The sequence below is a fragment of the Magnolia sinica genome, chromosome 3 (assembly GCF_029962835.1).
Source record: "Magnolia sinica isolate HGM2019 chromosome 3, MsV1, whole genome shotgun sequence".
NCBI classification, from domain to species: Eukaryota; Viridiplantae; Streptophyta; class Magnoliopsida; order Magnoliales; family Magnoliaceae; genus Magnolia; species Magnolia sinica.
Genome location: NC_080575.1, coordinates 101,081,750 through 101,139,817, shown reverse-complemented (window position 1 = coordinate 101,139,817; position 58,068 = coordinate 101,081,750). Strand labels below are relative to the sequence as shown.

At 40.1% G+C, this 58,068-nt stretch overlaps 2 protein-coding genes across 4 annotated transcripts; both read left to right on the top strand.

Annotated features, from left to right (window-relative positions):
* The first annotated feature begins 19,292 nt into the window (after positions 1 to 19,292).
* On the top strand, positions 19,293 to 34,723 carry LOC131240442 (phosphate transporter PHO1-like). Of its 2 annotated transcripts, XM_058238671.1 has the most exons (15): positions 19,293 to 19,568; positions 19,839 to 19,913; positions 20,040 to 20,253; positions 20,938 to 21,280; positions 22,785 to 22,833; positions 25,199 to 25,270; positions 25,995 to 26,124; positions 29,213 to 29,333; positions 31,138 to 31,387; positions 31,779 to 31,883; positions 31,990 to 32,034; positions 32,221 to 32,373; positions 33,017 to 33,295; positions 33,395 to 33,531; positions 34,298 to 34,723. In XM_058238671.1, the coding sequence occupies exons 1-15, from the start codon at positions 19,335 to 19,337 to the stop codon at positions 34,386 to 34,388; spliced, it is 2,298 nt and encodes a 765-aa protein (XP_058094654.1). In that variant the 5' UTR covers positions 19,293 to 19,334; the 3' UTR covers positions 34,389 to 34,723. The 2 variants fall into 2 exon arrangements, with proteins under 2 accessions (XP_058094654.1, XP_058094655.1); XM_058238672.1 differs by lacking the exon at positions 25,199 to 25,270.
* Positions 34,724 to 41,001: 6,278 nt separating this feature from the next.
* Positions 41,002 to 51,477, top strand: LOC131240441 (probable cytochrome c oxidase subunit 5C-1). Of its 2 annotated transcripts, none has more exons than XM_058238670.1 (2): positions 41,002 to 41,082; positions 51,007 to 51,477. In XM_058238670.1, the coding sequence occupies exon 2, from the start codon at positions 51,041 to 51,043 to the stop codon at positions 51,233 to 51,235; it is 195 nt and encodes a 64-aa protein (XP_058094653.1). In that variant the 5' UTR covers positions 41,002 to 41,082; positions 51,007 to 51,040; the 3' UTR covers positions 51,236 to 51,477. The 2 variants fall into 2 exon arrangements, with proteins under 2 accessions (XP_058094653.1, XP_058094652.1); XM_058238669.1 differs by having other exon boundaries at positions 41,003 to 41,082; positions 51,001 to 51,477.
* Positions 51,478 to 58,068: the final 6,591 nt, after the last annotated feature.

Sequence of the window (58,068 nt, the reverse complement as noted above, 5' to 3'; positions counted from 1 at the left end):
TCATCAAATGCATGAAACCAAAGAAAGATTGTGTATGTTAAAATCCATGGGTCCCATAGTGATGTATTGGGTATGTTAAAATCCATAGGTCTCATAGTGATGTATGTGTGTGATCCACACTGTCCATCAGTTTTAACATCTCATTTTGGGGCAGGAGCCAAAAAATGAGGTATATTGGAAACTCAAATGGACCACACCACAGGAAACAAGGGAGCTAATGACATTCACCATTCGAAATTAAAATCTTCCTAAGGTCTACAGGGATGTGCATCTAATCATCCAACTTATTAATAAGATCACACCAACATATTTGAAGAGTCTACACAAATATTAGCTTGACCCAAAACTTTCATGGCTCCAAAGTTGCTCTCGATATTAGGTGTTCAATTCCCACCATTTCCTATGGTGTGGTCTACTTAAGCTTTGGATCTGCCTTATTTTTGGGCTCATGCCCTAAGATGAGCTGGTGGAACAGATGGACAGCATGGATAAGATACACACATCATGGTGTGGTCCACTTGAAGCTTTGCAAATCCACCTATTTCACAAATCCTTCCCTCCATTTCCTCACCCAAACAGCCCCATAGTTGCACTGCTGTCATGCAATGCAATTCCCATTGTAAATGGTGAGTGGAGGGATCTGTGCTTCTTTGACCTTACAGAGCTATTGTACAGTAGAGAGCTTTGCTAAGCCATACTTTGTATATGAGGCTGTGCATGTAAACTCAATCATCTGCCAGCATGGCACATGATCATGACATCCAAGCCGTCCAACAGGTGGGTTATGTTCTTTCTATGCTCTACCACAAAAAAAAAAAAAAAAAAGTCCAGTCGGATTTAAAGGTGGGCCCCAATTTACAAAGAAATAGATGGTTAAGAAACAGCTTAGGCAGGTTTTTCCTGACCATCCACTATATCTGTGCCTTGTCTTGTCCCAGTAAGAATTCAGATAAGTGGACAACTTTATTTTATTTTTACAATTGTCGAAGCAGGTGTGACATAATAAATCTTTATTGGTTTATTAATGTTGGAATATTTTAATTTAGATATGGTTCAACACTTTCGATGAAGGTTAATCATAGTTTTTGTGGCCCACCTATGATGCATCATAGGTCTCGACTATCAAGTGGGCTTCTGATTTGGCAAGGAAAAAAAAAAACCACTAATAAAAGAGGCGACAATGATCCGACACGTCACCATGACATGGATCCTTGCTTAAGTGCATCCATGCGATCGTGGGCATCAGATCACCCAATACGTCAAGGACTGCTGATAAAAGAGTCCACCAATGTATATATAAGATACTCATAACCTTTTTAATAAGTAATTTTTACAAATAAGTACCTCATTAATATAGAATTTACATCCTGGTACCTTTCAAAAAGCTACATTATTATCGATGTTATTATCATTCCACTACCTTTCTTATATTTTTATAACAGGCGGTTGGGTGTGCATGTGAGCAAATAGGTCAGCAGCTTAGGTGGGACCCACCATGATGTTCATGTAAAATCCATCCTGACCATTAGGCATGTCACTTCATGCCTAGGCCAAGGGCCAAAAAATAAATAACATTCGTGATTTAGGTGGACTATATGATTGGAAATAGCGTACAAGGCAACAGTAACTATCCAAACTGTTTCCTTGGTATGACCCACCTGAATCATGGATGGATTTGAAATTTTAAGCCATATGCCTAAATATTTATGTGCCATTTAATGGTTAGAGTGAATTTATAAAAATCAAGGGTAAACATCTCTCTCAAATTTTTTCTTTAATGTGGCCCACCTAAGTTACAAATCATCCATAAATGTTACATAAACATCACGGTGAGCCCCACCAAAACTCCAAAGTTGCATGCATCTATCTCTAACTATAGAGAGTATTAAGGGGATCTTTAATTGTAGAGAGTACTAAGGGGAAAGAAAGGACTTTCATGGACTTGATTCTTAATTTTGGTGGGGCTCATCATGATATTAATGTAAGATCTCCTCTGACCATTAGATATTTACTACCACATTAGGCCTAGAGGAAAAATATTGAGGCTGATTTGTGATATTTGTGGGCCACACTAAATGAAATAATTGGGAGGTGCAATGCCCTTGATTTTTACGGGGCCCATTGTGATAATTAGATGAAATCCATTCCAATCGTTAGATCCCATACAAATATTTAGGCCTATGTTCAAAAAATCAAATCCACCCATGATTTACATGGGACACCAATAAAAAAGTTTGGAAGGCGAGCATTGTCCTATAAATTGTTTTCAATCATGGATGAACCGAATTTTTTAGATCTTGGCCCAAGATGGGATGGCACGTCTTGTGGTGGTGGATTTTAGATAAATATCACAGTGGGGCCCACATAAGGCACACCCATTGGCTGTAACGGCTTCCACTGTGGAAGAAGGTAGTGGAATGATTATTATACTAATTAATGAGGTAGCTTTTTAAAAACTTGTTTGAAAAGATACTGGAATATAAATTCTATAATAATTGAGTGGTTTTTGTAAATTTTTCATTTAATAATTTTCTGACACCTTAAGACAGATTTATCGAATTTAACAGTCAGTAATTATAATTAGAAGCGGATTGTTCCTGCCCTGGCCTGGAAGGAATCGGTCCAGGAGGAGCTCTGTGGGGCCCACCGTGATGTATGAACTTCATCCACGCCGTTCATCATTTTTTTTCCACATATTTTTATGAAATATGTTAAAAATGAATCAGATCCAAGGCTCAAGTGGACCACACGACGGGAAGCAGCAGTGTTGACGCCCAACATTGAAACCTTCCTAGGGCTCATCGTGTTGTTTATTTTCCATCCAATCCGTTCATAAGGTCATACAAACCTGGATGAAGGAAAAATAAATGTCAGATTAATCACAACGTCTGTCTCCCCCAGGAATTTTTCAACGGTGAGCGTTCAATCCCCACTTTGTGATCCACTCGAGCCTTGGATACTCCTCATTTTTAGGTTCATAATGTAAAATGATCTGGAAAATGGATGAACCGCGTGGATAAAACCCATACATCACAGTGGGCCCCACATGGCCCTAGGACGCTATCTGCTTTGGTTATAATCATATGATATTTCACTTGGACATACATAAGTGGAAAATGGATTATAGATTTTAAAGTCCAGTAATTCAACATATCTTTATTTTATTTTATTTTTGGATGTCCAAAAGGAAATAGATAAATGCACGTGGTACACTACGACAAATGGATTTTTGCCTCGTACGTGGATCAGATTGAAACCGTCCATGTCGTGCTTCAAATATGATTGGGCCATTATCATTTTAGAGAGTTCTAGCCCTTTAATTGATGGTACACAAAAATCAGAAACTTCTTATGTTAAGGGAGAAAAGGGCCAATTATTAGATGGTTAGGATAGCATAATCAAAGAAAATTTTGATTAAGGGACAATCGATGGATGAATCGACAGAATGCATGGTTCAGATCGGCATAATTATGTGACACGTGTGCGGAATCTGGCCGTGCCTATTGAGGCAGGCATTCCTTTCTCCAACCTAAAATGACTTTCTACTAGCCCACTTTCTGTTTCAAACGAACAACTGGATTTAATTTGGCTTTTTCTTTATTCTTTTTTACATCCAAAAATAAACGGATTGGATGTGACCCCGGGGCTGTGTGGGGTCCACAGAGATGTGGATGACAAATCCGCTCCGGTCCGTCTGTTTTGAAAGACCACAATGGGATAGGAGTATTAAAAATCAGGTAGATAAAAACTCAGGTGGGTCACACCAAACGAAACAGTGGGAACGGAAACATCGACTGTTGAAACGGAGCTGATCATGATGCTTATATGTCATCCAAGCCGTTCATAGGGTTATTACCATTCAGATAAACTATAGACAGAAATATCATCCTGATACAACATCTATCGCCCCTGGGGGTTCAATCTCCACTTACTCGGGAAGTATGTCCCACATGAATTTTGGATCCGCCTGATTTTTACATTCATTTCCTATTGTGATCAGATGGACGGAGTAGGTTTTTCATGGATATATCTGTGGGCCCAACAAAGCCTCGGATGCAGATTTCCTGCTAAAGGCTTTGGCAGGAAGTTCCTGCACTGGGAACCAAGGTGAGGCCCACCATGATGTTTGTAGAAAATCCTCTCCCTTCATTCTTTTTATGAGTTCATTTTAAGACATGTTGCTAAAAATGAACTGTATCCAATCTCAAGTGAGCTGAAAACATGATAATTAAACATTCAAGGATGAAATATTCGTGGGGTCACAAAAGTTTTGATTCATACTAATATTTTTGTTTTTGATTCATCCCAACAAGAATAACGGTATTAAATGTATGGATGACATTTAAACATCACTCTTAAACTTACAAAGGTTTCATTGGTACGAATTTTGGTAATCACATTTTCCTTTGGTATGATTCACTTTAGCTTTAAATATGGCTCATTCTTTGCAAAATGTTTTTAAATGAACTCATAAAATGGATGGATCAGAAGAATTTCTCGTAAACATTATAGTGGGCCCCACCTAAGTTCTCATGAACTTCTAGCGAAAGGTTTTCGCACGGATTCACTACGAAAGCCTTTAGCAAGAAGTCCCTGAACAGGAAACTTAAGTGAGGCCGCCGTGATGTTTGTGATTAATCTACCTTATCCATTCATTTTTTAAGCTCATTTTAGAACATGGCCGAAAATTAACCTGGTCCAAGTCTCAGTCGAAAACTTAAGGATTGAACATCTACAATTTAAATATTTGTGGGGCTAAATAAGTTTTGAATGAGGATAATATTTGTTTTTTTAGTTCATCCTGGTAGGAATGAGGTTACGAACGGTATGGATGGCCCGTAAGTATCACTATCGAACCCAGGAAGGTTTCAACGGTTGAAATTTCCCTAACTACCTTTTCCATTTGTGCGGCCCACTTGAGTTTCGGAAATTGTCCAATTTTTGTCTCTAATCCTAAAATGAGCTAAAAAAAACGGAAGGACGGGATAGATTTCTAACAAACATGATGTTGCCCCTACCTAGGTTTCCAGCGCAGGAAATCCGCTTCCGTCTGCGCCTAAAACCAGTAGCGGGCCCCACTCGTCAACGGATGGTGGATAGTGCGAATCAATTTCTGGTGTACATAGCACGTGCTGGATCATTCCTTAATCATAGTAATTAATTAGTGCTAAAAAAATAATAAACAAATAAAATGAAATAAAATAAACATTGAAAATGTGAAAGAAGAGGAGAAGACAGGAGATGCCCTGGTGAGCGGTGAGGGATGGAGATGATATGGTAGATCAGGAGGCACCAAGACATGGTAGAGCCATCTCTCCACAGTATGCATTGGCAGCCAAGCATTAATCGGATCCATACATCTACTCGGCTTATCATTGATGGATATGTTTCCAAAAAAATTAATACCTTCTAAAAAGTCGTATACCTACCTCACTTCTATTCAGTTTAACCTACAGAGCATTTAACGGTTAGATGTATTATGTCACTTTTGAGAATCATCAATCGGATGGACAGGATTGTCTAATCAGTTTAATTTTTTAAACATAATCCATTCATTCCAAGGTGTTGTAGATGGATGGAGCTGATTACTAAATAACTCTTTTGCATGTACTCTAGGGAGATGGATGTACATACTACACGAAACAGTTCGAATTGAACGCCCACCATTCCACAGAAGTTTTGTATTATGGTATTTGTTATTACAGTTTTCTAAGTGTTAATAAGTATGTGAACGGTTTGGATGGCATATAAAAATCATGATCGGCACTAGAAAGGTTTCAACGGTGGTGGACGTTTCTTTTTTCACTGTTTCAATTATCGTGGCTAACTTTAGTTATTGATCTTCCTTATTTTTAGAACATCATCTTATTGTGGTGTTCCAAAACTGATAAACGGAGTGAATTTATCACTGAAATCTCTTTGGACCCCACACATCTTCCGACCGCAGGAACTTCAGGTGGCGGCGAGCACACGCAATCCGCATCCGATAGAATGGTGATATGGTTCAACGATACATGTATTTCCATCCTACGCACTGAACACAAATTGCGTGTGCCATCTTCCTTCAGTATGCGGTCTGACATCCACTCCATCTATCATTTTTGCTAGCTTATATTATTTTATTTGTAAGTCCTAAAATGAAATTCGATCCTCAGTGGACCACACAGTGCGGATTAAACACCTATTTTGAAAACTTCTTGAAGGCCACTGGAGTTTTGGATCAAACGTATACATGTGTTTTTCCTCCATCCAGATCTATCTAACCATATAATATGATTGATGGAAATTAACCATGATGGTGAACTCATCAAAGGTTTCAATGGTGGATATCATTATCACCGCTGCTTCCTATAATGTGTCTACTTGAGCCTTCGATCTGCCTTATTTTTTGGTCTGTACCCTTAAAATGATATGAAAAAATGGATGGACAGTGTGGATAAAATCCATAAATCATGTGGCCCCTCAGATCCCCTATCCGTTCCTAGCTAGCTACAGTCGACGAGTACGTGAGTCCAATCTGATAGTTTGGATCATCTTTTTTAATTTCTATCTATGGCATATGCACTACTCATAAGGCGGCCGACAAATTGAACCAGCTAGATTGGCATTAATACATGCCACGTGTACGGTAGATGAGTGGCCACCATCTAAGAAATGATGGAAAGGCACCTAGTAATCTTCCCCTAGTGGGCGAGTGAATTAATCAACGGTCAAGATAGACCTTCCTATTTCTAAATATAAAACTTTTCTTTCTGGGAATCCTTTTTAAAGTGGACATGTCATTTTAGATGAAGCATACCAACATACAACATTTCCATTATTACATTAATCTATGGAAGGTGTTAACCAATATCATACCTCTTTTGTGGTAAAAGTCATTATCTAATTGGATTCATTTGTCAACCCAAAGGCTTTGATACATGAGGAAGTGGTTCATAGCTCATACTCGTGCACTCATATGTTGTACACGTGGCATTAACGTATTTCAATTAGAACCGTCCAAATGATGGTCCCCTATTTCGATGGCTCATATATAAACCAGTAGATGCACGGGATTCATGTCGAACTGTCCGATAGGTGTAAAAGAAATGGACGGCTGGGAGGTAGTCAACTTCTTGAGCTCATTAAACAGATGCCCATGGATTAAAGGTTAGGATTATTCAGTTGATCTGATTTTAGGGTCATGACCTATGTATAGTGGGAACCACAAGTGGACCGTTTACTTTGAGTTTGATGCTTATAATTTCAAAGTGCATGCATATGAATAAACAAGCTCTACTGGAGTAAAAAATACCTGTTATGTTCTCATCCTGAAGGACAGGGATTCCAGGAAGTTCCTGCGCTGAGAAATTAGGTGGGGGCCCGAGGTGATGTTTATGAGAAATCCAGTCCATTCATCTGTTTTGTGAGTTCATTTTAGGATACAAGGAAAAAAATGAACCATATCCAATACTCTGGTGGGCCAAAAATGTGAGTATTGAATGTCATCAGTTGAAATATTCGTGTGGCCACAAAAACTTTGAATCAGGATAATATTTGTGTTTTCATTTCATCCCAATATGAATGACGTTATAAACGGTATAGATGGCATATAAACATCACTGTCGACACCAGGAATGTTTCAACGGCAGAAATTTCCCTGCACACATTTTCCTTTAGTGCGGCCCACTTGAGTCTTGGATCCTGCTCAATTTTAGTTATAAGTCCTAAAATGATCTCAAAAAACGGATGGACGGGGTGGATTTCTCACAAACATCACGGTAGGCCCCACCCAAGTTTCCAGTGCAGGAACTTCCTGCGAAAGGCTTTCGCAGGAAATCCGCGTCCCATCCTGAAAAGGGTCCCACAGAATCCTATTAGAGGCCTTGTTTCTTTGGGAATGTGTGTAGTGGAGAAGTTCAGGTATGCATGCACAAAGCACTCAATACCACTGGAAAGGTTGTCTCCACCATCCATCGCAAATCCCACTAACCCTTTTCTTATGGTCTCCTGCCATATAAAATACCAACCACCCATTAGATAAAGGTCCTCTTAAGAGTCGCATCTTAGTTGCCTTCATGGCCCATGATCCGTACACGTGTGCTCAAACCTCTCTGCCAAAAGAGTGTACGGTTCCACGTGATCCTGCGTGGCATGCCCTTTGAGGGATGTTGGATCCATGGGGAGTGGTGATTCCTTGGTAAAGTAAGTGAATAGTGATTGTGGAGGAATAAATTGATACTCGGGCAGAGTGTGGTGGATGATACGCAGGCACACCGTCCGAATGATGAGTCTCAGTTTAGATGTATCATAATGGAAAAATTATACTTGTTTGATTATTGGACTATTGGATGGTTAGAAATGAAACCAATCTGCAACAAGCAAATGTCCACAAATCATAGGTGGGGTTTTTCAACTTAGTTTAAGAGCACTAATTCGTGGTAGTAAGTGGTAGAATTTAGCGGGTTTGATTTGAGTCAGTGCGGGGCAACGTGTATAATTGCCTGCCTATCAATCGTCATACGAAATCAGAGTAACAAATTAGTTCCCTCAGATTAATTAGTACCGGAGGTTTTCTGTACTCTTCCAAGTTATAATGATAATGCATATGCATGCCCACTGCAAACAGTAATGTGACGTACATGTCCCTCAATCGAAGCGGACGTTAATTGGGTGCTACCCCTGCACGTCCCTAGCTAGGAACGGATAGGAGCTCTGTGGGACCACAATGATCCAGACCGTCCATCCATTTTTCCATATCATTTTAGGACAGGAACTCAAAAATGAGGAAGATCCAAAAATCAAGTGGACCACACCACAGGAAAGCGGCCGGGGTATAGATAGTCACTGTTGAAACCTTCTTAGGGCCCACCGTGATGGTTAATTGCTACCCAACGTGTTCATAAGGTCACGTATACCTGGATGAAGAGAAAAAAAAACAAATATCAACTTGATACAAAACTTCTGTGGCTCTTAAAAAGATTTCAATGATACGTATTTAATCCCCACTGTGTGGTCTACATAAGCCTTGGAAATGCTTCATTTTTGGGTTTCTACTCTAAAATGATATGAAAAAATGGATGGACGGTGTGGATAAAACCCATACATCAGGGTGGCCTCTCAGAGGCCCTGCCGGATGGCCCCAATCCGCGTCCAATCGATGTTATCCCAGTCATGGCCGTGTCATGGATGAAATAACCCAGAAATTAGATTGGATGACTTCTACCAGTGGTTGATGGGCATTTGTTTGTTGAATCTGGACCGATCGCTTTTTTTAAAAAAATCTTAACCGTCAATTAGAGTTCCACCATTAGACAACTAGATTCATCCATCCGTTGATTCTTGGATTATTGCGCATGTACATTAGGGTCCCTCCCTTGTAATAAAATATACATAAAGTTAGCTTTTTTCCCTCTAACTTTTAGTTCATTAATCTAATTATGTTCTTAAATAAATGACAAGTTGTCCACTTTTATCAAAAGTCCTGTGAGCTACTAGCCGCTAAAAACAGCACTCCTCATATGTTTTATTCAAAAGTAAAAAAAGACAGACCCTGGACATACCTTAATACCTTATCACTATGTTATTACAATAAATACGAGTTTACTAATCCCACATGCGTGTATAACCATGTCCACGTACATGCCTCCACACGTGCTGGCATCTGAGATCCAACCTATTCATTTAATGTCTTCCAACGTCTGCATGTTATAGCCCAAAAATGAGGCTGGTCTACTCATCAGGTGAACAACAACGTACCAAACGAATGGAAGGTCATGCAAAGTTGCAGAATGGTTCACACTCAACATAGGCACGTGCCCCAACTGATAAGCATAAAGGCTTAGTTTTTAAATAAGGATATTGACGCATTGGGGTCGATCAAACAGATGGCTCAGATCTTGCACATGGGAGATAAGTTGACACGTGTGAAGGCATACACGAGTGTGGGACTGGGGAACCTCGTTAATCCATGTTTTCTAATTTTTAGCACGCGTACCAGAGGTGCCTGGTACTGGCACTAGTGACAAGGATGAAAATGTGTACTTGTACTTAATTAATAATCTAAAGAAGTAGATTCTAACATTCTAGTGGGAGCCAAGTAAGATTCTGGTATCTGATCAGTTCAATAATACTTGGTAGCTCGACATGCTACGCATGTGAAGTATGAGAGAAAGAGCATGTCATGTGCTAAATAAGACATACGATACACCCGTAAAAATTGTGAATATAGTGTTGTAAATTTGTAATTCAAAATTGGTGGGGGCCAGATATATGATAAAGGGATGAAATTTAGATGGATTGGGCCCAAAGTTTTATTGGACGGTGCTGCATGTGGCAACCACTAGATGCTTTAGTCGAGTAACCCAGATTTACTGGTCAAAATAAATATATTGACGTAAGATCCGGTTACTAGGTATTAATCATAGAAGGTAAAATCATTTCATGCATTTGAGGTTTTAAAATTGAGAGCTATTATTATATTTTATAATGAAAGTTAATTTTTTTCACACACACACACATATATAGAGAGAGAGAGAGTCATTTGCACACGTGGCAACAGATTTTCACCTTATTTTAAAATTTTGGTGGGCCATAGCAAAGAAAAATGCAAATCAAAGGAGGTAGTTATTTTCATTTTTCATGGCCCACCAAAGTTTTGGATCAAAGTAAAAATTAGGTTAGGAGGGTTTCATTTGCATATATATATATATATATATATATATATATATATATATATGAAAATGGTACTATGAGGTTGACCCGTGTGGGCTCCACTTGTCATATGTGTCGAATATCAACGCCGTGTATTTTATGGTTCCCCTTTAGGTTACTGGATATCCCAAAAATCGGCACAAACTTAGGTGGACCATATCATCTAAAAACATACAAAGACATACGTAAAACATGTAAAAGCACTTGATGGGCACCTGAGTTTTAGATGCAGCTGAAACTTGGTCTAACCCCTCATCCAAGTGGTACACATACAATGGATAGGCTGGATTTGTGAACCATATCTCGATGGGCCCAATAAATAATTATAACACATAATAAATGGGCCGAATTTGTGAACCATATCTCGAAAGGCCCAATAAATAATTATAAATATTTTAATAGGAGAGTAATCCCTCTCAACTCTTGTACGTGGAGTGACCCACCCAGGTAATGGATTGACTTGATTTTTAATCCCGTTGCCCATCATTGAATGGTGTAGGCGTATCTGACTGATGGGGTAGATGATCGACGTAATCACCGTGGGGCTCACATAGCTGGGCTCACATTGCTCGACCTCACGGAGTTCCCGCAAGGTCGACCTTATAGTACCATTTCCCACACACACGCATGTGTGTGTGTATATATATATAACGGGGGATGGATTTGGACTACCGTCCAGTCTATACGTGATCCGTGATCTGACGGTAGTTGGTGATGAGTTGCACCTTACTTAGGTTCATTGCAATAGATTTCAATTATTGACATTTTCATCTCCTCTGTTTTTCTGTTTGTTTGGGGCCTTGAGTTTTGGTATCTTTATTTTTGATCTAATGTGCTGACCGGAGCTGATGAACATAGCTGCCCTGATATCTTCCGCCTGTGGTATATGAAAGTTGCCTCCACTTAGAAATACAATCTAGTGACGTGTCATGGATCTGTATAGCCACGTGTCCTATGGACGCTATTTGTCCATATGACAGTGCCACGTGTCCAGGGAACGCCATGTGACAGTGCCACGTGCCCACGATACATCCATGAGAAAAATAAAGGACAATCACTCACACCGTGTCATTGTTGTTGTTTGGAGAGTGGTGGTTCCTGCAGGCCAGTATACACCAATAATGGCATTTTGGGTGCGCCCGTGCTGCATCCCTTGATTTTAAATTCAAATGGTCATATCCAACAACCCAAATGGTGAGAGCGTAATGATCTAACTATCTGATTCGTGCACATACAGTGAACGGTGAAGATGATTAACAGACTATCCAGATCTAACAACTGACCATTAATTAGAATTTGGGGTTAACATTTGTTCGTGTCCTACTCATGGCTTAGGGATAGGCATAGGCATCTCGGTACTGAGGTCATGAGTTCGAGTGCCCATGTAGCTATAAATGGCATTGAGGTCATCAGTTTGAGTGCCCATGTAGTGTGGGTTGATTTGGGTAAGCATATTTAAAATAAAATAAAAAAGATACAAAGAAACAGAAATGAGAGAGATTAAACGAGGGTCCTTACTCTTGCCCAGGTGGTAGACTCTCAGGAGTTTCAACTCCCGGTCAAGGGTTCAAGCACCCATAGGTGATGAAATTCCACCAGGGTCAGTGTGTGGGGTGTGTGTGCATGTGTAAAATAAAATTTTAAATAAAAAATTAAATGAAAAAATAGAAATAGAAATGCAGATATAGAGTAAGTTGTACCAATATCATAGGAGGTAACAAATGAAATGGACTAGAAATAATTAATAGTTAGAAGTAATTGTCTTACTTATACTTTTATTACTTCATTGATTGCAATGAAATCTTTCATAATTGAATTTTTAGTTAGTAATTTATCTTTTATTTATTTTTCTTCTTTTCTTCTTCTTCGGTTCGGATTGAAATATGAAAAATAGTTATTTTGAAATGTACACTTATGTTTGAAATGATTTCAACAAAATAATCTCTCCACATTGATGGAAGGTGTGGATACAAAACATGCATCCTAGTAAGGCTGACATTAATCTAGTAGCTGATTCTCACTGGTCAACCTGTCAGTAGCTAATCTGCCCGCGAGGGTCCGCGAGGGTTAGAAGGACGCAATCCGCGTCCCTCTGCTGGCGTGGACCCTGATTTTGTCCTACCCTACCCGGACGGTAATCCATCCGGGCAGGGCTATGTGAGGCCCACCATGATGTAAGTGTTTTATCCACACTGTTCATCGATTTTCTCAAATCATTTTAAGTTACCAGCTAAAAAATTAGTTAGGTCCAGGGCTTAAGCAGACCACAAAATGGGTATTGAACATCCACCATTAAAAACTTCTCGGGAGCTTGAAAAGTTTCCGATCAAAATAATGCTTATATTTTCACTTCATCCACGTCTACATGACCTTATTAATAGGTTGGATGATAAAAAAAACATCAGCCCTTAGAAAGGTTTCAACAGTGAGTGTTACTATCACTGCAAATGCCTTTGGTGTGGTCCACTGGAGCTGTGGACTTGCGTCACTTTTAAAGTTATAAAATAATCTTAAAAAATAGATAAACTGTGTGAATAAAATACTTACATCACGGTGGGCCCCACAAAGTCGCGGGGGTAGGACGCAATCCGCGTCCCTCTGCTGGCCCATCCTGACGTCAGCATCCATGATAAATTGCAAATACATCTGATCCGTCCATTAGATGGATGCGTTCGCCCAATATCCTGCAGGTCCCTTCATCTGTTGGGCCACTGTATACAAAAGAAATAAACGGATAATAGACGCATCCGGCACATTGCTTATCCGATAAATGGACGGCTTGCGAAAATTTGACAGCCATGCTAGATGAGACATATTCTAAAATTCTTGATTGATCTTAGCCTTTCCATTGGTGATTATGAAAAGGACGGCTAAAATTGATAAGAAGTCCTAATTCCGAAATCAGATGGTTAAGATTAGCAGTGCGAATTTCAGCCGCAATGGTACGGATAAGTAGCCACTCGAGATTCATGTACATGTACGCCACTCGTATGATAGGTGAGACACCACAACTTAATAAAAGGTTGTTTACTCTCACTGAATAAAAGAAGTAGCACTTTTACAAAGTGAAAGGATGGTAGTCATGCAGAAGACCAAAAACACGTAGTCCTTCATGTTCCCATTGGTGGAAAAAAAATGGGCCCACAGATCAAGTGATGGGATCAACAACTCGTATTGCATTGTATTGCAACTATTTCCATTGGGTCCCTTTGTTTTCACCTTTGAAAGCTCCTATGCTGTAGTTAATTCGTAGTCCAGCGGACTACACCTTTATTAAATTACGAAAATGACATGGATGGCACTATACGTAATTTACGTCTGGAAAAGTCTGTGATGGTGGCCCACTGCCAATGGCCATGGATCACAGGTCAGTCGTTGATTGGGACCGTCAACGTATTGACGTCAGCAAGTTCTGTAGGTCCCATCATGAGGTATGTGTTATATCCAAACCGTCCATCCATTTATAGAGCTCGTCTTAAGGCTTGAGCCGAAAAATAAGAGAGATCCAAAGATCAAGTGGACCACAATGAAAAAAGCAGTGGAGAATTGAACTTATACCATTGATAAACTTTTGGGGGTCACAGGAGTTTCGGATCAATATGCAATTTGTTTTTCCTCTTCATGACCTTATTACCAGATTGGATGGAAAATAAACTTTACTGTGTGCCCTATGAATTTTTAAAAGGTGAAAATCATTTTCCTCGCTGCTATTTTTGGTGTGGTCCATTTGAGCTTGAGATATGATTCATTTTTTTTCTAATGCTCTAAAATAATTTCGAAAAATGGATGAACGGTGTGGTTATAATAAATACATCATTGTGGGTGGGCCATGTAACTTTGATCACCTTTGAACTGTTGGTACAACTCGAGCTCGAGTAGCGCGGCGGTCGTCTTCGCACGACACGTATCTACATCATCCATATATCTGTTGCGTGGTACACCAGCCATCCGCTTCCGCGGATCACGAACGTATCATGCAAGCATTCAAAAAGGGTAGCTATAAGATAGTCAGACAGTGATGACGTTTCATACGCAGGCACTCATAAACTGGACATGCAGGATGTATTAATTCAAGTCACAGTATACCAACCTCTGATTTGTGAATTCTTGTTTCTTGATATGAGACAGTTTGATATTTTCATTTTTAACCGTCCAATAAGTGTCCATGACTAAGCTGCATCTAAACTGGGACCCATAATTTGGACCGTTTATTTTGACTTTGAATGTTTATGCAATTTTTAAGAATTTTACTGAGTGCCAGCGTATCATCCATCACACTCTTTCAGTGTAATAAAGTTTTTCTTAGAACGAAAACCGTAGAATCCGACAGAGTTGCGTTTGTGTTTCCTGGTCGCTCTTCAAGATCATCATCTTCTGTAGCCGGTCGACATATGCAAAGATGTTCAGATGATCGGAGCCTTCCATGGTTTGGACTCTACAGGGGAGGGGATGGAGTAAGAAACGTATGCTGAATTAATGATTCTTAACATCAATACGTATAGTTAAATATGAACCATTGGAAGGAAAACTTTTAATGGCTCAGATTCATCGCAGCAAATAGATTATCATGGTTTATCCAACTATCTTTGAATGTGGGCCTTTGGATGTGATCTTGTACCATATTAAGAGTAAAATACTCGTGGGGTCATTCTTGCTGGCTGCTCATTCGTATTATACGATCGTATGGATGGAGGAGATCCCTGCGAGACTGAAAATTTTTCAAGATAGATGGAGGAGATCTGAGAGAGAGAGAGAGAGTTTAATATGGGACGCGGATTGCTTCCTACCCAGCCCGTCTCCCGTTGGGAACGAGAAGGAGCTTTGAGTGGCCACCGTGATGTATGGGTCTTATCTACACCAACCATCCACTTTTTCGTATCATTTTAAGCTTTAAGTTAAAAATGAGGCAGATCCAAGGCTCAAGTGGAGATAAACTGTTACCGTTGGAAATTTATTAGGGCCACAAAAATTTTAGATGGAGCTAATATTCATGTTTTCTCTTCATCAAGTCTACGTAACATTGTGATTCTTACTCTTGCTTCGGTGGTAAATGATTTCATTGGAACCATTTCTAATTCCCTCGTTGTAACAGAGACACCAATGATATCCTGATATACATATCTATGACAGTGACACGGATTACTAGTCATCCCATGGTTATTGCCAAATCGATTGACAATCTTTTTTGTCTACCTAACTTTATTAATGGGATGGATGGCAAATAAATATCATACTGTGCCTTGGAAAAGTTTCAACGATGACAATCGTTGTCATTGCTTTACGTGGTGTGGTCCACTTGAGCCTTAGATCTGTCTCATATTTGGTCTTATTCTGATAAAAAAATATGGATGGACCGTGTAGATAAGATCCACACATCACGGTGGCCACTCAAAGTTTATGACCATTCCCAGTTGGAGACGGGGGTAGGATGCAATTTGTGTCCCATTAAGGGCTAGTGTGATTTTCCATGATGCATGTGAATCACCATAAACAAGTAATTATTACTTTTTAACTGTATTTGAAAATATGAGAATAATTCCACCTCAACAATCAAAATAAAAATCTTGACTTAAATATGTGGACTCCACTGTAATGTATATGATATATCCACACCTTCCATCTATTTTGTTAGAACATTTTGGAATATGCACTGAAAAATGAGGCAGATCCAACACTCAAATGGCCCACACCAAAGGAAACAGTGGCCTTAATTTGTCCACCATTGAAAGTTATTTCCTTCACTGGGCTCCACATTGAGGTTTTTTCATCATCTAACCCGTTTATAAGGTCACACCGGCGTGGATAAAGAGAAAACACAAATATAAGCTTGATCCAAAACTTTTAAGGCCCCGAGAAGATTTTAATGGTAAGCGTTCGATTCCCGTTGTTTCCTGTGATGTGGTCCACTTGACCTTTGGATTTGCCTCATTTTTTTGCTCATGTCATAAATTAGGTTAGCACAACAAATAAGCGGTGTGGATAAATAACATACATCACGCTGGCCCCACATTAATGTCGTAAATTTCTCAACTAAAATGTAAAACAAGTAATTTGTCTCGTATGCATTGCAAAAGAAATGATAATTACTTAGGTAAATAATTATTACCCATCTACGTGTAATTGCACTTGCGCCAAAAAATCAAACAGGCCATAAATCGGGCGCGGATTAGATATTGACAAGGTCAGTAGCCAAATCGCTACAAGTAACGTCACCAAGCTCTATAGACCCTACCATGATGCGTGTGCTGTATCCATACTGTCCAACCATTTGTAGAAACCGTTTTATAGCAGGAGAAAAAGAATGAGATAGATCTAAAGTTCAAGTGGAACCACCACAGTAAACTGTGATTTCAGTCACACTCACCATTGAAACATTTATAGGCCCACCATGATGTACTCTTTTAGATCCAACCAATTCATAAGTTAACATGAAGATAAATAAAGTGAATATATATATATATATATATATATATATATATATATATATATATATATATATATATATATATATATAATAGCTTGATCAGAAACTTTTGTGGCCCCTAAGAAGTTTTGAACGGTGGATTTCACTGTCCCCATTGTTTTCTATGGTGGGGTCCACTTGAACCTTAGATCTATCTCATTCTTTCTCTCATGACATAAAATGATCTCTCCAAATGGATGGACGGTAAGGATACAATACATGCATCATGGTGGGGTCCACAGAGCTTGGTGACGTCACTTCAGTGGCCATTTGGCTACTGACCTTCAGTATCTAATTCGCGGCCCCCCCCCCCCTAAAACCCCTCTCGTGCATCTGCCCCAACGAGAAACTCGTTGTTTTTGGACAAAGCACCAGGTATCACGATTTTGCCCGTGCATGTGGTGTTGGATGGGCCCGCATGCATATATGCTGGGATGATAAAGACCGTTCGAATGCTGGCACTACCATGGATGACATGACCCACAAAGCAAACTGGATGTAAGGTCCTTGCCATCCATCTTTCAGATGGGATTTTTACGGTTGACATTTTCTGAATGTCACCAATCAACTTTCTCACCCATCTGTACAATATAGTCCTTACACGACGTCCCTTCTATGTCAGATCCCAACCGTCTAATCATCCAACCGTGGATGCCTGTAGGCGGGTCCACAGTAAAAACTAACACTTCCATTCCAACGGAAGCGGATTCCCTGATGACCCTGTAGAGCCCACCGTGATGTATGGATTTTATCCACGCTGTCCATCTGTTTTTTCAGATGATTTTAGTGTATGATCCAAAAAATGAAGCATATACAAACCTCAAATGGATCACACCACAGGAAACAGTGGTGATTAAACGACCACAATTAAAAACTTATTGGGGAACACAATAGTTTTGGATCAAACTGATATTTCTGGTGTCCCTTCATACATGTCTGGGTGACCTAATGAACGGGTTGGATGGAAAATAAACATCACGGTGGACCTTAGGAAGGTTTCAACAGTAAGTGTCATTATCAACACTTTTTCATGTGGTGTGATCTGCTTGAACTTTGGATGTGCTTCATTTTTAGCCACATTCCATAAAATGATCTCACAAAACGGATGGACGGTCTGGATATAAAACACATACATCGGTGTGCCCCACAGCGCCTACGACCAGGGATATCCCAGGTGGCATCGTTATCAGGGAATCTGCTTTCTATTCCAACGACCACAAATGATTCTTTCCGTCATTTCTCAGTGTTAAATCAACGGATCAGATCCCTTCACATGAGCTGTGGGTCCTCTCTAAAACTACCATTCCGTAATATCTGGAGAGATTCGCTAATTCCGCAGGCGTGCGAAGCCGTACATCCACACTCAGAAACATGTGCGAATATGAAACATATATGTAAGATCTAACCTTTCCAAAAGGTTAAAAATAACGCTTACATCTTATATGTCAAAATTCAGACAATTTCACTCTTCAAATGGACAAATTATATTGACGGCTGTAAATTGTTTCCATCCGTTCATTTATTTTAATATCCTGTGGTCCACCTGAGTCATAAAATAAACTGTTTTTTATACCAGAAGATCTAAATACTGCATCTCATCTGATAGAAAGCTCAGATCTTACACATATTTCACATTCTGAAATAAACACGCGCGTGTGGAATTCGTAAACCTCCGTAACCCGCATTTTGCATGAATACTAGATTAGAGTATATTTGGAAAGATAAAAAGAGAGGGGAATGATTACCCCCGATACACCCAGCCAGCGCTCCTCCACGTGGCAGAGAAAAGTTAAAATGGGGCCCATTCATCCACACCTGATGGCCCACGCCAAAAAAACAAAAATCGATCAGATGATCCTGCTCGCCACTTTCCCTGCCGAATATATACCATTTACCTATTTTTCTTTCTAACCATCCATTTGTCGTCCTTTCATTTTGATTATTGAAGTGTACGCCGTCCACAGTACTTCCCACTAGATAGATGGTCTTGATTCAATGTCCCAAAGGCACGTGCAGGTGAAAGGTAGGGCGTTCTAAGTTTCAGTGGACATGAATCTACTGAACCATTAAGAAATCTTTCCTCAGTTCTCCTTCTTTCCTCGTCTATATAAGAAGCTCTGCTCAACCTCCTGCTTCCTTCATCTACTACTTCTTTCTTTCTTAGAGATTATAGAGAGAGATGGTGAAATTCTCGAAAGAGCTGGAAGCTCAGCTAATTCCCGAATGGAAAGAAGCCTTCGTGAATTACTGGCAGCTGAAGAAGAACATTAAGAAGATCAAGCTCTGCAGAAATCCTCCCCAAATCAAAGAAAAGCACGATTTCGGATTCTGCGTACTCGATCCGATCCGATACACCGGGTCGAAGATTGTCAGCAGATTCCGCAGCGACGAAGATAGGCATGAGATCATCCAGGTAGATTCCGGCGATTTCTTATCGTTAACTGGCCATTGTGTCAGTTCCCGGTGAAATATGTTGTACGGATCTTCCCTTTTGCTTTTGTTCTTTCTTGCATTTTAAAAATATCGCCGTCTCCCATGTGATTTTTCCCGCTCGGATAGAAACGGCGAAAGCATTTGTTTCTCTGTCCCGTGACGAGCACAACGTGGTATTTTCCCGCGAGAACAATGGCTGAGATTTTATATGTGGAAGATGAATTGAAAGTCTCGCGTTATTTTCGTGCAGGTGAGAAGAGAGAGAGGAGACGAGGACGAACTGTACAGAACGCATCTCATCCACTCATCTTCGGAAAGCAACGAGGTAGATGGATTCTCATACCTCTATTTATCTCTTTTTCTTCTTCTTCTTCTTCTTCTTCTTCTTTTCTTTTTCTTTTTTTAATATCTTGAAATCGTATTTATATATTCCATTTTGTATTTTTTTAAGGTAAAGGAGTTTTTCGAGAGATTAGACGAGGAGCTGAACAAGGTAAATCACTTCTACACGACGAAAGAGCGCGAATTTCTCGAGAGAGGAGAAATTCTCGACAAGCAGCTCCAAATTCTCCTCGACCTGAAGCAAATCCTCCACGATCGTCGCCGGAAAAGCTTCACGTGCCCGCGTTCGAATTCCTCCTCTGTCAGGGGCTCTGATGATTCCGGTCAGCTTTCTCGTTTCCCACTAACTTACGCATAGTGCGTATTAAGCACAGCAACCGTTTTTTGCATTTTCGCTCACCCTGTCTGTTCGGGCAGTATGCTTTTACACGAGCACACGCACTCCCGAAACGAGGTGCGTTTGATAGGCTGCCTGAGTAAGAAATTCTATAGACTTTCAAATGGAATTTTTACACGTGGAAGACATTTAATCAATCTAAACCGTCCAAATCGTGTGGAAAAATCTCATAGAACATAATCTTAAAATCAAACCGATTACATCGTACAATGATCTCGAGTTTAGATCGGTGATTATTTGATGGCCATTAATCAGATGGTTCGTCTATTTCTTCAGTCCTTTTTGTTGGTTCCAGATCTATTTATAGAGGAATCGATGATATTGACGGTTTGGATTGAGATACGCACAATACACGTGTACAGTACCTGTCTACGTGGAAATGGTACGTCCAACTCTGCCACGATGCAAAGTAATCTTCGCAAATGGGGCTGACGTGAAGCCTTGAATTAAAATCCGAGCTCCCGGCTCAGTATCGTGTTCTTCTTACAATACGCTGCAATGTCGCTAACATGCGCCTGGTGCGCTCGTTAATCGCATTTCTTTATCCTCCTAAGCTTGGATGAAAATGTCCGTGGAATTCTTATGTAGCGTTTATGCTATTTTTCGGCAGAGAGCGTGACGGAATCGGTCGAGCCGCTTTCGGACAGCTCGCCGGCCAACGACGTGATCGTGGCCCTTGAGAGGAACGGCTTGAATTTCATAGGATCGGGACGGCCGAAGGGGAAGAAAGGTAAGCCGAAGACGATGGCGATGAGGATCGACATTCCGGCGACGACGCCGACTCGGGTGATCACGGCCGTTACGTCGATGCTGTGGGAAGATCTGGTGAATGATCCGAAGAAAGATAATTCGGGCGATTTCATCAATAGGAAGAAGATCCAACGCGCTGAGAAGATGATCAGGGGGGCTTTTGTGGAGCTCTACAGAGGGCTCGGGCTACTGAAAACTTACAGGTTTCTTTCTTCGACTGTCGTTGTTAACTTGCGCTTGTAGGCAACGGAAGCTTAACGCGCGCCAGCTGAAAAAGACTGTTTTGGTTCCCACATGCAACGTTTCACGTAATCGATATTAAAGGTCCTCGCTTTTAAAGGTGTGGTGGTGACTGTTAGCCCCACACGCCCCCATCTTCAAAAGCCTGAGACAAATACGCCACACGTGCCAACGTCGCACGTGTAAGCGGGATCATGAACGTTCACAGGGTCCCCACCGCGCATCTGCCCCATCATAAGAATCAGGTCGGCGCACTCATAAGTCGATAGATACATGCAGGGTGAGGGACCATCCCGCATACACGTATGCCGTGGAGGCAACTGCGATCCCTAGTTAGGGAGGGAGAGGGCAAACTAGTCATTTGCTCTTCATAGATGGTTTTTGTTTATAAGTAAACGACCGTTTCTGCTAATCTCAGTAAACGTGAGCCCAAGGACTGGGGGAAATCGGCTTCGGTGGATCCCTGACTGTGGAGCCCACCGTGATGTATTTTCCTTACATCCACGCCGTCCATCCGTTTTTAAAGATCATGTTATGCTATAGTCTAAAAAATGAAGAAGATCTAAATCTCAGGTGGACCATACCACATGAAACAGTGGTGATTGACCAATATCGGTCCCTGTAACCCTGAGCTCTGTGCAATCTGTCCATCCGTTCAAACTCAAGTGGGCCAAACCACCAGAAACAGTGGGGATGGAAACACCCACCATTCGATATCCACCGTTTTAAGTTTTAACCCTCCATTTGATACCCACCAAATCTATGGTTAGGATCGTTTTATAAGCGTGACGATTTGCTATGCTCCATTCACGATGGGTCCCAACTCGTAATGGTGTGGTTTGACTTTTGTGTGATGCACTTTTCGGATGAGTCACTACGACACTATAAAATACTCAATAGTCCCCGACTGAACTGGGAGTCCCCAGAACTGATCACGTACAGCTGCCTGCACCACTAACAGTGGTACAGCGCTTTTCCAGCCATTGGCTGCACTGAAATTATGGCCCAAATAAATACATCCCATGGATTATAAAAGCCCTGGAGCTCCTATTAACCTGTAAGTGATCTGTTGTCATACCAAAATTCTTTTTTAAAAAACAAAAATAAAAATAAAAAATCTTTTTTGTTGTTGGAAATGTTGGCTAAGTTAATATTTTCAGGTACGGATGAGATCCGGTTATACACTAAAATGTCTGGGTATATCCGTCTATTCCTTGCCCGACGATGAGTGGCGCCCACTGATACTATGGTCTCGGGACCACCAAATCAGGTTGTGGGCCCAACTCATCACCACCACCCGACCGTCTAGCCATGAGTCATGACCACAGAATGGTGAATAGGAGTCTGCATTCACGCCAAACAGTACAATTCTCTTCTTTAAAATCTGTTGGGTTTGGAATTTTAAATCAGAAATGTGTTCTTTGTCTAAACATTCGTCAGATGTTGATTTCTTTCTGTGGTTGGCAGCTCCTTGAATATGGTTGCTTTCACAAAGATACTGAAGAAGTTTGACAAGGTAATTCATGCTCTCCTTCATCTTACTTAAACATAGACGGTGTATGGCCCATTACAATGATCTGACGGCGCACGCTCACTATAGACCTTCGATGGACTCTAGCAGATGGCAGCCCCAACGAGCTCCACCAATTGATCGCAATCAGATGGTGGGGTATGTAGATGGGAGAAGATATAGTAGAGCTGGACAAACCGGATTATAGTAGAGCAATCTCTCCACGTGACAAGTGGGAGGGTGATGAATCGATCGGTTCCATCTATCACTAGGATCAGATACTTCCGTCTTAAAAATAAAACCATGAGACCATCATGTCCGTACCTTAAAAAAAAAAAAAAAAAAATCTCAACAGGGGTTATTTTTGAGGAAGGAAAAAAACCATCTATGCTCCGCCCCGACATATGGGCGGACCCGATTTGCACATGACACTTCCACGTGTGCGGTAGAGAGATTGTCCATCTTCCGCCTCCCGTCTGCATAAAAGGAAACTCACGGGCACGCTACAGACGTGGTGAAAGCCATACGCAATTGAATGGGGGTCACTTTACTTTAGCCGTTTTACAAAATTTCCGTTGCCGGTGGATAGGATTAATCCGGTCCCGCATCACACGGACCACGTGGGGCCGAGTTCCCACCGTTGGATGGCACGCATGTCATGCCAGAAATAACATGCCGTCGACGTAAAAAAACAATATTCTTCCACTCCTCCGGCAGATCGCACTTGTATGTGAAAAATAAAATATTTAGGAAGAAAAGCAACGGTCCCAACTTCAACGCATATGTGTGGTTAAAATGATGCGTATATTGCCCTGATTTTTTGTATATGCCACGTTCGCAGTGCGCACTACCTAATACACGGGCCCAAATCAATAACAAGTGTGCCACGGACGGTATGAGCAGGCCCCAGATGCCGTGATGCAGGGCACCGCATTCTGTCAAAACCCCGACATACGCCTTCTTCTCCAAAATCTATAAATCCCAGCAGATGAGGAGTTATTTGATACTCCGGCTCCATGTGGTGCTTGATACGCAGTGATTTGGAATTAAGACAATTGGATATTCTTGGTTTGTAGCCGTCCAATATATGTCTGACAATCTAATGTTAATGATACATGTAAACTTGTGCTCATAATTTAGACGTCCATTACACTCTGCTAGAGTACCACAATATTATATATATATATATATATATATATATATATATATATATATATATATATATATATATATATATATATATATATATATATATATATTACACACATGCTGATTTTCTAATAAAATAGACCGACCACACAGAAATCGAACCATTGCTGATTTGAGTCTGTCAATTGTCATATGCCACCCGCATAGCGGTAGCGCAGTTAAAAATCCACGAGGTATGCATATATAAGGAAATTTTATTTTTGAGAGTAAATAAGATTTATTTAAATTTACTAATATGATTTATACAAACGTTGAGCCCTAAATTCGTAATTTTTTTTCAAAAATAGTAAATTTTATTAGAATACTAAATCAACGGTTTAGATCTCATCTATGTATGCCACTTTAGCGTAAATGAAATATGGAAGCACCGAATCCGGTCTCCTCACGAATGCAATATAAAACATTTTCCTCTCAAGGTGGACCCCTGTATAAGGCATTTCAAACAATCCACGCAAACAAAGAGACGTTAAAGCTGTTTCACGGCAATTTTTCATTTTCTACGCAAATGCATGAAATAGCGGTGTAGCCGATTTTCACGTGGGTAGCTTGAAATTCAGATAGCTGTCATTTTTTTCCCAAACCGTTGTTAGTTCAACCATTCCCATAAACCTGAAAGGAGAAATGATCCAGTCGGCTCTGTGTATGGAAACCTTTCCATGCACCAAGTTGCATTTGGACATGTTGGTATCCACATAAGCTATCTGGATCATCTGTTGGGTTTAGTCTAGTCTGGGTCCAGTATCATGCAAAAATCACAGTAATTCGGGGCCAGGAACATCTATAACTGGAGCTTTCTTTTATTAACGATCTTGTCCATCCATTTTTGCATGCCACTGACTTCACAGTTTGAACCGTCAGATCAGTATGATCTTAGTCGACTGGATCTAATGGACAGTCCAGATCGGAAATGTGGAAGCCAACATGTCCAAATACAACTAGTTTGCATGGAAACGTTTCCATGCACCTATTTGCATTTAATCACGTTGGCATCCATCACCTATGTGGACCGCCTGTTAGGTTCAGTCCACTCCTCAGTTGTCACACAAAATCACAGCAATCTGTGGCCTTAAACATCCATAACTGGATTCATCTTCTACAAGCGATCTTGTCCATTCAAATTTTTTATTCTTAAAATTTAAAAAAATAATCCTGATTTTTACAGGTATCTAACCAACAAGCTTCTGGAACATACTTGAAAGCAGTGAAGAAATCCCATTTCATAAGTTCCGATAAGGTATGGTACGATTAGGAGTAACTGACGGATGCTGTTGATACGAATACACGCATGGTGCGCCGCTGTGTACCCATTGCTATCGTGCGCGCACATATGCGATCTTTTCGAAATTCGTTTGTCTGTGGGTTGTGGGTCCTAGGAACAGTTCCAGACTCCTAACTCGTTATTGGGTTCGTACAAATGGCTGGGGATGAAGGCGAATTGGAAACGGTCCATCTGACCTTAACCGTATAGTGATATGAACCAGTAATCAGGTGGGAGTCTGCAAGGTGGACCCCACATAAAGTTCATGTGGTATAAAGATCAGGCCTATCCGCTCATCTGCCACATACAATGATTTTACACACCCAATTGTCTATCTATGATTGGTGCGTTGGTTGGTGTGGCCCACTTAATAATTGGATGGACCTGATTTTTGTGCCAGCTCAGCTGTCATGCTCACATGACACATCAGCCGCGGCCATTCACACAGCCACTAGAGTGTGTTTCAGCATTCCCCAGCTAGAAGAATGACATGGTTAAACTAAGAGACGGCCTGTGGAAAGAATGGTCTGGATTGATTTGAACAAAAAAAATATTTAGCTGGCGGTTTCGTGGACGTTTTCTAAGTTTTATGTAACCGTATGCTCTTTCCTTTTCTTCCTTTTGAGACCTTTTGAGAGTCGGTTGAATAACAGGAGTGCTGTTCTTTTCTTTTCTAATAAAAAGATCGGATTTGATTCAGGTGGTTAGGCTCGCTGACGAAGTGGAAACCAGATTCACAACCCACTTTGCGAACAGCGACAGGAAAAAGGCAATGAAGTACCTGCGGCCTCAACAGCACAGAGCCTCTCATATGGTCACCTTCCTAGTCGGTATATATCTTTTCTCTACTGTATGTAACAAGAGCTGCTTGGGACAACTTTTCCGAAATTACTTATTCCGTGTGCTTAAACTATCATTAAGAAAGGACATGAGATGGGCTTTAAGGTAAAAGAAGGGCATTTGAATAATTAAGCTAAGCCTCCGAATAGAGCATGCCAAAAGGTGTTGCTAGGATACCCGGCGCGTACCATTATAGTATAAGTTGGGACAATATCTGTCGGACATGTTTGGTTATCCAAATTCTTAGGGGCTGCTTGGGAGCGTGGATTTAAAACCCTTGGATTTGAAATCCTTTTATTGTGTTTGGCACCCAGGATTCATAATAAACTTTAATCCAAAAGTAGTTATGCATGTTATATTTACAATGTGTTTGAATTTAATTACTAAATCAACTTTAATATCTCTAATTAGTGAACGTATTTAATGTTTGACAATGGTTGTAATCAGCCTGCTGAAATATATACTTTGCTCGAAAATGATGAAATGCCAAGTCTTGGATGAGCCACAAGCACAAGATCACGTCCGTGTAACTAATCAATGATTTTTAACCGTTGATTTACTTGGATAATGTTTGGATGGTGCTAATCATCTTATTAGAGTAATCATAGTGATGCACTTGATAATCTAATTATTTTGGGATATCATTAGTGGGTCATGTGTCCAATAGATTAATAGTCTAATGACACATGTTACACATGCAACTCTTAGAAGGATTTTAGATGTAATCCAAGCTTTTATTGTGGATTTCAAGCTTCCTCTTTGAGGGGATTTGAAAACCCGAGTTACTTTATGATGCCAAACAACCCGGCAATTTGAAATCCCCTCAAATTCATGGTGTCAAACGATTCCACTAGTTGAAGGCTTTGAAAGGGTAAAGGAAATGCTCAAAAGAATATGGATAGAGATGACCATAGAGATGGCCCTATGTAATTTGACAAATTTTGAAATGATTTTTTTCCTCATTTCATTAATTTATAATAAGTGAAATTATACAAAAATAATAGGTATACAAGCAAATATGATAAACAATATAAGGTGATACACCCTGATACATAGCTCAAGTGGTAGACTGCGTGAAAGATACCGCGTTTCAACACTGAGGTCTTGGTATCGATTCCTAGTCGGGGTGGCTAACAGTGATGTGTGACGTGACAGTGGGTGTACTAACAAGCTTTAAAAAATTTTTAAAAAAAAACAAAAAACAAAAAATCAATATAAGGTGATCCATAAGAGTACATCAATACACTAACATTAAGCTGTGGTTTTTGATAGAGTAGAATGTGAAATAGGATACATATATGTGACCTTAATTAATTTAGATAAGGCTTTGATGATAGTAATGATTGCGTTGAAACTCTTCAATATTGGAAAATAAAAATATCATGCTTGAGGATGATCAAAGGGTTAAAATATTCCATTGAAAGAGTTTTCAATTTTTGGGTTATCTCCCATCCATGTTGAGGCTACTTGTTTGGATCGTCCAGACATGACACATGACCTTTGATCCAAAGGCTGCAATCCCAACATACCCCTCAACAATAGGTTTGGACGCATTGTAGGCTTGTAGCAAGCTTTCTAGGGGATTTTTGGATCCAATTAGTGAAAGGAAATAAAAGAGACCTACTTTTTAATCATAATCCTCTCCTTTGGATGTCTTGCAAGCCACCTCTTCTTTCCACATGCGCATTGGATATGCTAAATCTACTGGAATGAGTATTGAGGTGAAAATTGTATATGTGGTGCACATGTAACCAAAATTAAACCATTAAGAGATTTTTGGATGCTTATAAAAGTTTATGTTGTAAATAATTTACATTTTATATTCTTTTAAGGTATAGAGTATTTACCAACTTTCATATTTAGCTACCTGTACAGTGTTTAGAGGGGCTTATTATTGCATGTAATATTAAACACAGCAAAATACTAGGATCTTATAAACCTTGTAACCTGTAAATTATTTACAGGGTATAAAAGGGTTTATAAGCAATTACTAGAATTCAAATAGTCCCAGTAATGCCCTTATAAATTCTTTACAACTAAGACGATTTCACAAAGGCATCTAACGTCTAAAATTTAAATGGCTCTTAAAACTAAAAATACATTGATATGATTTCCTATAGATTGGTAGAAGTTAACTGGCGGATAATAAGGAACATTAGTCAACCGTCCAAATTCAACAAAGCATTGCCCATTAATCAAAGGATAGGATGACTCAATCAGTCTAAAAGAGAACCAATTTGCAGTGAGACCCACGATTTGAAGGGTTAAATACTAGTTAATACGTGCCAGGTATACAACTTTTAAGTGCTCAAGTGTCCACCATCAAACTCCCGTGGAGCATCGAAATCTTAAAAATGGTCCATGAATGAATCCACATCTTTCTGGTCTGATGGTTTAATAGAAGGGGGCGTAGTGATTCCGCGTGGGATTTATAGACAGGTATCATACAATGTTTAGACGCTCAGACCATAAGCGGGTCAGTGGGGTCCATGATTTATTAATTCAAAGTTTCAAAGTTCTCTTTGGGATAGTCGTCCCTACAGCAAAAAAAATACAAACATGGGCCAGACTGGTCTGGCCCATCTTTTTTTGGGCTGGACTTCAACTGAGCCAAGAGGGCTGGGATCTAGCTCCAGCGTTTCGAAGCCTGGTAAGTTATCAGGATGCGCCTGGACTTGATTCTGCCTGATGGGAAAGCCCAGCCCAGCCCAAATTGCAGAACGCTGTCCAATGTTCTTGTGGTGGGTGCTTACCCAGTGGGCCTTGATTCACACTGAGAGGACAGAGCACAGGCCCTAGATCAGCCCCCTCTCGGAGGAGCCACTTCCCTGAAACAGTGTTGACTTGACGGTCAAAACAGTTAGCGGGCCGCCTGCAGTGTCCATTCTAATCAGTGGAAATTGCAGGCGACCTAACGGCTTGGATCATTCGAGAATCTGGCTTTTGGGCTGTGGCCGATCCACAAGGTGGCCATTCTGATGGACCACACACAAGGTCTTCTATTGGGATGAGAGAGAATTCCTCCTCACGTTTGTTTGTTTATTATTATTATTATTATTTACTGTTTTTCTGTTGCAGGGCTGTTTACGGGTTGCTTTGTCACGTTATTCAGTGTATATGCCATCTTGGCTCACTTGGCTGGCATGTTCTCGGCCACAACAGAAGCAGGTTACATTGAAACCGTTTACCCTGTTTTCAGGTACGAAATGGGCACCACCAAAGCCATTCTTCCCCTTTATATAAAGCCAGGATAATCTATTTTGATAGAGCGACACTCACATGTGCCTTGGTCATGTTGGGTCGGGCTAAAATGAACTTGAGCCCAAGCCCGACCTGAAATTGATCAAGCCATGCATGCAAGACCCAAGCCTGACCAGGGACCAAGCTAGAAGGCCCAAGCCAGGCCCAAAGCCAAGTCTGGCTCATGAGGCGGGCAGGCAACCCAGCCCATTCCCACCCTCACACATGAATGGTGGAATCAACCATTGTATGGCGCACATGAGGTGCGTAGGACATCCAACCCATCCCGCAGGTGCACCCTACCATGATGATCAGAAAACTTAAAAGTCAGGCCAATCCAAACACCATGTGGGCCACATGGGAACTTCTAGGTTCTGGGGGTGCAAATTGTTTTCTATGGTATAGCCAACTTTATGATTGGATCATCCTATTTTTTGGGCATGTAATCATAATGGCGGGCGTACACCTTTTGGATGAATTGGGGGTCAAACACACAACAATTGGCCCCCAATGCTTGACTCTGCCACTAACGTAGTTAAAAATCACATGGCATTTTGATCACTTTCTACTTGAGATATTGTTTTAGGACTTCAAGAAAAATCATAATTCTTGAAAATATTTAATGGTAAAAATCCCGTGTGTACATGTAAAAATTTTTTTTTTTTTTTTTTTTTAAAAAGTTACCTAATAAAATTATACCTAGAACCTCTAAATCCGTGTGTTATTTCCCACCATGTTTTGGGATGCTGTGATTTTTGGGTAACTCTTTCTTTCGTCCTAATGAAGCACTTCAAATGAATTGATTAGACGGCATATAAACACTAAAGTACGCCCTGGACAAAAACTAATGGTGAGCATCCCATCTCAAATATTTCCCATATTTTGGACTAGCTTAGTGTTGGATCTTCATGATATTTTGAGTTCCATAGTGAATGCACTATGAAAGTGGAAATTAAAATAATTCGAAATTTACATGGAAAATCTCTTTTGGGAAAAAACCACGACACAAAGTGATGAGTGTGGACTATGAATGCAGAAATTACAAGAGATGGAGTGTTACCGATTCGAACAAGCCTTGAATCTACTATACAAGCTCAAGCTATGCCCCTGAAACCCTTGGGAATGGTTTAGAAATCCCTAGAACTCCTATTCTCACTCTCAAATCCCGATTACACCCGATATATGTAGTATCATATAATATCATAATTGGAACCTGCATTTACACAATTTTGTGTACAAGCTCGATGGCACCTTCGATGGAACTTTGATGGCATCGACGATCTCTCAATGGCATCGAACACCTTCGATGACATCAAGTAACAACACCGAAATATTCCAGCAACCAACATAGATTTTTCCAGATTTTTTTGATGGCATTGAGTATCTGTCAATGGCATTGAGTGGTCTGTTGAAGGCATGGACGGACCCTGTTGCTTACAAATTTAAGACATCAACAACAGTCAGAACATCATTGTGGCCTGTCAAATGAGCATACCGGCCTGATTATCTAATGGTGTCGCTCACCTTTTGCACGACTGGGATTTTCTACACAAGTGACACACTGGTGTGAAAGGCAAGGTGCATCAGAGTGAACATTTCTGTTACTCTTTCCCCTGGAAAAGTCAGCATATTCCAGGGATGCTGTTTCTTTTTTTTCTTCTTTTTTCATTTTAAAAAAAAAAAGAAAAAAGGACACACTATATGTCTGTGTGTACACACACACAGAGGGAGAGGAATGTTGATGAGTTTAATTTGTTGTGCAGCATGTTTGTACTGCTTAGCCTGCATATATTTTTGTATGGGTGCAACCTCTTCATGTGGAGGAGCACCAGAATCAACTACAACTTCATCTTTGAGTTCTCTCCAAGTACAGCCCTGAAATACAGAGATGTCTTCTTGATCTGCACCTCCTTTATGACCATGGTTGTGGGGGCCATGGTAATCCACCTCTTGTTAAGATCCAGTGGATTCGCACCACGTCATGTCGACGCAATACCAGGGGTTCTCATACTGGTACTTATTCAAGAATATTTCTTCTGACACCATTTTAATAGTTATCATTTTCTTTAATAAGCCTATATATGGTTGCATTTTTAGGCAGAGTTTAGATGCACTATTGAGTTGAATTACAATAGTTAATTCAATTAAGTGGAAATCACTTAACTGTAATTACTTCTCTTAGTGTTCATGTTGCGCTCCAAATTAACATTCTGTTACTTTCAACTTGCACTTGAAAAGAAGAGCAATTTGAACTCTGAAGGCTACTTGTTGTGATTACTTACGTAACTACAATCTGGTTGTTACCCCTTGATTGAACTAATTATCACAATTCAATTTAATAGGCATCCAAATGCAGCCTTAATGCGTTGGAGCTTGAAGCTAATCTCTGTGCGCTTATTTTCAGTTGTTCACGTTCTTGCTCATCTGCCCTTTCAATGTGTTCTATCGCTCAAGCCGCTACTGCTTCTTACGGGTGATACGCAACATCATATGCTCACCACTTTACAAGGCAAAGTTCCATATTCCCTTACTTTCACGGCTTAACCTTTATACAATGAACAGAAGTTCGATCAACTAAACATACAACCCATGATTGCCGTTGTGGTGTATTTCAGGTATGGATGGTAGACTTTTTCATGGCTGACCAGCTAACTAGCCAGGTGAGCTTTGGTTACAACAGAGTTCGAGTTCATTTACATGCACATGCAGATATGCACACACACTTTTTACTTTTGTAATTGAATTTAAGGCAAATCTAAGAGAAGAATGTTTCGAGTTTGTTTATATTTTTCACCCTTTTGCAAAGTTTACTGACGGGGGGATTTTCTTTGTTCTGTTTCTTACAGATTCCATTGCTGAGGCATATGGAGTTCACAGCCTGCTACTTCATTGCAGGACACTTCAAAACACACCAATATCAAACCTGCACCAGTAGCAAGCTTTACAAGGAGCTCGCTTATGTCATCTCATTTCTGCCTTACTATTGGCGAGCTATGCAGGTATCCTCGCAAACTCCTTTATGTATGTATGCACATCTCCACACTGACGTAAATATGTATCTGATAAACTAGTTATTCACCCATGGATTGTGAGTTAACTGTTGAAAATGGAAATCTCAGACACATATATACACAGAAAACTGGCTCAGAAAATATAGTTCATATGGAAATGAATGTATAAATAAACATGTGCCATGTCCTTCCATGCCTGTTAAAACAGTTAAGCTAGTTGATCGGTGTCAATCAGTTGCGTCTTATCAGAACATGTATCATTTCATGTCCAAGCAATAGCATACCTAATCAAATAAATCGGTAATTGTTGGCTTTTCTCCTGGGACCAAACACAGCCTAATCCTGTTATTCGTAGGCACCATGCCCTCCCCCATCATATTCACCACACTAAAGAGGCACTTTCCCTGCATAACTGCAATTACTGAAATTTTAAGAAAAAACTTGAAACGAGCCGCTTGCTATATGCAAATATGTAGAGGAAACTGCCACTTTAGCATGGCAAATCCAACATGTATGGCATGAGTACTGCCAAAATCGGGACTTAATCCCAATTATGTAGGATCCCTTCGCCAAACAGACTCAATCCATCCACTCTACAACTAACACACGTCACCCCTTTGTGTTTTACAAGTGTGCAAGGAGATGGTTTGATGAAGGCGACATCAACCATGTAGCCAACTTGGGAAAGTATGTTTCGGCCATGCTTGCAGCGGGTGTCCGGCTGACATATGCCATGCAACCAACTCCACTGTGGCTAGCCCTCGTCATAGTCACCTCCTCAATTGCAACCGTCTATCAGTTGTATTGGGACTTTGTCAAGGATTGGGGGCTTCTCAACCCAAAATCCAAGAACCCATGGCTTAGAGATGAGCTAATTCTAAAGCACAACAGCATCTACTATGCCTCCATTGTAAGTTACTTTTTCTTTAACATGCTCATCTTAGCTTCTTATCTTTTCAATCCAATTCCATGAACAGAATTTCTGATGAAAAGAAAATGAGTTTTGCAGGCTTTGAATTTCCTCCTAAGACTCGCATGGGTCGAGACTGTGATGCACCTCAATGTTGGGAGGGTTGAGTACCGGCTGCTTGATTTCTTTTTGGCTTCATTGGAGATAATCCGACGTGGCCATTGGAATTTTTACAGGTAATTATAACACTGCCCATTTTATTACAAGAAGAATAGCAATAGAAGACAACACTTCATAGTATACCCGCATCACTGTCATGGTATTTATAGCGCACGGAATATCTCAAGGCCCAGTTTATACATCTACCAATCTGTGAATGATTTCATCCTTAAATTGCCATGGATGAAGCATTCAAACAACCATAAAAACATGGGTGGAATGGTTGTCTCATTAGGGTGTGTTTGGTTAGATACATTATCAAATTGGATTGCAGGTACTAGCCTCATGAAATGGATGTGTGCAATTCAATTCACCTGTGCATCCAAACACAACCTCGGGGCCAGTTTTGTAGATGCCTAAAAATGACTTCCATCCTAGTTTAGTTAACTGTAATTATGTATTAAAGATCATAATTTCATTTTGGTAAGGATTAAATATAATCCCAATTACCAACCATCATGATCTCAATACATAATTACGGTTGACTAAAATGAGATGAACTCATTTTTAGGCTTCTGCCAAACAAGCCCTTAGATGTCTACCCAATTTTCAAATGACATGACTAAGGTATATTGTCTATTATCATTTCATTTGAGAACTTGGCAGCTGCTGTCCCATTTGTGAATTGCAGAGGCGACCAAACGGGGCCAAAGTTTTTGGGTTTGAACATCGTGCCTTTATGCTCAGATGTTGGCAATTTTCAGATTACATGTTTGATCCTAGGGTATACATCAGAAAGGGAAAAAAATTGATTCTAACATAGCTGTTCATGTAATTAAACAGGCTGGAGAATGAACACCTAAACAATGTAGGCAAGTTCAGGGCAGTAAAGACAGTGCCATTACCGTTTCGTGAGACGGACGCAGATGACTAAGTCGTAGCTTCAGCAAGTATAATAAGAGGATTTGGACGATGAAGAAGCTGAACTTCCGCTGTACTTAGTAGGAGACAAATGCTTCCATGTGGACTACTTCCCACTAACAGTGCATAAGCACTCTCATATTTAATCTAGGATCTGGTTGGAAAGCCACAAGGTTCCTAGCATGTAGTGAAGAACAGGTGTGCTTTATGAGAGCGGGTCTCATTTGTACAGTTGGGAATTTCTGATCTGAAGTGAAATTGGATCCGAAGAAGAGAAGTTCTCTTTCTGTGTTCGGAAACTTGCCAGAATTTGAGTTTTCAACACATGTTAGTGAGAATTGGAAATGTAATCTCTTTTCAATCAACAGTGGCTGCTGCTGCAACTATTTAAATGGAAATAAATAATAATTGCAAGAAGAAATCTCTGTCCTCCAAAAAGAAAAAAGACGATCTGAACTATGGCTTCCAACTTGATTAGAAGCAATTCTAGCAGTGACATGCCCATTTCGACTCCTGTATCTAAACCTTTTATGAGTGCAATGACAGTCAATTTCAATATGCTTGTTCTTCTTCGACCCATCTGCCAGAATACATTGATATGGACTCTCAATCAAGAACATCCCCCCATATGCCCAACTACATAATGATTGGGACCATTAAACAAAGAAGGTCCCACCATATATGCGCATGGTAAAACCTCATTGATAAGAGATCATTTCTGTGGATGGCATGGTGAGATAGAAACGACACAACTAAGGCAGGGCATTTTGGATGAATGTTCTCAATGATCATGTAGTGGGGCAGATGAAGTTGTGGGTCACAACCATTGACTGAGACACGCAATTCAAGGTATGAATTGGTTTTGATTTGTATACATTTGAAATCCAAATATTTTGTTTGGACGGGGTAAATAGGAGGAATAGGAAAGCATTAAATTTTTTTAATATATTCACAAAAACATATATGATATTGTAAATCAGCTTTAATATTCTAAATTAGTGTATATATGTGATATTTAATAGAATAATTATAATAAATCCATTGAAATATATACTTTAGGTAAAAATGAAAAAATTTGGAACCCCAGGTAGGGCCACAAATGTGAAGATCACAAACAAGCAACTTGCCAATGTTTTTTAACCGTCCATTTAAATGGCTAACCTTTGAACCGTTTGGATCATTCCATTAGTGTGATTTTAATGATGTTGCGAATAATTGAATTGTTTTGGAGTATCATCAGTGTGTCACGTATATAATGGACATGTGCACAGCAACACATTTATATACTTATGTAACTTCCTACAGGAGCTCAAAAAGGCGTTTCACCCCAGTTACTTCAAAATCCAAAGATGGATAGATTTCATTTACATGCCATTTACTTCTATTTTATTTCATTCCCGTGCATTTATTCCTGTCAAAACACACCTTAAATGGCATTTACATCCATTTATTCATATCAAAGCTGTGGGAAAACCACACACATTTCCCTTTAATGTGCAAATCAATGAGATCAATAATATAAAATATTTAATAGATGATAATCACTTCCAACAGAAGCAAACAAATTATCAAAGATGTAGGATGCAAGAGGCACTAAGATTTTTTTATTTTTTATTTTTACATGGAAAACCCTCCGATGTGAAAACCCGCAGAATCTACGCAAATCAACTATGTTAGAGATAATGGAAGGACAATCATCAAAATACCAACTTCTCTTAAATACCCAAATTACATCATCCAAAGGTAGATTACAAGCAACAGTGAAATAAAGAAATTTTCTTACCAACTAGGGATTGTATAAAGCTCCCAATACAATTCTCAGAAAATAAAATCGAAGAAACCAGCATTGTTGATGGAGCCTCACGAGCTCGGATGGATAGAAGACTCTTAATCTTTTTCTTTTACAAAACCCTTCATCTCTTCTTCTTTCTGCACCTTTTATCCTGGGAAAAAATTTTGTGCTACAAGAAGTCTTTCTAGGCAAAAGCTCATTTTGTCTCATTTTAGTTTAATTGGCCAAAAGACTAAAATGCCCCCACATACACGTGGTCTAACAAATACTACTCAAGCCTAAGCATGTGGGTCCCACCTCTACATGAGGAGGGACCCAAGCACAAACGACCCTTTAGGGTTTTTGGTTTACATGGTCCCATAAGGTGACGTGATTGTGGCAAGAGCCCGTACGAATGAGAATAAGGAATTCTAGCCCTGGATCTACCCTTTCATTGTTCCGATGACAAAAATACCCCTCTATTACAACTATCCCTGATATGGCAGGCTCTTGCCTCATGAAGTGAAAGGTCCCTTTAAAAATAGACGTGGGCCATAGCTAAAACTAAAAATTCAGCCCATCCCTTGGCTAATCTAATTTGTTCATTTTAATTAGACAGCCATGAACCTACGAAAGAGTCTTTCCATTTTTATGTTTGAATATATCCGTAGCCCATAACTATATTAATGTTGTGCATTAATTTTGAATTCTGTTTCTCCTATATGGTCCATTTGTGATGAATTTTGCTCCCAAACTTCGGTTGACGACATAAAATTAAAACCCCATACATGTAGACGGGATGGATTTACTTTTAGACAACCCAGTGGGCCCCACATAAGATGTGGATAGGTTCAAAATGTGGGGCCCTTCTGCACAAAAGCCATTTGGCCATTTTCTTCTTCCTTAGTTTTTTTTTCTCCCTTCTTCATTCTTCTCTTTTCCTTCATTGGTTTCCTTTATAGTTTTTTTTTTTTTTTTAGTTTTTTCAAACTTTGGTATGAATGGTGGGAGTTTATGGAAGGGAGTAAGGTGTTGAAGAATATTGTAATAGATAACTGTTTATAATGGACAAATGTTGTAATTGATAAAATTTGTGATAAAAGAATGTTGTAATGCATGAATTTTGTAATTGAAGAATGTCGTAATGGATGAATATGATTAACATTGGAATGGATCACTATTTCAAGGATAAATTTTTGTAATGGAAAAATGCTAAGATGGAAGTATGTTGTAATTAATGAATGTTGTATAGTAGATCATCAATATTTACTGTGGATATCCCGATTCCCATTTTGTTAAAGGTGGCGTTGAAAAGGATATTAGCCGAGTTGTCCATGTCTACTAAGATGCGGTGCACTTTGCAATTGGCTATCGCCGTGGCCACTACCAGGGCATCATCATGCGGATGGTGGACTCCTCGAGCATCCTCTTTGTCGAACGCTAGGTTGCAAGGGATCATTCTCTGCCCCTTCGGGGGCTTACTGGTCAGGTTAATATGATGTTCCAAGCTGTTGCCGCTTATGCTCTTAGCATGAGCTCAATGTGCTCTGTTAGAGTCCCCTCCTCCCGTGGGCCCTCCGAATATGGTGCGGATCTCTCCCATCGCTTCATTATCGTTTCGATGACTTTGTTGTTTGGCCCTTTGATCTGGCCATTATTCCCTCCTCCTACAGACATACTCCCACAAATGTCTATTGTGGATAAGAGCTTCGATTTTTTCTTGAGGTTGAAACAATCATTGGTGGTGTAGCCATGGTCGCGATGGAAGTGACAATACTTCATCTTATCTCGCTTGTCGGCATCGGTTTTCATCATGTTTGGCCACCTCAAGATCCTTTTGTCATGAACTTCCATAAGGACCTACTCAGGGATAGCGTTTAAAGGAGTGTAGGAGTGGAACCTACTTTCGGGCCTTTGGTTCGGGTGCTAACCCTTGCTTGAGTCCTCGTCCCTTCTTCTCTTGTTGTTGACAGCTTACGGTTGCGCCTCCTCTTTGCGTTTCTTGTCCTTAGTTGAAATCCTAGCACTTCGGGTGGCCTTTTGCAAGCTAAAGAGTTCCTCCGCGTTTGGAGTATTTCTGGGCCTAGTTAAGGAGGTTGGCTAAGGTCGTTGGAGGATTTTTGTCGATTGAGGAGATCGGAGTCGTCGAGCCTAGCAATCTTCGTGGTCCGAGCTATCGCTTGGTTGTACCTTATTTGTGTCTCCGATTCGAGAGGGTTCTAGGGACCTCGTGGTGGCCAGAACTGCTTGGTGGCAGCGCTGACCTCTACCCCGTGGCCGGGAGACGGATCTTGCCTCTTCAAAATCCGCATCAATCGGTTCATGTTGCCATTTAAGGTCTGGACCTGATTCTCCATAGAGACAAATTCACTATTCCGGCTACAGGGCCTTGGAGTAGGCATTGTAGGGGTAGATCCTGCCTAATGATGAGAAGGTGCATTCTGAATGTCAATTGAAGCCGGTGTAGGTGCTGTAATGGTAGCCAAGGCTTTCTTCTTTCCTTTTACCATTATAAATGAATTGGTAGTGATCGTCTTGGTGCAGTTTAGTTGAACCTCCTTGGGTGGCCTTTGCAAGCTAAATTCCTCCAATGGGTATTACGGGCAGTTAGGAGTTGGCTAAGGTCTTGGAGGGTTTTTGTGATTGAGGAGACCTTCTTCTCGAGCCAGTCTTCGTGGCAGCTATCCTTGGTTGTACCTTATTGTTCCTTCGAGTTGGGATCTGGGAACTCTTGTATCGCGTGGCCGGGAGGAGGATCCTGCCTCTCCAAAATCCGCATCAATCGGTTCATGTTGTCATTTAAGGTCTGGACTTGGTTCTCCAAAGAGACGAATTGACTATTCCAACTACGGGACCTTGGAGTAGGCATTGCGGGGGCAATTCCTGCCTGATGTTGAGAAGGTGCATTTTGAATGTTGATTGAAGTCGGTGCATGTGCTGTAATGACGGCCAAGGCTTTCTTCTTTCCTTTTACTATTATAAATGAATTGGTAGTGAAAATGGCTTTGCTGTCGTTTCCCACAAATGATGGCAACTGTTAATGTTGCTTTTTAATCGTCCTAGCCCGATAATCCGCGTCTCACGTGAATTATCTTGGTCAATCCCTTTTTACCCCAACACGGCATTTTCCGATCAACGGACCACTAGGCCCGGTGGGAAGTAACGCACCCTGGATATAACTCGCGACAGCCGCAGGACGAACTCTCTTCCCAGGCCCACGAAATTGGAAAGCGGTTGGCCACTTCCCCAGCCATCAGCCAATGCCTATGGTCGGTGCTCTGTGTGCCCCACCATGATGTATGTGTTTCATCCATGCCGTCTACCCTTTCTTCCATATCATTTTATGGTATGATCTAAAAAATGAGGTTGATCCAAATCTCAAGTGGACGGCAAAGTGTTGATTGAACGCTCACCATTAAAAACTTCCCCCGACCAAAAAGGTTTCGGATCAAGACGATATGTTTTTTTCCCTTCATACAAGTATGTATGATCTAATCAACAGTTTAGATGTCCAGTAACCATTACAATGGGCCCTAGGATTTTTTTTAATGGTGGACATCCAATTACTACTGTTTTCCATGGTGTGGTCCATCTGAGATTTAGATCTACCTAATTTTTAGTACCATGCCCTAAAATTATCTTTAAAAATGGATGGATAGAGTGGATAAAATACATACATCATGGTAGGTCCACATAGCACTGACCACTAGCCACCTGGTTGGTGGCGGCGTGACTAGCCAAACCTCGTCCAGGGAAATGGGGCGCGGATTTACGTACAACCCCCGCTTGTTCGGAGCTCCAGATAGGCGTAGGCTCCGAGGGCCGCTGAAGGGCCAAAGTGATTTATTAACTTTATCCACACCGTCCATTCATTTTTAAATATTATTTTATAATACGTTGACAAAAATAGAAATATGCAAGGCCCAACTGAACTACAAAGTGGGTATTAAATTAATACCGTTGAAAAATTCTTAGGCACCACAAAAGCTTTGGATCAAGATGATATTTGATTTTTCACTTCATCCATGTGTATATGACCATATCAACAGGTTGGATGTCAAATAAACAATACAGTGGACCCTAAAAAGGTTTCAATGGTGGTCATCCTTAACACAGCTGCTTCCTGTGGTGTGGTCCACTTGAGACTTGGATCTATCTTATTTTTGGTTCAATATTCTAAAATTATTTTTTTTAAATGGATGGACGGTGTGGATAATATTCATACATCACGGTGGGCCATCAGTTGCCCTCGGAGCTTCCGACTGTCCCGAGCTCCAAACATGCGGGGTAGTACCTAATCCGGCGCACAGGAAAATCATCATTGGTGATGGAAAGCCAGAGCTATCTCATCCCTCACACATGCCAGTGTGACCTATCGATCAGACCGTCCATCGAATTCTGCTTACTTTGGATAGAAAATGATCTAATGCAGAAACCCATCAGATGATCTTAGACGACAGATCAATGGACATCGAATAGACAGCAGAAAACAAAACTCCAACGGTCAAATGAAAATTAAATGAAATATAAGGATAATTCGTCTAGATTGTGTATTTTTTTTCATATGTAGGCCATCTATGATAGTTTCCACCATATGGACGGATCCGATTGATGCATTGCATGCCACGTGTAACTTTGGAGAGATGGCTCGACCCTTTCTTCCATTTCACTACACGTGGCAGTTGGTGATTGGCTAACGAATCACTAAACCACCACCGTTGATGCATTTTCCATATCATCCCGTCTGTCTGACTTGGACTATTCAATCCCGCACAAGCTCCTCCATCTCCGTAACTCTCAACAGTTCTATTCGTTTGCTTTTTCTTTTTCTTTTTTTCATTTCTAGGGTTTCTATTATACGCAATTTTAGGGATTTTCTCAATTGCAGGAATTCAGAGACAATCACATCGAATTGAAGAACTCGGCTCTTCTCCAGGTTAGTCTCGAACCATTTGGGATTTTCTTGATTTTTTTAGGTTTCCTGTTTGGCGGATGATATCTCAGTCAGTCTAGGTTTTCTTCTTCATCTATAGTCTTTCTAACATTTCTTGTATCTGGATTTCCTTATTTTTCATTTCGCTTTGTCTTGATTTTAGGATTGCATGGATTTCTCGTTGTTGTCCTGTTGCTATCCATCGATCAGATCGAACATTTGAAATCAGTTGATCCGCTGATTTTTTTTTTTTTTGGTAGATTAAAATTGGTAAACAAAAAATGAGAAATGGGAAAAATCATATGATGGATTTTTATCAGGACTTGCATTGCTTGAATTCAATGTCTGATATTTGCTTATAAGTTTAATATTTGCAAGGTGGGTTACAGTTAGGTCAAAGGATAAGGAATCAGAAGTGTGAATTCATGTGTTTTGATCATTTGGAAGGTTGAGAAGGGTTCCGTCAGGATGTGTCTGTGTCAATGAAAAATCTGTAAAAATATTGGTAAAAGTGGAGAAGGAACATATGAGGTTGTAGAATGGCCTTTCACTAAATTGGAAAATGTGTTTGTTTATTTTTCTGCGAAACATGAGCTCACTTGTAGTTTTGGGCCCTTTTGCTATAGAAAGTCCATTTTGCGCAATAAGGGATATGTGTTTTCTGCATTTCCCAAACTGCACGCATCGTATCTGTTGGGTGGAATGCCATTTGAGCTCTTTTTTGAAGGTGCCGTAGAAAATATAAAAAGTGTTACAATTTGTTTGGGAGTCAGCTTGCTTGACTTTAATGTATTAGTGGGAGGTCCATGCTGATATTTGTGAGGTTAGGATTTTGATTTTTGGAGAATTCTAAGTTTCCTATGTAGCCGGTCCACTTGAGCACGTATGAAGGCGGCTCATAAATTTACTACAAGCATGAAAAGATTGTTTAACCTTACAAGCACGCAAGTTATAGTGTTAAATACATGTGTGAGGGTGCTTTTGCAAGAGTGAGAATTGCATGCATGGTGAGACTGGGGGGTTCCTGGGATGGTGGGCCTTCATCAAGAGTCAGCAGCAAGCCTACCCATTTGCGTTTGTTGTAGATGAATCAACACTAGATTTTAGGATGAGGTCCCATGGTGTATGTTATTCTGGTCAATGAGATGAGAGGGAGCAAATGCTAAATGGAGGTTTGGAGAGGGCTGTAGAGTCTAAATGCTCTAGCAAACCCCAGACGCAGTATCTGGAATGGAACATTATTAATAAGCTCTCCAGGGGTGGCCGTTTGATGGTCTGTTGGGCAACTGGAGTGGAGATTTCAGCAGCCCAAGGTAGCTTCTCTGTTGCCATCTTCATTGGTCAGTACTTGTGATTTTTCTTTCTTTTGGTTCGTTTTCCTTTTCCTTTTATCTTTGGCTAGTTGAGAGGTGACGAGAGGGTCACCTTCTGATTTCTTTTTTGCCTTTGCCTTGTAAGTTTCAGCTGCTCCTAGTGAATAAATTCTATGTTTTTATTCACAAAAAGATTAAGAACAGAACAACTATGGAAGGAAGGCTGTAGTTAAAATATATAGGGAAGAGATTTCCAAAGCTGTGTTTCGCTGCCTAGGCTTTATTATTTAAAAGGATGGGCAAATTGATGAGGATGTTTCAAATAGAAGTACAGCTGGGTAGATGAAGTGGGAACGTGTCTTTGGAGTTTTGTGATGCAACCAACCCCTTTCCGCTCAGGATCTGTTGATCACACATCTGGGCTTCACATGATCACACATGTGGGCCATTGTCACACATGTGAGTTGGCCATGGCTATTTTGCTGTTTTTTGTTTATCCTAAAATAGGGAATGACCTAAATATCCCTACTCAAGAATTATTATGAAATAATTACAGGGGGAATTCTGGTCTTTTCACCCTTATTTGGGTTTCTCTTGTTTCAGTAAAGCCTATATAAGGCTGCTTGGATTTGTAAACCATTATGCATTTTAGATGGAAAAATATCCAGCTTTGAGCCCTTAGTCTTGTTCATGGAAGAAGGGATTGGTGATCTCTAATATCGACTAGAGGGTTGTAGGGATTCTCCACTTCTTACTTTTGATTCCATAATCTTTTGTGGTTTAAGATGGAGAAATTGGGATAGAAAAGTTTAGATTCGAATTCAATTGGAGTTTCCAGTTGCATTATGTTGTGTGATTGCTGCATCCTCATAAAACTTAGGGAAAAATTATAAGCCAATTATTCGACCAGTTATGGCATATGGGGTGGTGCTAGGTAGTTAGAATATAGCATGTGCAGATATTGTTTATAGAGATGCAGATGCTGAGATGGATGTGTGGGAGGACCATGAAGGATAGAATTAAGCATGAGCTCATTCAAAGCGTCCTAAGAGTAGTTACAATAAGAGATAAAATGATGGAGAGCAGATTGAGATTATTCGATCAGGTGCAACAAAGATTGGCCACGACTTTGATAACAGGAACATTGATTAGATTGAAAAAGTGGATGATAGGAAGACTTAAAAGAACTTGGATTTGAGGTACTGAGAAGGGATATGAAGGCTTGTTCGTTTACTGTGGATGTGATCTCAGATAGGATTGATTGGAAAAATGGAATTGGTAACACCAACTCCAAATAGCTGGGAGAAGACTATGATGATGACAGTGACGACAACTACTGTGGTGGCCTGACAACAATGACAAAGTGTTAACTGTATATGTCACATTTTAATTCTGACATTTAAACAATTTGTCAAATATATTAAGTGAGCTGCTAACCATTTCCTGTTTACATTGTCAAATGTATTACATTTTGAATTTACAGTTGCATATTTTTCAAAAAATGGTGACTTTTTTTTAGGTGCCATTGTCTGAACCATAGTAACATGCTAAGCATCATATCTGTAGAAAATGTCAACATAGACTGATCACATAGAAACAACTGCATGTAATAAAATGCTGGCCCCATGCAATGCCAGTTGCCCACCCCTCACAGAACATCACATGAGTTGGATGCCAGTAAACTACAAACACTGTCAGCAATTTTCATATGAACTAAACTTGTGGCCTAGCATAACAGGTGGCCCGTAGTTGCTCTCAGTGTTCTTGTCATCTTAGCTTTTTTCAAATCTAATTTTGAAAGCCTTATTCATGAGTTGATTCATATCCCTAGCATTTACTCGTGGTCAGGTGGTCAACTTTAGTTTTTCTCCATTACCAACATGTTGGATTTTGAATCTTGCATCTACAGGAACCATTTTCTGGGACTGGTTAGGAGTGAAACAAGGATTTAGTTAAGATTCCTGGCCAAGAGCCCCAAAATGACCATTTTCGACATTTTGGGTCAATAATTTAGGAGAGCCAGGAGGTTGACAGGGATGTTGCTCATAGTATTAGAGCTGTGTGGATGGAGTGAAGATGTGCCCATGGAGTTTTATGTGACTGCCAAATACCATTGGAGGTTATGATGGGGACATCTCGTGCACATGCACGCCCCCCTTACGCACGTACGCAAGGAGGAGGGCTCCACCGTCGATCTGGATCGATGACGACATCCATGGAGGGCCTCCTAGTTAGAGGATTATCCCATTATTAGATCTCATGGTCGTGGCCCACTACCCTAAATGACCTAGAACTTTGAGTTTGCTTATTTCCGTTATTAGGAACATCATGAACGGTTTAGATTGCATTGATTAGTTGTTATTTTTTATTACTTCGTCTTTAAGTAATAGTATGCGCACATGACGCGACTTTTGGGGTATATGTTTTTCTTATAAATAGGTAACCCCTTGTAGGATTTTTTTCATTGAAGATGATTAATAAAATTCTGCGTTTTCCTGTTTCTCTAATTCTCTGAGTTATGCAAAACCTAATTGGGTGCGAAAACTTCCCTTCTTCGAAGGGCTAATTACCGTGGTGCGAAGCCACACCCATCCCAAATCGTTCCCATCTTCTACCCTCCATATTCCTTAACTCCTATAGCCATCCCCTCATCAAATCCACTCACGTTTGCAACTAATTTTTCTCATACAATAGATTTCTAGAATTTGACCCTGCATGAGGGCTGAAACTTTGACAGAGTACCGTGTTCAAACCGATCATCTGTTTGGCCTGAAATTTGGAGAGAAGGTAGCCCATCCTCGACTGACCAGGCCCTAACTGGCCAATTCCAGATTTGTAGACCCCACACACGTGCGGGCCGCTATCCACGCACGTGCGTCAGGCTGGTTTGCTGTCCACACGTGCAGGCTGATCACAGGTTCCCTTTCGTTTCTATTTCACTTCTCTTTCGCCCTGTTTCCATAACTCTAACCCTAGATCATCTCAAATCCCCAAGTTCTATTCCACTTTTGAAACCTTAGGTTTTTCCGAATTGAAACGTGAGAATCCTTTGGATTGAGAAATAATCTTTTGCATGCGTGGATGAATCTACTATTCTTTGAGCACTGTTTGGTCTATAATTTTTAATTGATTCAGCCCTAATATGTGTAGGCTTAGACCCTCATAGATTTCCCTTGTTGAATGCTTGACTTTATGTGTGACGTAGAATTATTATGATTGTTTCTAAATTATTATGATCTAAAGCCTGAAATCTTGCACATCATATCTAATTTTCATGTCCTGCATCAGGTTAGGAGGGAAAACAAACATTCAGTTAAGATTCCCGGCCAAGTGGTACCCCAAAATAACCATTTTCAACATTCCAGGTCAATAGTTTAAGAGAGCCAAGAGGTTGAGAAGGATGTTGCTCATAGTATTAGAGCTGGGTGGATGGAGTGAAGATGTGCCTATGGAGTTTTATGTGATTGCCGCATACCAATGGAACTGAAGCGGATATTTTATAGATAGCTACAAGGCCAACCATGCTTTATGTATAGAATATTGGGCGGTCAAGGAACAACATGTTCATAGGAGGACTAGTGTAGCAGAAATGAGGATGTTGAGATGGATGGTGGAAAGACTATATATATATAGATATATATATATATATATATATATATATATATATATATATATATATATATATATATATATATGGGAAAAGGTTCTATGTGGTCGAGTTCATGGGTACTTCCCATGAGGTTGAGCTGTGTGGGACCCATCGCGATATATGTCGAAGATCTACACCGTGCATTTGATGGGTCCCCTTTAAGTTATGGGATATCCCAAAAATCAGCTGTATAGGGAACTCAGGTGGGCCATACCATCTAAAATCATGTGAAGACATGCCTAAAACATATAAAAGCACTTGGTGGGGCCCACCTGAAATTTGGATGTGTCTGAAACTTGGTCTGACCCCTCATCCAAGTGGGACACACATAATGGATAAGCTGGATTTATGAACCACATCTCGGTGGGCCCAACGAATGATTCTGAATGTTTTAATGGAAGGTAACCCCTCTCAACTTTTGTAAGTGGTGTAGCCCACACAAGTCAGGGATTGACTTGATTTTTAAGCCCTAGACCCACCATGGAATGGTGCATCTGATTGATGGGGTAGATGTTCGAATACATCATGGTGGGGCCCACACAACTCGACCTCATGGGAAGTTCCCATGAGCTCGACCGCATAGAACCTTTTCCCTACACACACATACAAAGAGAGAGAGAGAGAGAGAGAGAGAGAGAGAGAGAGAGAGAGAGAGAGAGACGGTCTCCTGCGCACCGTACGACAATGAGTTTATATACGAGCCTTCATGTAAGCCGTAAGATGAGGAGAACGGCTGAGATTCAGCGCATTGAGAGAGAGAGTCTTAAAAAAAAAAAGACTCCTAAACTCACGAAGAGACTCTTGGAACTGCAAGTGGATTTCTTGCGAAAGCCTTTAGCAGTGGGATGCGGATTAGATACTGACAAGGTCAGTAGCCAAATTGCTACTGAAGTGACATCACCAAGCTTTGTGGACCCCACCATGATGCATGTGTTGTATCCATACCATCCAACAAATTTGTAGAGATCGTTTTATGGCATGAGAAAAAGAATGAGATAGATCTAAAGTTCTAGTGGACCCACCATAGAAAACCGTGGGAGCAGCCACACCCACCGTCGAAACATTTATAGGGCCCACCATGATGTATTTTTGAGATCCAACCTATTAATAAGTTAACATAGAGATATATGAAGTGAAAACAAAAATGTCAGCTTGATCGGAAACTTCTGTGGCCCCTAAAAAGTTTTGAACGGTGGATGTCACTGTCCCCACTGTTTTCTATGGTGGGGTCCACTTGAACTTTAGATCTATCTCATTCTTTTTCTCATGTCATAAAACGATCTCTCCAAATGGATCGACGGTATGGATACAACACATGCATTGTGGTGGGGTCCATAGCGATTGGTGACGTCACTTCAGTAGCAAGTTGGCTACTGACCTTGTCAGTATCTAATCCACATCCTTAGCAGTGAGTTCCTAAGCAAGGATTCTGTGTGGGGCCCACTGTGATGTTTGTGAGAAAGCCACTCCGTCCATTTGTTTTTCGAAATCATTTTAGGACATGCGACCAAAAATGAGGATCCAAAACTTAAATGGGCCACATGAGAGGAAATAGTGGAGATTTAGTGACCACCGTTGAAACATTTATATTGCCACAAAAGTTTTGGATCGGTTTAAGGAGAGGTTGTTTTCACTTCATCTTAGTGAAAATGACCTTATAAACGATTTGGATGGAATATAAACAACAAGGTGGAGCCTTGGAAAGTTTCGACGATAGGCATTCCTTTCCCCATTGTTTCATCTCGTATGGTCCATTTAAGTGTTGGATCCTCCTCATTTTTGGTCAGATGTCTTAAAATGAGCTTGAAAAAAGGATGGATGGGTTGGATTTATTACAAACATCATAGTGGGCCCCACCCAGAATCCTTGCCTAGGAACTTCCTGCCAAAGGCTTTCACAGAAATCTGCCTCTTATGCTCAAGGGTCGGGACTTCTATGCCAAGACTTCTGTCTTTGCACGGAAATCGGATTGCGTACTAAGTTAAACTCTGTTGGGCCCACCATGAATGTATGTGGTTTATCCAAACCGTCCATCCGTTTTCCCAGCTCATTTAAGTGGTTGAAACCAAAATTGAAGCACATACAAAGATAAGTAAATCATAGCACAGGAAATGGCAGGAATAATGATTTCCACCGTTGAAACCTTGCTAGGCCCCACAGTGATGTTTATTTATCATCCAACTTGTTCATAAGATCAAAAAACATGGATGAAGGGAAAAAACAAATATAATCTTAATCCAAAACTTCAGTGGCCCTCAAGAAATTTTCAACGGTAGATGTTCAATTCACACTGTTTCCCGTGGTGTGGTCCATTTGATATTTTGATATGCTTCATTTTTGGGCTTAAGCTATAAAATTATCTGGTAATATGAATGGAAGGAGTGGATAAAATATATAAATCACGGTGGACCCCACAGCTTACTCAGTGCTTTGTGGGCCCCACCATGATGTATGTGTTTCATCCATTCCGTTCATCCATTTTTAAAAATCATTTTAGGGCTTGATCTAAAAAATGAGAGGGATATAAATCTCAGGTGGACCACACCACAGGAAACCAATACTGATTGGATATCCACCATTAAAATCATCCTAAGGCCCACTGTACTGTTTATTTGACATCCAATCTGTTGATTAGGTCATACAGACCCATATGAAGGGAGAAAACAAAGATAAGCTTGATCCAAAACTTTTATGGCCCCCAAAAAGTTTTTAATGGTCGACGTCGATTCAACACTGTTTCCTGTAATGTGGTCCACTTGAGATTGGGATATACCCCATTTTTGGTCTCATACCATAAAATGATCTAGAAAAACATATGGACAACATAGATTAAACACATACATCATGGTGGGGCCCACATAGCAATGGCCGGTGGCAAGGGGAGTGGTCAATTTGTTTCCCAATTCCAAGGGACGTGGATTTCCTGCTAAAGCCTTTCCCATGAAGATCATGCGCAAGGATTCTGTGTGGGGCCCACTGTGATGTTTGTGTGAAATCCAACCAGTTCATTCGTTTTTAGATATCATTTTAGGACATTATACCAAAAATGAGGAGGATTCAAAATTCGAGTGGGCCATACAAGATGAAACAGTGGGGAAAGGAATGCTTACCGTTGAAACTTTCCTAGGCTCCACCTTGATGTTTATATTCCATTCAAACTCTTTATAAGGTCATTTTCACTGAGATGAAATGAAAACACTAGGAACTTAAACCGATACAAAACTTTTGTAGCCATATGAATGTTTCAACGGTGGTCACTAAATCCCCATTGTTTCCTTTCGTGTGGCCCATTTAAGTTTTGGATACACCTTGTTTTTAGTCGAAAGTCCTAAAATGATCTCAAAAAACGGATGGACAGACTGACTTTCTCACAAACATCACAGTGGGCCCCACACAAAATCCTTGCGCAAGATCTTCATGTTGAAGGCTTTTGCGGGAAATCCGCTTGCAATTCCAAGAGTCTCTTCATGAGTTTAGGAGAGAGTCTTTTTTTGAAGACTCTCTCTCTCAATGCACTGAATCTCAGCCGTTCTCCTCATCTTACGGCTTACATGCAGGCTCGCATATAAACTCCTTGCGGTACGGTGCGCAGCACATTACCCATCATCTTTTCCTATTCTACAGTTTCATTAATTTTAAAAATAAATAACAATTTCCGACCCCCTTCAATCTCTCTCTATTTAGCATCAAATACACTCTCTCAACCAACCCCTTGGATGGTTCGGCCATGTGCAATGGGGACCAAGAATTGCACTGGTTAGAAAGAGTGAGTTGGTTCAAGTTGAAAGCTCAAAAAGGGCTAGGGAAGGCCAAAAGGACGTGGGTAGAGATTGTAAGAAAAGACGACCTATGGTTTAACTGCAGATTTGGTTTGCGACAGACTGGAATGGCCTAATAGGATTCATGTAGCTGACCCCAATTAGTTGGAATAAGGCTTGTTGATGATGATCTATAGGGCATCATTCTTGCTTGATAGGAAGGCATGTCACATCAGTTTTTTTAACCTTCAATAAAAAAAAAACAAGAAGGAAAAAGTCTCATCAGTCTTTTTCTACAAGTAGCTGATAGTGTCTGTATCAGGTGACATCCGTCTTTATCTCCCATTTGCAGCATTTATTGCCTGAACTTTGAAATCCGAGGAGAGGGAGGGAGCATGCATTAAGCCATGTTGAAACCTTTTGCCAAGCAATTGCATTTTCAAGTTTCCATGACTATCTGATACTATGTTACGTGAAAATGTGTACAGGTGTTTGAGTTCAGAATGAATTGTTTGAAGGACCTGCCATAGTGAATGGGAACCCTAGTAATGCAATCTATTCAGGGTCCTGGAATTCTGTGGAACCTTGGAGACTCAATTCTTTGTAAAGGAGAGTCATGGCATTATCTTGTTTGGTAGATGCATCGATTCCTTGTATTCCCAGAACAGGAAATGACATCTCTTTCTAATGAGGGGGTTGAGAGAGTCTTAAATCCTAATGTTATCTTATCTTTCACTATTTTGATTGATATTATACTTCTAAGATACCCCTTTTACAATAAACATGAGTAGAATGACTAACAAACCTACATGGCAGTATATTTCTTAAGTCTCAGTTGGGGCATGATCTCTCTCTAACTCATAGACTTTGCTTGTTGGCGCTTTTCCTGTTTTTGGTAATTTGTGTGTGTAGATTGGATCTAGCTGTTAAATGCAGCTAAAAGCAAATCACAATCATGCTGTTGAACTGAGCTGTTCACCACTGATGGAAGTTGATTCGCATGCATGCATTCATTCATATTTAGGTACACTTGCAGGGCCTATTAAATGGTAGACAAACACTTAATATTTTTGTGTTATGCATTTTTTGCATTTACTACACTATTTAAATCTGTTGTGCATATGCATGTCTATGTATGTATGCTGTTGTTGCGGAAAGCATTTAATGTGTTATGGTTTTACGCAAACATCCCTCCATTTAGTTGCAGGGCCTATTTGCTATTGAACCAAGAAAAGAGGCCAATGGCTGCACATAAGATCGCTCATGCCACCTTGACAGGACCGAGCGTGGTCAAGGAGCTCTGGATCGGCTTCATGCTTGGATTGGCTGCAGGAGGCTTGTGGAAGATGCATCATTGGAACGAGCAAAGGAAAACCAGGGCCTTCTATGACATGCTCGAGAAAGGTGAGATCAGTGTTGTTGTTGAAGAAGAATAGGAACGTGTTTCACTCCATGTCACTATTCAGAATACTATGTTTCTGTCTTTTCGTCACCTCCCTACTGTCGTTTGAATGTTGTGCTGCAAGTGGGCAGATTTGGGTAGTTAGGTTGGGACTCCAGGAAAGAAATAAATTCATTCTGTACTGGAATTTGATAGCCGCTTTACTTTTCTTATTTACACCAGTTGGAACAAGATTTTGAATCACTCAATAAAAGTCCAGATCAAGGTTTCTTTCTACATTGCCTTCTATTCCTACTATTTATTAAGTACTAAAATCGGGTATTCACTAAGGTTAAGGCCTTGGATCGCCAACTATTGGTGAAAGTTTATAGCTGGAACAGATAGGGCTCTCAATGGAGCAGGTCATATATGAGATCCTATTCGCTCCGAAGCCGTATAATGTGGAGTTGGATCTTAAAATAGGTCCAATTAATTAAATGGACTAGATTCGGGTTCACAAAAATAAATCTGAATCATATTCGGGTCAGATCCGGATCCAGATCTAGTAGTGAGATCCGATCGGATCCCCACTATTGCATGCTTCAAGCTTTCAACCGTTTCGACTTCCATTGTAGTGAGTTTTGTGTGGTTGTTTGACTTCTGCTCTTTAGACCTTAATACTCTTGCATGATTCAAAATGAAAAAATTCAAATTGCACCATTTTAGTGCTAAATTAAATATATTATCTTATATATTTTTTAGATTTGTGATGTGGTAGATTCGGACCTAGATCCGACCCAAATTCGATGGCTGTATGGATTTTGGATCAGAAATGGATTTGGCTATTTACAAGTGGATTGGATATGGATATCACCTTTTGGATCTGGGTGGGATCTGAATCCGGCGATAGATTTCCATACTTGGAGCCCGATCCAGATCCAACCCATTGAAAACCCTAGGAACAAAGGTAGGGTGATGATGACTATGACCAAACAAGTATTTTACAACAGCAAAAAGCTGGAACAAAGGTATGGTGATGATGACTATGATTAAGCAAGTATTTTTGTATTTTTGTGCCAATCAGGCTCATTAAACGCTACAACCAACCGGACAATTGAGTTTCTTTCAGTCTACTGGAACTGCGTTTGGACATACCCATTTTTTTGTAATAGGCTGGAATCCAGGCGTGTATCTGAGCCTACGAGATGATGAATTGAGCTCCATTATCGTGATCCTCTCTTGTAATTGTTAATCTCTAAATCATGCTTCTCCTCTTGACGGTTGATTGATAAGCAAAGAAAGGATATCTAAGAGGGGCGTTGATGCAATAGAGCCCACTTTCTGCTGATCACATGGCTAATGGTGGATCGGGACTGTGTATTAGATGGACCGTGGCGTGCCTAAACAAATGATCTTGTACACTTGATTGGTGGCCTCCAAATGGATGGTAATTGACAAAAGCTTTTATGGTTGACATTGCAGAGTGAGAGAATGGGATGGGTAGGTCAAAATTATTTTTTCAAGCACGTGCTATCCAAGGAAGGCCCACTAGGCGGTTGGTCCTGATCCACCGTCTCTCTTTTCAATGTGGATGGTGGATAGAACTAGCTTAAATGAGGCTGTCAAGCACCTACGACTGAGTTAAGAACAGCTTCATGTCGAATGAAGCCTGACAGCTGTAGTCCCCATCATTTTTTTTTTTTTTTTTTTGGCAGAAAGCCTGTTTGAATGGACTCTCTCTCTCTCTCTCTCAAGCTGTTGGAACTCCATATGGAGAATGCATAAATTCCTATTGAATTTTACTGTGGTACGAGCTCTTCTTGCTAAATCTTATTAATTTTAGCATTTGAAATAGGCATTTTCAGTGATATTTCCTCAAAAAAATTCAAAAATTTAAGTGCTTAATTTAGATTTTCAGTACAAATTTATTTTTAAGCTTTCCTTGTTTGACTTGACCCAGAATGCCCGCAACCTGGAAGTGATTTTGAGTTAAAAATATTATTTTTAAATGACAATTTTACCTTTATTGAAATAACTTTCTATGCAAGCTTTCACGGCTACAGTGGATAACACACCAGCCAGGTCGATAGTGTGGTGACATAACAAAGTTTTGTAGGCCCACCATGATGTATGTGTTATACCCACATTGTCCATCCATTTTGCTAGATCATTTTAGGGCATGAGCCCAAAAATGGGGAAATCTAAAGGTCAAGTGAACCACACCACAGTAAACAGTGGAATTGAATGCTTACCATTTAGAACTTCAGCCACAAAAGTATTGGATGAGGTTGATATTTGTGTTTTCCCTTCATCCAAGTATGTGTGACCTTATGAACAGGTTGGATGGCAAATAAACATCGTGGTGGGCATCGATCTTTTAATAGAGATTTTTAGGTATTGATCCATTGATCCTTATTTTTGTCGCACTTGTAGAGTGGTTTATATTCACAATGGTTCATATTACTCACATGGTGTGCTTATCCCTTAGTGGCACCAGTTAAGAGGTTATCATTATTCTATCAAAAAGAATATAGCTCATGGTCCATCAATGGTGTGACTCGTCTTACCAAGCACTTTTATCATAGAATTAAGATAATAAATGGTGTAGAAACTGGAAACCTAAACATATAGTACATATCCTTAAGGCGAATATATCTGCTTGCCTCCTTACAAAATTAATCCATGTCACTACACGTCACAAACATAAAAGATTCGGACCATTCATTCACTTGACTTGTTGGGAAAATTATTAAAATTTTGTTAGATGGTGTATGTATATGTTAAATTTGGTGGCATGACAATAACAATTTTCGTCCTACACTCTATCAAATATAGAAATTGAGATAACAAGGGCAAATATTATAAATTGTTGATTTTCAGTCATTTTTTTGTCAGTGTTTACCAAACAAGTTCTTTTACACACACACACACACACACACACAGGGGAATGGTATTATAAGGTCGAGCGCATGCAACCTTAACATAAGGTCAGTCGTGTCTTAGTGTGAGAGTTGGATGATAAACATTCAAAATTCACGATGTGATGGGAAGATGCTCGGGGAAGTTTAATGTAATAGGAAGCTAGTTAGGGCCCACCATCATGTTGTGAGAAATCCACACCATCCATCTGTTTTTTCATGTCACGTTAGGATATGAGACAAAAAGTGGGGTATATCTGAAAATAACCTGTGTTCACGATAGGAAATAGTGAGGAATGAATGTCTGTTGGTGAACATTGGTGGGGTTACAGAAGTTTTGGATTGGGCTAATATTTTTGTATTTTCAGTTCATCCTAGTAAGAATGACCTTGTGAACAGTATGGATGACATATAAGAATAATGGTAGGCCATAGGAAGGTTTCAACAGTAGGCATTTAACTACTCACATTTTCTTGTTGTGTGGCCCAATTGAATTATAGATATACCTCATCATTTTTTCCACATAAAAAATGAATGAACATGGTGGCTTTCTCATAAACATTATAATGGGCCCACCTATCTGTGTAGATAAAAATTCATTCCCACACAATCCAAACTACAGGCTATTTGCGTGGAAAGTGTATTAGGTGCGGCTCAGGCCTGACCCAAGACGGTGCGGCCCTTATTGTAGGCCCACATTGATGTGTGAATTTTATATCCACTCCACTCATATGTCTTTATAGATCATTCTAAGATATGATTCAGAACTTGAAGCAGATCCAATTCTCAGGTAAACCAAATCATAATAAAAAGTTGTGATTGGCAATTAATGGGCCACTTATATTTTGGATGAAGCTGATATATATATATATTTATATATATATAAACACATATATATTTATATATATATATATATATATATATATATATATATATATATATATATATAATGTAAACGTTACAGTAGGCCATGGGAATTTTTTAATAGTAGAGTATTCAACACTACTGTTTCGATAGTATAGTTCACCTTAGAATTAGATCTTCTTTATTTTTGGAATCCGGACTTACAATTGTATTCCAAAACAGATGGGCTGTGTGGGTACACAATATGTAGATCAAGTTGGCCCCATGACGAGGGATGCACTATAGACGGAGGCCGCACCTGGCAGATTAGCTAATGACAAGTTGAGTAGCAAGACTAGCTACTGAAGTGACGTTAGCAAGTTCCATGGCCCCCACCATGATGTATGTTTTGTATCCACACCTTCCATCCATTTGGAGAGATCATTTTATGGTAGTATCCAAAGAAGAGTTAAATCCAAAGCTCCAGTGGACCCCAGCACAGAAAACAGTGGGACAGTGACGCCCACCATTAAAAACTTCTAAAGGCCACAAAAGTTTTAGATCAAGCTGATATTTGTGTTTTCCCTTATTTCATGTCTTTTTTAACTTTTGAACAGGTTGGATTTCAAATAAACATTATGATGGGCCTTAGGATAGTTTCAACTGTAGGAATCACTCTCCCCACTATTTTCTTTGGTGGGGTCCACTGCAGATTTTTATTTGCCTCATTTTTTGGTTCATACCCTAAAACGATATCTAAAAATGGATGGACGGTGTGGATATAACACATACATCATAGTGGGGCCCACAGAACTTGGTGACGTCACTTCAGTAGCGGACTCGCTACTCAACCTGTCAAGTATCTAATCCGCGTCCGCTTCCGCGTGGGAAGCGGAGTGGCTGGTGTACCACACGCCACTGATCTTAATGGTGTGTCACTGTCGCTAAGTTCTGTGGGCCCCACCATGATGTAAGTATTATATCCACACCATCCATCCATTTGGAAAAATCATTTTAGGGCATTAGCATAAAAATTAAGCAGATCCAAAGCCCAAGTGGACCATAAGATAGAAAGTAGTGGGGATTGAACACCTACCATTGAAAACTTCTTGGGGCCACAAAAGTTTTGTATCAAGATGATATTTGTTTGGTCCCTTCATCCAATTCTGTGTGACGTTACGGACAGGTAGGATGTAAAATAAACATCATGAGGGCCGTGGAAAGGTTTCAACAGTAGGCATCATTGTCCCCACTGCCATATGTGCCATGGTCCACTTAAGGTTTGGATCTGCCTTAGTTTTACGGTCAAGCCCTAAAATGATATCTCAAAATAGATAGATGGCATGGATATAACACATATATATCATGGAGGACCACATAATTAGTGACGGCAACGCACCCCAAGATCATATAATGCAGATTTATCCAATCTTGCCCGTTTTTTTTTTTAGGATCGCATCTCCGCTGTATATTTTGAAAATTTATCATCCAATGATTTGAACTAAGACACGACTCAACCTTATATTATGGTTCCATGCGCTCGACCTTATAGTACCATTTCCCATATATATATAATATGCTTATTTTAGATATAAGTACTTTTTCAAATAAATTGTCAAATAGATTTTTCCATACTTATATATGGTAAAAATTCAACACTTTACGTTTTCAGTACTACATTAATTTTCAATTAACCAAACGACATGCTCACAATATACCCTACTTGATGAATGTCTCACAAGTGCTCTGCTTTACATCCCTAATTGCAGCCATAAGCAATATGCAACCCAACACTACATGGATGGGATTTCAAGAGAGTGAGTGTTCACATTTTAGAACCCACTCGTTATGGGGTTCAAATCTCAGGGTGAATGCCATATTGATCCATTTCCCACAGCTTTGCTCTTTAATATATGCTCATGTGACATACCTTCCTAGAAAAATAGAGTTGCCTAAATAGCATTTGGATAGAACCAAAGTTATGTTATGGAAAAACCATATGTTTCATATTTGGATAGGTTATCCATCTTATGTTCTTTTCGACTTGTTATTTTCTTGTTTTTTGTCAAACACCTTTGAAGAGTGAGTAGGAAATGGATTATGGCACATGGAGCATATGTGCATTGGCACATTTGGTAAAGGTAAGGACTTGATTGATAATGTAACATGTGAAATATGTAAAGCATTTGAACATGGATGGTCACGTACACACGTAGTATATTTGATGTATGTAGATGAAATATTGTATTCCCAACATCATTCAGAGTATCCTTGATATCATTGATAATATCTCAAATATTATCTGTATCTTCAGCTTGGCATTACCAATAACACTAGTGGTATCAGATATTCTAGGTATCGATGATAATTGCTAAGGGGGCGTTTGGATCATAAGTTATTTTAGTTAAGCTACTTTTGCCATAAGTAACTTATCTTGATTTCTACTTAATCAATAGGTAAGTATGTTTGGCAAACAACATACTTATCATCCAAAAAGTAGAAAAGCATATTTAATTCCCAACACCATAAATAATTATTCCAAAAGTTTGTTCGGTTCCCCTCATGTCCATCATCCATCATGTGCGGCCAACTTTTGATGTGGATCATTCATTGTATGGCCCCACTTTGATGTGGGTCGTCCATCATGCAAAGCCCACCTTTGATATGGGTCGTCCATCATTTAGGGCTCACCTTGGTTATGAGACATTCATCATTAGGGGCCGACCTTTAATGTGAATAATTCATTAGGTAGGGCCCACCTTTAATGTTAGTCACCCATCATGTGGGGCCCACAATCAATGTTATTGTATATCATGCGGGGGCATATCTTCAATATCCACTACCTATTTTGTGGAGCCTACCTTTGATGTGAATCGTCCATCATGTGGGCCATCCATCATGAACATGCCTTGGATATGGGCCACTCATCATTAGGTTGACCTTTGATGTGGACTATCCATCATCTGGTCCCAGCTTGATGTGGATCATCCATCATTTGGGGCCCACCATTATTAATTGCCCATCATCTGGGCCCACCTTTGATGTGGGTTGCCATCATGTGGGCCCCACCTTCAATGTGGGTTGCCCATCATGTGGGGCTCGCCTTGGATGTGGGTCATTCATCGTT

Excerpts from the sequence above, each read along its gene's own strand:
- LOC131240442 (XM_058238671.1), top strand. The coding sequence starts at position 19,335 with ATGGTGAAATTCTCGAAAGAGCTGGAAGCTCAGCTAATTCCCGAATGG. Across the intron at positions 22,834-25,198 it reads TACTGAAGAAGTTTGACAAG|GTATCTAACCAACAAGCTTC; the intron begins GTAATTCATGCT and ends TGATTTTTACAG. Across the intron at positions 31,884-31,989 it reads TATGCTCACCACTTTACAAG|GTATGGATGGTAGACTTTTT; the intron begins GCAAAGTTCCAT and ends GGTGTATTTCAG.
- LOC131240441 (XM_058238670.1), top strand. The coding sequence starts at position 51,041 with ATGGCTGCACATAAGATCGCTCATGCCACCTTGACAGGACCGAGCGTG.